Below are 72,089 nucleotides of genomic sequence, written 5' to 3' on the forward strand. Positions count from 1 at the left end.
GAGACATAATGACAATAAGCTAGTGAGAAGGAGAAGGAGCCATTTGCAAGGGAGAAGAAACCACCATTCTAGAAGTAGAAGAAGCAATCACTATGGAGGAGGAGCCACCATCATTAGACCTCATTAGACTCTCAGAGGAAAGTTATCCTGTGGAAGCAAGCCACCACTATGGAAGTATAACATGGATGCTCAACAAGTACATCTCTAAATCCACACCTCATGCATTCTCAAACTGCTAGGGCATGTGCACTATATTAAGGGACACTCCTGAGTTTGTGCATATTATTTTAACTGGCGGTTGAGCACAAGGAAGTGCAACGATGACTAGTGAATGAACCACTACTTTAAAGGGGAAGCACATATACTTCCACCTCTCTTATGTTGTGCGTTAATTGTGATGCATCATCTCTATGTTGGACAAGAGTAAAATTATAATTAAGTTCTTTACATGTGTAGCTATGTGATGTTTTGTAATCATTTTTTTGTTAAAATTTTTGGGTTTAAAAATAAGTGTACACCCAAAATTGGAAAAAAAAACTTTTAAAGAAAAGCGTAAATGCTTGAAAGCTTTTAGCCTTTTCAAGTTTGTAAACTACAAAAGCTTTAAAAAGCTTAACGAAAAGCTTTGAACGTTGGGAAGCCTTAAGCCTGTATAAAGGGGGGAGAGTTAAGTAGTATGGGCCATTCTCTTCATTATGGTTACATACTAACTCTTACAAATACTATATGATATTACAAAAGTGTATCTAATTTAATAATTACACTAGAACTATTAAAATTACTAACGAAACCTAAATAAATAATCATACTGACTAATTATAATAAACTAATTATGGTAAATTAATCTTGACAAGAAAAATAACTATCCTAAGGACGGACGAAGACTAACTAATGACGTTGACAAATGTATAATAAACTAAAAAGATGAATGATAAAATTGTTTAAAATAATCCTAAAAAGAACAAATGACAAATATTTGAATTTAACCTTAATAAACTAAAAAGACGGACAAACTTGTTTGAACTAATCCTAAAAAGAATGAATGACGAAGATTTGAATCTAATATTTTTGTCTTGCAAACACGAAGACCGAGGAACTAACATACGCGTCTCCATACACTTGTGTATGACCTTCCTCTCTCCTAAAATAAGATGGCGAAAACAAATGTGTAATGAGCCTTCAAACGCACTGAAAAAAATGAAAACGTAAAACTTCAACAAATCGGATATTTTGAATGAACGGGGGAATGCCACCTTCTCGCATAATTATTTAATTACTAAGAGATTTGTGCCAACTCTTCAACATGCTATATAACATGTTTTCTCATTTCAATTAGTTTTCTTAAAGTTTTTGAAATACTACCATTGTTTATTGGTTTTATTAGAATTACTATTAAGAAGAAAAAAAATCATCATCCTTCTATGCAGGCAAGGCTATTTATTCAAGAGCTTCAATCAAAACCTATAAATGACAAATTTTGGAGACACAGTTCTCTAAACATAGGGCCGTGTGGCTTTTTCATCAAAAGAGCCCAAAGCTAATACCAAATTGACTAAAAAAAGAATGCCAAGAAATATACAGTCGAAATTTTGCGCAAAAAGGTGGCAAGAATTGCATACTCTGTTAGTGAGCTGTATGTGTCAACCTAGTTTTTAGCCTTTTCAAATCAACATTTTCCAAGTTTGAAAACTCTTTGGTGCTTCATGTATCGCGAATCTATAGGTCAAATGATAAAGTAGTATAAATAGGAACAATGATTTCACAAATACTAGGCGCTCCGCGCGTAAACTCAGCCCAGCGCTTTGCGTCAGGGTGAGCGCGATTTTTGCGGATGGGGGACGGATGTTGGACGCATGGCATCCGCCCCGCGTTTTCTTTTTTTCTTGTGGGGAAGGTGGGAGGGTACCACGTGGCACCCGTCCCCCCACCTCTCGTTAACTAATAGTAAAGATGTTTAACATATAGGAAGATCGTGCGAAAGAAAACAACTATTCTAAACCATCCTAATAGAAGGTAGCTGGTGATCCGAGACTGGTGTCTCGGGCAAAAGCTTGTCCTCCAGAAACTGGGGCAGAACTTGATATATGGAGCCATGGCTACTCTTGTCTAGTAGAACGCCTGCGGCGGGATCAGTGTGAGCATAAATACAGTTTTGGCAGCCTGTGCTACTCAGATAACCAAGATGAGATCTGCACGTGCAGGCTTGCAGGTATATTCTCATTCAGCCCCAGATGGACGCTTACTGTAGTCATAAATAAAGGATCTGGTTGTAGGAGAAGAAAGGCCCTTCAATATACAGTGCACGCATCGTATCACGAAAACCAAGAGATTTATCTGACGGGCTTATCAGCATTAGTTCCTCAGCAGAAAGCAGCCTTTGTCTCTGCGCATCTTAGCAAGTGGGAATCGTAAGAGCTTGTCTAGTGGTTTGCAGCATTTGATCATTTGTGTTTCCCTTTTAAAGCCAATGTCTGTTGTGTGGCTGGGTATGGCAAGTATCTCATAATACCATCAGCTCAAAGACCCGTGCTCCAAGTTTAGAGCTCAATGGGAATGTAAATTCAAATTCAAGGTTAAGTGTGATAGACCTAGTTCAAATATATATTGATAAGGTCCTGCAGATATACCTCCACTAAGGCAACGGAAGCTGCAAAGAAGGCCAACTACCTTCTTTGGGTAATAAATAGGGTCCATTGTATGCACCTAAGGGTGCAATGAATAATGAATGCTGCATGCTCAACGTAACTAAAACATTACGCAAAGGTGAAACCCTCATCCCCAAACTCTCGTGTCTCTAGGATCACGGCAGAGACTATGAGCTGCAGAGTGTGTTGTACTTTGATGGGTCTCGGAATGCAGCAGAAAGCCTTTGTGAATGTGCGGCAGTATTAAGCACATCTCAAGTGTGGCTGGATTAGTGTGATAGATAGACAGGCAGAGTTGGAGTTTGGGAGTTTTTGGTCAGTTTTTGAACAGGAGAGAGGGGAATTTCAGATTTTGGCATTAAATCTGACATAGGTACTCTAATATATTGATGCACATAACATCACTTACTCAAATTTCACACAAACTCCAAGCCTTCATGTCACATGACCTTGTCTTCATCTTGTTTCCATCTCTTATATTGAAAGAACTATGTCAAATTGAGGGTTTCAAGCCTTCTTGTCACTATTTAGTAGCTATAAGTTGTTGGCAAGAGTTGAGAGTTAGTACTACCTTCTTAGTAATGCAAATTTTTATGTGATTGCTGCCATCCTCCCACTATAAATGGCTTTAATGAAGAGAAATATGCATGCAAACACATGCAATAAAAGTGTTTTGTAGATGAAAGCTAAGAATTAAAATACATTGTCTATCTGCCTAAAAGCGAAACACAAGTGGGTAAAGTTCAAGGACTCTTCCTTCTAAACAATTTTTTTTTTCACAATCCACACAAAAAAAGAATCTATCTTGAAACACATTTTGGAGTTTTGAAAACATTTTAGAAACAATGTTAGGGGTCCAAAATACCGTTTCGGGATTTTATGCTCAAGCATGGCTTTCCATAGCCTCACTTAGCCCCCAATAGCGTCCCTCCAACTTATATGGGAAGTTTTTTCCTTGGTTGCCAAGTGGCACAGTTTCTAATGTGAAACTCCGTCTCTAGACTTAATTTCCAGCAATTATTAATTGGTTGAAAATTAAAGATCTTGTTGACCATGCCCATTAATTGATCTTTGCCCATCCACATTTAATGTACCCTTTGAACTTGAAAGTTGTTTAAACTATCATTTGAACCTAGTCTAGTATGAAATGTTTACTTTTTGCCAAGGCCACATGACACCATGAGTCATTTCAAGGGTTCATTTAATGCTTTAGGTCAAAACTGATACCTAGCATCCATAAGTACTTGTCTAGTGTAATTTATCACAATTTTTGCTAGTGTTTCCCAATGCATAACTTATGTTTTGGATATGCCATGACTCACTGTGTTTTAACTAACTTGCACTTCATATGTGTACCTCATATGTGCACAACTTAATAATGCCAAAGCTAAGTATTCAAGATATATGTCCTCATGACATAGTAATTAAGCTCGTTGCTTTGTCATTGGAGTGTCTGTTAGTGTAACGGTTTTATGCTTGGTGGTATATACTGTCATAAATCATGTGGTGGGGGGACTTGAGTTGCTGCGCCAAACACATACCACATACACAAGAGGAAGCTCACTCAAGAGTACAAGAAGAGATGCAGAGTCCAAAACGTTTTCTTGCTGGTTTTTTCTTCTTTTGCACACATTACAATGTACACAAAGTAATATAAGATACAACATAAAGAAAAGTGGTTTATTAAACAATGTATAATTGACTATACTAATCGAATCACATTATAACTATGTCAGTTTTGTAGGTAGGTGTAACAAACCAAATATAATAAGTGATAAGCTAGTGGCCATGCAAGCATCATAATGACCACCGACATGCTAAGTATGGACGTGCGGACCCATTCAACCAGGCGGTCCATTATCAATGTCTGCACGTGTTGAGCTTGCCATCTTACAGAGTGGTAATGCACGTTAATGTGTTTTGTTCTAGCATAGAACATTGGATTTCTAGGTAATTGTATGTTGCTAATGTTGTCATAGTGAATGACAAGTGGACTATATTCCTGTACATCCAAATCACCCAACAACTTTTGTAGCCATATCATCTCACATGTTGCTATAGTAGGACTTTCATACTTTTTACTGCTCCATGTAACTAGTCCACTACCAAGGGAAAACATGAATTTGTTGGTAGATCTTTTGTCAGACATGCTATCAATCCAATTTGCATTTGTGTATTTTAACATTTGTATATTCTTACTTGCCTCATAAAGAAGTTTATAATGCAAAGTGGATTTTACATATCTCCATATGTGTCTAATTGCATCCAAATGAGGTTTTCTAGGCATCTACATAAACTGATTGACAAGGCCAACAACATAACTCAAGTCTGGCCTTGTAATAGTCATGTAAATCAGACTCCTTACTATTTTCTCGAATATAGTAGGGTCTTCTATCTCATCCCCAACATTAGTACTCAACTTTACATTTTACTCCAATGGCATTGAAAAAGGCTTACATGCTGTCATACCATACTTGGACATCATATCCAAGCCATATCGCCTTTAGGACAGCCATATACTATCATTACATTTGATCACCTTAATACTAAGAAAATACCTCAGCTCACCCAAATCCTTGATCTCAAACTTCTTCTTCAAAAGGTTTTTAACTTCAGTAATCCCATTGTCACTGTCATCAGTAATAATTAAGTTATCTACATAGATGACTATAATGACTATTTTTACATTTTTCTCTCACATAAAGTGAGTGATCGACATTAGAAACATAAAAGTCAATGTTGATAAGATACTCTCTGATCTTGTTAGACCATACTCTAGGTGCTTGATTTAGTCCATAGAGTGTTTTCTTTAACCTGTACACATATGTGGGATGCTTTAATTCCTCATAACTTGTTGGTTGCTTCATATATACCTCATGTATTCACCATGCAAGAAGGCATTCTTGAAATCCATTTGCTGCAAACTCTAACCTTTGATTGTTGCTAAAGCAATCGCATATCTAACAGTTGTCATCCTAGCAATTGGATTGAATGTTTCTTCATAATGTATGCCATATATTTGAGCATAGCCTTTTGCAACTAGCCTAGTCTTATACTTGCTAATAGAGCCATTTGCATTATGCTTAATTTTGTAGACCCACTTAAAGCCAGTAGCTTTCTTGTCCTTCGGCAATGGTGCTAGATCCCAAGTCTTATTGGTTTCTAATGCAGCCATCTTCTCATCCATTGCTATATTTCAATGAGTATGATCAACAATATTCTTAAAGCAAGTGGGCTTAACATCCTCAACTACCTTTACCATATAAGTATAATTGTGAGCTGCATAACTTTCAAAACCAAATATTTTAACAAGGTATCTGACCCTACTAGACTTGCATACCACTGGATCACTTAACGAAGTCTTTACATTACCATGTACTCTTTGTACACATGATGTTCTGACTGAAGGAATTCTAAGCTTATCATCCAAACTCTCTAAACTATTGGAATCTCTATCAAATCCCAAATAGCTAGCAAATGCATTATTACCATATGTCACTTTCTTGTACCTCGTCGTTACTTGCAACACTAGTAGATGCATCTAAAGATGTGGGATTACTCCTTAGTCTCTTATACCAAGGGCTAATTGTAGATGTAGTATTAGACGATGTTTTTTGGTCCAATAAGGCTTCGTGATTCTTGCTTTTCTTTATGTATATAACTATCATGAGCATCATTATCATCCAATGCATCACCACTAGATGCATATCAACTGCTCATCTCATAAAAAAAAACCTCTGCTCACTTTAAACTTACTCGTAACAGGGTTATAACAACAATACTTTTTCTATTATAAAGAGTATCCAATGAAAATATATTTCTCAGCCTTTGGATCAAACTTGTAAAGCATTCTTCAGGGGTCATTCCATGAGCTGTAATTGTGGGAGCTTTATCCATAATATAGATAGCAGTATGAACAGCTTCAGACAAAAAATGTTTTGGCAAATTCTTTTCAGCCATTGATATTTGTGCAACTTTTGAAATATGTTTATTTTTCCTTTCCCATTTTATTGTGGGATATACTTGCAAGTAAATTGTCTCTTTATCCCATGAGACCTCAATAAGTCACTAAACTTAGAGAGGTACTCTTCCCCTTCATTTGACCTCACACAATGAACTTTCAAGCTTGTTTCTATTTCAATAGCAGCCTTGAAAGTTTTCAAGTGCTCAAATACATCACTTTTTTTCTTTGTGAAATAACAATCATTAATAAATGTGACAAAATATTTGTTGTTAGCGAGAGATATGCTTTGTATAGGCCTCGAAACATTTGTATGTACAACATCAAGTATATTTTTGCTCACATCTCTATCATGCAAAAAAGGTTATTGTGCGTGCTTACTAAATTGGCATGCTTCATATACTTCATGAAATTCTGTAACTCTAAAAGTAAGCAACCTTATAATCAACCCTTTGGATTACATTAATTTTAGCCTTTGTACATTTGGATGTCCAATACGTTTGTGCCATATTTTAATGTCTGTAATCACTCCTTTGTCTTTAGTATACATAGTAGTATTCATAGCAAGAATTTTAGTATCCAAGGTGAACATGAGTCCAACTTTACTTCCTTTTGCGATTAACTTGCGCTTATTATTAAAGACTTCCACAAAACAACCTTTTGTATTAAATTAAATTTGCAGCCCTTGCTCTATCATTTGGCCAATAGATACTAAATTCTTTGTGATTGATGATATATGTAATACATTTGACAGACTCTTTGTCCGACTATCATACAAGGATAAGGGAACTTTTTCATTGTGTGAAATTAGGTGGCACGAATTATTACCTATTTGTATGAGATTTTGTAAATCTTACATCTCTCCAAACCATTCAGTATGACTGGTCATATGATTAGATGCACCTGAATCAACATACCATACATCATTATGTATTCTCTTTCTTATAATAATATTCATAATATGTTGTATAACAAACATACACATTTTTGTCTTCATTTTGTCGTGAAGATAATGTATAGTTTCCTTATTGTAATTTACCACTGCGGATATTATTCTTCTTAGCATAACAATGGGTTGTGATATGACCTATTTTGCTATAATAATAGCAAACAATACCATAATTACTAGAACCTCTATTCTACCATCCACATCTTTCTTTAGAGTTCCCCTTGTCTCTAAAGTTTTCATGGTCTCTTAAAACTTGCATTGCACCAAACTGTTGATTTAACGTGTTTGCTAGTTATCATTAGCACATCCCATACCACGGCCTCTTAAAGAGATCTGCCATGTTCCCTTTCTGAACTTGAGCAAAATGCTTGGATGTGTTCACTACTTCTTTTAGATGATTCACCTTGCATATTGATCTCTTCAGTGATCATGAGAGACACCAACTCATTAAAAACTGAAAACGGCTTCCGTACATATAGAGAAATGACAAATGATTTCTAGGTCTTCTCATTATTAAGGTCACCTAGGGTAGATAAAACCAAATTATTATTATCAAGCATTGTATTAATAGCTGTTAAGGCATCTATAATGCTTCTTGTCTTCAAAACATACTCATTTACAGATATCTTTTCTTTCTTTAAGGTATTCAACTCTTGCTTGAGTTGAATCTTTTGTGCCTTTGTGTTTACTGAAAATATGTTTTCAAAGATTGTCAAAGCTATATATGTGAAGTTTTTACATTTGTGATATGTCCCAATATAGTATTGTTAATAACTGCAAATAGCCAATACATAACTTTTTTGTCTTTTGCATTTCATTCTTTTCACATCATTAATTATTTTACAGTCGTAGGAATACTTAGCTCTAGTTCCTTTTCTTCACTTGAAATAAACTTATAGAGACATTTTCCAATAAGAAAGTTTGTCACACGAAACTTCCATGATGGATAGTTATTCTTGTCGAGCATCTCAATGATAGGGTTTTCACTGTTCTTTGCTATTATTAAAAACTTGATACAAAATAGTAAGCAAGTATTTTGCAATCTTTCACAACAAGTACACAACACACCAAGCAAATTTTTTCACTAATTGCTTATTAATACATGTAATCTGCAACTTGTTAGCAAATAAAACTTTTGTTTGCTTCCATGCAAATACCTCAGAACTTATAGATTTGAAATCTGTAACTTGTGTACCTACTTTTGATCAATACAATCAAAATTGTAGTATACCATGAAACTATTGTTTGCAACCTTGTGGGTCTAAAACGGGGCCCAGAACGGCCTCAGATGGCCAAAAAAGCAGCGGGAAGGCCTTAAAGGGCTCATTTGCCAAGTATACAGTGTTGTGCTTCCACACCGAATCTCTTAACAATTTGAGATTTTATCTTTGCTTTGCTTTTGGTGCCTCCACAGGCATTATCCAAGAGAGAGTGGAAGAATGAGAGAGCTTTTTACCAATTGCTCGCATGCTTGAATCCTTTCTTCTTTTCCTTCACTTCAGCCTTCAAAATCAGCCTCTCTTAGTGTTGCTGCTTTGATACCATGTCGCGAATTACGTGGTGGGAGGACTTGCTTGAGTTGTTGTTCCAAACACACACCATCCACATAAGAGGAAGCTTACTCAAGAACATAATAAGAGATATGGAGGCCAAAATGCTTTCTTGTTGGTTTCTTCTTATTCTTTTACACACAATACAATGTACACAAAGTATAGATAAGATACAACATTAAGGAAAGTAGTCTACTAAGTCCAATAGTGCATAATTGACTAGATGGATTGATTGGTGCTATAAGTATGACAATTGTGGGTAGGTGCAACAAACCAAATATAATAAGTGATAAGTTAGTGGCCATGTGAGCATCATAATGACTACTGATGTGCTAAGTGTAGGCATGCGGACCCATCTAACTATCGATCTATCATCGATATCCACATATGTTGAGCTTGCGATCTCAACACATGTCGGGTGTGGTACTGACCACTACAGTACCTTAGGGATTGTACTTTCATTCTTTCATTCTCACAGTAGTGGATGTGACCTTTCAGCAAACTTTCTTCTCTCTTGGTTTTGACTGTTCACTGTGAGTGTGTGAAGCTGAGCATTGACCCAAGACATTCCAATTCGGAAGTATTGATTAGTTGTTGTGTAATATCTCTACTACCTCTATATCACTTCGGTGCTACAAATTCTAAGGAGCTGCTATTCTATTTCGCAGAAACTGCAAGCAAGAGTATTCAAAATGACATATTCTACCTGCTGAAAATTACATTCATGGCCCTCCTTTCTTTGGGGTTATAAACTTGAGATGACTTTCAGAAAACTAAAGAAATAATAAATACCAAGTTAATTTATTGTTAACTGTTTATGGACCTAAGTCTTTGACTTTTTGGCTTTTTAGACGCTTGAGAAGCTGCAGCGAAGTGTAGAGGCAGGAAATTATTATGAAGCACAACAAATGTACAAGACACTTTATGCAAGGTAATTGGATGCTGAGCTTGTGTAACCCCATTTCAGATATCATTGAGCTGTACATTTTTGCCATCTGTTTTTGTAAGTATAATCAATAGGGTTTGCACAGTTTTATTATCTGCTTGTGAGTATCTGAAGAACGGGGTAGCATAAGCTTATGGCTGAGATAGTCTGATGTGGGCATGGTAGAATTTTACTCAGACAATGTGACTTGAAAAACAAGGACTGGGGCTGAATAGTATAATGCAAGGAGACTTTTTGGAGTGAATGTCAGATCATTCTCTATCTTTATGTTCATCTTCATGATTCCCTTCCTTTTCTTGTCAGTCACCTCTCCCCTCTCTTCCTTCCTTTCATTTTATCATATTTGTGTTTTTAGAAGACATACCTTTCAGCTACCTTAGACAGAGACAGACTTGCACGGGTCCTTGGCAACAGAGATTTCTCTGTTTCATGCCTCTTTTCTGCTTATGTTCCTTTCAGTTTATATATTGTTAAGAATAGGTTAGGAATATGCTAAAGGGGACCTTGGAATTGAAAGCATAAGAATAGTATCAGAGTATTTTCATTCAGAACTTGCACCAAAAAACTTTCCTCTTTAAGCTTATTGCCATCACTCTGCAAGTGTCTTGGTGACAACAGTGTATTTATGGTGAACAAATGCATAAACTTTGAACTCATACATTTCTGCTTTTCCATAACATTATGGAGACATTGGAAATAAGCATGGCTTCATAATATCAATTAGGAACTTTTCTGAGCAAGCTTCCAGAGTATGCTTGCTACATGTCTTTAACATGATGCCTCAACTTCTGTAGGACCTAGTTTCCGACCTGCAAGAAACTTGTTTCAGTCATGGCTCATACATAAAAACATTGTTCATAACTTTAGGCTGAATAGGCTTGCCACCTGTGCAGGGACTCCTAGTGGGGGAACTATATGCAGAGTTCCCCCCCCCTCTCTTGACGATTGCCCCCTTTGATTTCCACTATTAATGCATGTATAGCCCATTACACAGCGTCAGTTAGAGTTTGTAAGAGCTAAGCATAGTTACCTGGAATGGGGAACGGGAACGGGAACGGGACCCCCTGGAACGGGGGGAACGTCCAAGGTCGGGGAACGGGAGCGGGGGGAACGGCACATGTCTTAAGTGCCCCAAATATGCCCTGCATGACCCAAACTGCCCCAAAGAATGTCCCTCTAATTGCCCCAATACCCGTCAATGCATGAAATTGACCCAAATGTCCCAACATTGACTCGATTACCCCCATAGCTCCAAATTGCCTTGAATTGCCACAATTATCCCAATTTCCCTTGAAATTAGACAATATAAATGGATGAATACCTTGGAATCGAGGATTGGCTGAAATTTGATTCTGATTTGCAAGAGTTGATAATGCATCAAATTTGAACTTTGCATAGACTCCTAATTAGATTGTGGGTTGTCTTGACACTTTGAATCTTCAACCCGAGAGAGAGAGAGAGAGAGAGAGAGAGAGAGAGAGAGAGAGAGAGAGAGATTAGTGTGTGCACATTAAACAATGGAGATGGGTGAATATGTGGAAGGACTATGACCCAAGTTAAAAAAAAAAAACAAGAAAAAACGTCAATTTTCAGCAGTAAATAGGCCTGGAACGGCCGTTCCAAACAGGGAACGGCAGGGAACGGTAGGGAACGGCAGGGAACGTTCTCTGGCCGTTTCACCTCCTTGGAGGGTTTGGAACGTGTTAGGCCGTTCCTATAGGCCGGAACGGCCGTTCCCTATTTCTATGGAGCTAAGTGACCTGTGTGAGGTAAAAATGTAGCATGGATAGTTTCTCCCATACCTCAGAGCGGTCTGCTGTGGGCTCCAGTACCTGGCAGATGGGTAGAGCCTCCAAACCGACCACTACACACGACCCTGTCTCGATGATGAATATCGTGTCCTGCATTTCGGCCTCATACAGAAGGTGACGGCCCTAGGTGATTGCCTGCGAGCAGAAAGCTCCCCATGAGATACATCCAAGGTTGGATTCTATACAGTGAAGGATGCGGTATGCTTTTCTCCACATGAGCTATGCCTCCTCACATGACCAAAGGCAGTGCTTTAGGGTTTCCAGAGGCTGCTGTGTGCAGCGCTTACAATCTCCCTCTTGCATCTGGGCAAGCCAACTTTCCACCGCTAAGCCTCCATGTGCCACCAGCTATAAGAAATACGATACCCTCCTCCGCCTTCAGCTATCCCATCGGCGGCGCCAAAAGGTCCGTTAGAATGGCTCCGTGATGGTGTGCCCGCCCAGTGCCTGCTACGTGACGACGCCCAATCCATATCCTCCTGCATCAGTACATGTCTGCCAATCCTAGTAGTGTACTCTAGGAATCTCGGTAGCTTCTTGGCGATTGCAGTGGCTGGCCATAGCCACTCTCTTGGATCCCACTCTAGCTCATCAAGTGGTTTGCCCTCCTAGATCCAAAGGCACCACTCCCTGAGCTCCTTCCAGAAAACATAGGGGTCCAGTTGCCATGTCTTCCCTTGAAGGCCCACCACTCGAATCCTCCTCCACAAAGGACAACTATCCCCTCATCTTGTCGCCCTCTATAAGGGCCGGATGTCCCCCCTCCTGAACGGTGAAGAAAGTCCCCTGTGGGGCATCGCCCACTCTACCTGCCACCTGTAGGGGGATGCCTGTTGGTGAAAACCTAGTGGCCCATACCTCCCCGGGCTCTATCGGCACCACTCGTATCGGGGAAGTAAGCCACTCTAGAGGTATTATTGCGTCTATCTTCCTTCTCCTCAACTCCACTCCTCTCTGGTAGCCTGATACTTGCTGCAGCATCTCCTCGTTCGCCATCCTCTACACCTCTCGCCATGTCTTGATCGTACGAGTTGGGCTGGCCTCCCAACTAGCCCACTGGGGTGCTCGCCAATCTGTGCCCCTTTCCGATCTTTGACTTGGGGGTTCTAGATCACTGGTTGACGGTCTATTTCCTCTTGGCAGCTTGGGGGGCTTTGGATTAGGGCCTTACGAAGGCCCTGCCACACGTGGAGTAAGCTGCGTAGGAAAGGTGATCTGGGGGGGTGATGTGGGCTGACGTGAAGATCCGTCTCAGGGACGGCCTCCACTCATGGCCAAGCCTCGGTCTACAATCTTGAAGACCCTCTTGCAATAAAACCTTCCAGGTTTGCCCGCCTGGTGTGAGTCCGCGGACAACTAGCTTGCCCAAGAGGGCCATACTCTGATACTTTGGGTCTATGATTCCAAGTCCTCTCTGACCGATGCTGTATGATGGTCGGCCACGCTACCTTGGCCTTGGAATCCCTGGAGCCATCTGACCCTGACCAAAGGAAGTTCCGCACTTGGCGGCGGAGCTACACTACGCAGGATGAGGAGAAGCATCAGCTCGAGGCAATATATGAGGTCGTCGCTAGGACGACTTGGTTAACCACTAGGGCTCGGCCAGCTAGTGAGACGCGAGCCGTGCTCTAGTAGGTCAACTTCCTTCGAAATAGAATCAAGGACGGGAAGAAATTGTTGGGTGGGGGTGATGTCGAGTCCCACCTAGAACCCTAGGTACCGGACGGTTTGCCCTGTGCTCACCCATCTAAATGCTAGGTGGACGCCCCACTCTGTAGTAGAGTCCGGGTTTGTGAGGAAACCAACCGACTTTTGCCAGTTGATTTTCGCTCCTGCTGCATGATAGAACACCTCAAGAGCTAGCCTTACTCTCTTCAGCATCAACTCATCGTCCACTATGTAGAGTGCTATGTCATCTGCATACTCTAAGTCTAACAACTCAGTCTCCTCTCTCACTGGAAGTCGGAGGCCGCGTAATCCGCTCACACGACCTGAGGAAATGGGACATTGCCTCTATAAAGAGTAGGAATAGGTACGGGGCCAGGGGGCAGCCCTGCCGTACCGATCTCTCCAGCCGAAGCTCCTCCCCACGTCTACCAGCTATGAGAACCCTGCTGGTGGCTGATTTGTAAAGTGCGGAGACCCTGCGAATCCAAGCATGGGGGAAACCCAGCCTCACCATGGTGTCCTCTAGGAAGTCCTAGTCCACCCTGTCATAAGCTTTCTCAAAATCCAAGAGTAGTACAGCTAGTCTCTACCCACTGTGTTGAGCCCACTTTGTTGCCTCAAAGAAGGTGAATACATTGTCCAAGATGCTCGTGTCCCAGACAAAGCTTGTCTGTGTGTCATGGATGATGTCTGGAAGCATGGGGTGTAGTTGCCTACCAATCATCTTTACCAGTGCCTTATAGGCCACTAACAATAATGTGATCGATTTCCACTGGGAAAGCTCCAACCGGTCTCCCCCTTTGGGGAGAAGATTGATAAGGCCTGGCGAAAGACTCCCTGGCGTTTGTGTCTTGAAGTGAAGATCTCCTGGAAGTCCATCAGCAGGGGTTCTTCACCACTTCCCAATATGTAGTGAAAAAGGCCTTAGAGAGGCCATCCTCTCCCATGCATTTCTGCTCGTCTTGTGTATGGAAAGCCTCCTCTAGTTCCTTCTCTATGAAGGGGGCTAGGAGGGAGCATCCCATCTCCTTTGAGATGCGAGACGGGATGTGATCCCAGACCTGCTGTCTATATCGCTGCCCTCTAGCTGAGGCTGCCTCCTGTTGGAACAGGCGATTGTAGTAGTTGGTGGCAATCTCCATCACCCCGTCTGGGCTAGAACGAGTCCTCCCATACTGATCTCGAAGGCTACGTATTTGCTCTCCTAAGGAGTGAGACTGGTGCACCTGGAAGAACTCCTTGCACATCGTATCTCCCTTCCGCACCCAGAAAGCTGTTGAGGTGCGGAAAGAGAACTTCGAGCGCTTGTTCTCTAGGCCAACAATGGCTACTCGCGCACGCACCTCTTGTGCATGGAGGGTGGGATCCCTTGGTGCCTCCTGTAGTAATCTCTATGTGGCTGCAAAGTCTTGCTGGAGTGCTCTCTCATCCTCCCAGCTCTACTGCTTGGCTTGTATGGCTGCCTCTTGGCAGATTCTGTTGGACTCGGCTAGGGCCTTTGCAATCTCCTCTGTGATCCGGTCCCTCTTGCCCCACTCCTTGGTCCAAACGTGCTCTATCTGCCTCGTCACCTCCTCCCTCCTATAGATCGAGTCAGGGATTAGATAGGATTGCGTGTCTAGGGCAGATGGTGGGGGGTCAAGTGTCAGGAGAACCGGGCAGTGATCGGACAAAGTGGTGCCCACCAACTGCCCTACCTGACCTCCGCCAAAGCATCCCCCCTCTCCCACATAGAACCTGTCCAGCTGCTCCAGCAAGACTCCGCCTAGCCGCCTGTATCCCCAAGAGAAATCCAATGATCTCTCCCTCCTGTGGAAAGCTGGGTCTCTCCAAGCATCGCGTGCTCCTATTGCTAGTAGGAAGACCTCCCATGCCTCCTGCTCCTCCCCACCCATCCCCTGGTAGTTTTTACCGCTACCCTGCTGGTCCTCTAAGGTTTCCAGATTGTTGAAGTCTCCTCCAACAATCCAGGAGTCCATCTCTGGGAGTTGTGTTGCGATCTCCACTGAGAACCTATTGTCAGAGTGCAGCGGTGCGGAAGCGTAGGACTGAGAGAGAGAGAACGCAGAGAGAGGAGAGAGAAAGAGACAGTGGACGATGAAGATCTGCTGTATAAAGAATGCTGAATACAAAGATATGCAGATATATACACGGGCGCAGTGCGCTGGACTGCGTGTCTCCACCTCGACGATGCAACCTGCTGTTCACCTCGAAGTCTGCTGCAGTCTGCACTGTCTGCTGTCTGAAATCTGCGAACAGAGACGGAATCTGCGCGTGTCACCGATCTGTAATCTGCGAGCAGAGAAGTGTACCAGACTGCTGGGGATGTCGGCTATTTATAGCCAGAATCTGCCAGAAAATAGGGTGCCAGAAATACCCTGTCGGCTGCATTAAATGCAGCTGACTGACTGTACAGGTCGGACTGCCACGTGGCAGTCCGACTGCACACCTGTCTGACTGCACTCTGCCTCCTGCCTGGCTGTGATCTCTAACACCCCCTCTTAGAGCCGGGGCAGGGCAGAAGCCTGAGGGATCTGGAATGTCTCCAAAGTAGAGCCTGGGGAAGTGCCTTCGTAAACAAATCCGCAAGATTGTCCTCCGTCTTGCAGTACTCCACAGTGATAGTCTCATCCAGAAGCTTCTCGCGAATGAAGTGGTACTGGATCTCTATGTGCTTCGTCCGGGCATGAAAAAGAGGGTTCCTTGCCAAGGCAATGCAACTCTCATTGTCACATCGTAGCAATGTAGGATGAGTCTGGGGGCACCCAAGCTCCTCCAATAATCTCCGAAGCCACACAACCTCGCATGTGGTGGAAGACGCGGCCCGATACTCCGCCTCAGTAGACGAAAGGGCTACCGTGGGCTGCTTCTTGCTACTCCATGAAATAACACTTGCACCCAAAGTAAAACAGTAACCTGTAGTAGACCGCCTGTGGTCCACATCACCGGCCCAATCCGAGTCGCTCCAACTTGCAAGTACAAGATTTGACCCATCTGTCCCTGCGGGGTAATGAATCCCTAAATTAGACGCCCCCCTCAGATACCGAAGTATCCTCTGAGCAGCCTGCCAATGCACCGTCTTAGGTTCACTCATGAACCCTGCCAAGAGCCCAACAACAAAACATAGATCAACCCTGGTGTTGAGAAGCCAAATCAAGGACCCAATCAACTGTCGATAGCGGGACGCATCCGCCAAAGGAGAAGTTGAATGGGAAGTGGCCTTCCAATTCGGGTTTATAGGAGTAGATAGGGCCCGATAATCCTCCATCTCAAAAGACACCAAGAGCTCCTGTACATATCTCTGTTGAGAGATAAAGATCCCCCTCTGAGACTGATAAATCTCATGGCCCAAAAAGAAATGGAGTAGACCCAAGTCCGTCATCTCGAACGTCCGATGTAAAGCTGACTTCGTCTCTTGGACCTGTTGTGCATCATCACCTGTGACAATTAAATCATCAACATATAAGACAAACATCACACAACCATCCTCGTAAGTGTGAACATACAGCTGCGGATCGGCCTTGGACCGCCGATATCCCAACTGAACCTGGAGGAACGAATTAATCTTCTCGTTCCATGCACGCGGAGCCTGCTCGAGGCCATACAAGGCCTTCTTCAACCTGTAGACTTTCCCATCTGAAGAACCAAAGCCAGGAGGCTGCTCAACATAGATCTCCTCCTTCAAATCACCATTAAGGAAGGCCGACTTCACATCCAACTGATAAACAGGCCATCTTCTATGGCCAGCCAAAGCAAGAACAGCTCTAATGGTCGCCATACGAGCTGTGGGGGCAAAAGTATCATGACAGTCAATACCTGGGCGCTGTGCAAAACCTTTAGCAACAAGGCGAGCCTTGTGCTTATCCAAAGTACCATCGCTGAGGTATTTGGTCTTGAAGACCCACTTGACTCCAATCACCTTCTTCTTCGGGGGGCGGGGCACGAGTGACCAAGTGCCATTCCTCTCAATAGCCTCCAACTCAGCTTCCATAGCTTTCTTCCATGGTGCGGACTGTAAAGCCTCCTTCACGGAGGTGGGTTCTCGATCCTGCATAACACGGGTCATCAAACAATAGTTGGAGCAAACAAGCTCCGTAGAATGTGCCTGGTGCCTCCGTGACCGCCGCGGACCATCCTGCGGTCCCCACTCCTCAGGAACCCCCTCGATCTCTGAATCACGGAGTGTGTCACGGGCCCAGCGAGGAGGAGGCCGAACCTCCCCTCGTCTTTCTCCATCAGCAGAAGACTCTGGAATATCCACCGGCGGTAACTCCTCAGAGGTGTCTGGTGGAACAGTAGACTCTGTGTCAGAAACAGAATCATAATCAAAAGGCACGGGCTCCAGTGGAACTGTAGAAGGAGCCCAACTCTCCCCTGGATCTCCAAGAACGGGATGCTCCTCACCCGTTGAAGTAGCCGGAACCTCCACAAACCGCACATCACGGCTAGTGTACACATCCCGCTTGACGGGATCATACAGTCGGTAGCCCTGGGACTGGGAGCTGTAGCCAACAAATACCTGTTTTCGGGAAGCTGCTTCAAATTTATCACGGTGAGCCTTGGGGATGTGAACATAGGCATCACACCCAAAGACCCGAATGTAAGAAACATCTGGCTTCGTCCCAAAATAAGCCTCAAATGGGGTCCTCCCGTCCACGGCCGAAGTAGGGGATTGATTAAGGATGTGAACTGCGGTAGCCACAGCCTCGGCCCACAGAACCTGAGGGGTCTGTCGGTGCTCCATCATGGTGCGCGCCATCTCGATCACACTGCGGTTCTTCCGTTCAAGAATACCATTTTCTTGAGGAGTGTTGGTATTGGCAAACTCCTGGTGAATTCCTCTATCTGCACAAAATCGAGCAAACTCATTAGAAACAAATTCACCTCCCTTGTCGGATCGCAAGGTCTTCAACTTCTGGCCCGATCGGTTCTCCTCAAAGAGAAGCCAATCCTTGAAGTGCGAGAAAGCTTTTGACTTTAGTGCCAAAAAATAGGCCCATGTCATCTTGCTATAGTCATCCACGATCAGCATGAAGTATGAGCTCCCACGCAGGGACTCATTCCTCATAGGGCCACATAGATCCATAGATACGAGCTCCATCGGTGAAGTAGACCGCCGCGAAGCTGTGTGGGGAATGGCATCCCTATGCTGCTTCCCCCGAATGCAGGAGACACATGGCTGCTGGCTCACCACTATATCCGGCAACCCTCGAACAAGCTGTCCATGTGACGCCCTCCGAAGATAGTCATAGTTCAGGTGACCAAACCGAGCATGCCATAATTCTGACTGTGACTGAGAGGTAAGAAGAAGAGTAGAGAGGGCGGTGGAAGACTTCAGTTTGTAAATGCCGTTCTCCTCATATTCGGATGAGAGAACCTTCCTCGATCCCCGATCAAGGACTCGCACCATAGTACTGTCAAACTCCACCAAAAGGCCAAGGGAGCAAATCTTATGAACTAAAAGGAGATGGTACCCTAATCCTGGTACATGCAAAACCTCTGAGGTATGGGTACCACCTCGTCCATCGGGAATAAGCTGCATCTTACCCCGACCTGCAATAGAAACTGAAGAGCTGTCTCCAATGAGAATCTGCCTACGCGAGGGTCGCAGCTGGGCAACACCATCTGATGAAGGAGTCATGTGCCGTGAGGCACCACTATCAACAATCCACTCTCGAGCCTGGGGAGCCGTCATCGCAGCATCAGAAGCATTCGGTGAAGCGTCCTCAATGACAGCTAGATGAAGAAATGCAGCTGATGAGGGTGCAGCCACCGCTCCAGAATCCTTGGTGTCCTTCTTCTTGGTGTCCTTCGTGTCTTTGTCAGGGCAATCCTTCTTCCAATGGCCAGTCTTTCCACAAATATGGCATGTGGAATCTTTGTCCTTGTCCTTCTTGGACTTGTTATCCCCCTTCTTTTTCTTTTGGTCCTTCCCCTTCTTCTGAGAGGCTTGACCTGTCAATGCCTCCGACTTGGAAGCATTCTGTCCCTTTAACTGTTCCTCTTGGTCCAAGACCATAGGAACCAACTCTTCCCACCGAAGAGTAGACTGTCGCCCCGAAGCAATAAGGGCAGAGTAAAGTGTACCGAATCGTGGCGGCAACTGGGACAATAGTGTGATCTCCATGTCTTCGGAGGAAATCGGCTTCCCTGCATTCTGAACCTGCATCTGAAGCTGCCTTAGCTTGTTAACGTGCTCTCTCAGTGAAGAAGACTTATTTACGGACAAGGTCCGCATTTGTACCTCCAAAGAAACCCGCTTCATTAGGGTCATCCGATTGTACATTTGACCAAGCTCCAGCCATATCTCGCGAGCCACCGTCAAGTGCTCGATGTGAGCGATCACGGCTGTAGTGCATGATAGAAAGAGAAAGGATCGAATCTTGGCATTCAGTTTGTTCCAATGAGATTGGGCCTTGGCCAACTCCGCACGAGCATCGGAAGAGAGTTTGGACTCATCTCTTACCGAGGGCCGGTCAATCTCCTCCTGTACCAACTCCGCCAAATCATAGGACTCGAGGATGGCCAACATCATGATGCGCCAAATGTGGTAGTTGTCGCCGTCGAGCTTCTGATCTGTAGGAAGAGCCGGTAAGACAGGCACCTTCCGGTCCATAATCGCCTGGAACTCCAAGTTCATCTCTGTAGACATCTTCACCTGCAATGCCTTCACAAACGCAAAAGCAGCCCCCTCTGACTGGGAAAACTCAGCCTGCTAAGGCTCTTCCGCGTCCTGAACCTTCTTCACCCGCCGGAGGCGATGAAAAAGCAAAACCTGCACTTGTAGGCTGAAAAACTCAAACTTCCTCTGCGTCAAATAGCAGTAAACAGCAGCAAATCCACCACCTGTTCTCCTTTCCTGTGCGCCCACACTCGTTTCAGCCTTGTTCCAAGGCGCAACCCTCCTGTCTACCCTTCAACGCCAAAAAAAAAAAAAAAAACGCAAATTTGTGTCGCGATGGAAACTCCTCTTCAGGTTGATTCTGCGCTCAGTCAGCCCTCAAACACTGCTCTGATACCATGTCAGAGTGCAGCGGTGCGGAAGCGTAGGACTGAGAGAGAGAGAACGCAGAGAGAGAAGAGAGAGAAAGAGACAGTGGACGATGAAGATGTGCTGTATAAAGAATGCTGAATACAAAGATATGCAGATATATACACGGGCGCAGTGCGCTGGATTGCGTGTCTCCACCTCGATGATGCAACCTGCTGTTCACCTCGAAGTCTGCTGCAGTCTGCACTGTTTGCTGTCTGAAATCTGCGAACAGAGACGGAATCTGCGCGTGTCACCAGTCTGTAATCTGCGAGCAGAGAAGTGTACCAGACTGCTGGGGATGTCGGCTATTTATAGCCAGAATCTGCCAGAAAATAGGGCGCCAGAAATACCCTGTTGACGGCACTAAATGCAGCCGACTGATTGTACAGGTCGGACTGCCACGTGGCAGTCCGACTGTGCAGTCCGACTGCACACCTGTCCGACTGCACTCTGCCTCTTGCCTGGCTGTGATCTCTAACACCTACTGCGTGCCCTAACCTCAGTAGGGGCATAGACATTGACTCCAAGGCACGAGTCCTCAACATCCAATTTGATCCATAGAACCCTCCTTGCCACAATTGTTCCATGGTCTCGTACACATGCGGTGAGGCTTGGGCCAATAGAGTTGCATATGTCTCCACTCCTGCCGTGGGCACCGATGGCATGCTCCTAATAAGTGTGTGAAGTACCGGGGAGTACCTTTTCTACCTGCTGGGCCTGGGCGGGAGTAAGCTTGTGCTCTTGAATAATTAAGATGTCGATCCGTTCGGCAAGGGCAGGCTGTAGCTCTTGCCGAACAATCAACTTCTTGGAACCACATGCTCTACTATAGTGGAGGTTGTTCACATTCCAGGATGCAAGATGCACACTCATGGGAAATTAAGATGATCCGTCTGGCAAGGGCAGGCTGTAGCTCCTGCCGAATAGTCAACTTCTTGGAACCACATGCTCTACTATAGTGGAGGTTGTTCACATTCCAGGATGCAAGATGCACGCTCATGGGGATACCTGTGACTGACCGAACAGACATCTGTTCGGTGTGGAAGCTGCTGATGAGGAAGAGGAGCTATGAGGCATGTGGATACGCTTCGCTACCAGCCTGGATGGTGAGCTCCATTCCCCCCATGGTATCCCTTGGGCGGACCATAGGGGTGATGGATGCGCCTGGTGGTACCACCAGGGCATCTATTAGCCAAGTTGAGAGGCGAGACTCTGTGCATTGGTAGAAACGGGCCACCTGTGCCAGGGGCCACTCGATCACATCCATCGGGGCTTGAAAGATAATGCTTAGATGTGGGACCTCAGCCCCAGGCCACCAGTTAATGTCCATCATGCAGCCTGGCCATTGCTGGGAGAAGAGTGCCAATCCTCCTTCTCCCATCCACTGGGAGATGTGATCTCCTGTGGTAGTAGTTGCGGTAGTAGATGCGAAAGAACTCCTATGGTAGTAGCTGCGCCTGTCTCGGGAAAGTGTGACGGGCGGCATGGATGGAGGAGCTGGTGGTTGGGGGGAGGGGGGGCTAGATTGCCGGTGGGTGGAGGATGTCGGTGTATGGGTGTCCTCACCTCTTGTGGGGAGGGGGGGGATGGGTGGGGGTCGCTTGTGCTGGGTGGGGATCGGGGATATTGATTGGCGGGGGTGGTGGTGGAGAGGGGAAGGATTGAGGGGTGGTGGGTTGGTCGGAGGCACATGGTAGGTGTGGGAGAGGGCCGGTAGCTCTGGAGGGTGGGGGCTGTGGACTAGGGTCGAGGGGGGGGGGGGCATGGGGGGGGGGAGAGGGCCTGTGACGGCCTTTGTGGGGGGTGGATGTGTAGGCCTGTAGTCTTGCCGGGTGGGGCGAGAAGGGGGGGCCGTGTGGTGTTCTGCCAAGGGGACGACGCTTGCCCTCCTGCTCCCTGTTGCCGTGGCTGTGTCTGAGGGGCTGGCTGCGGCCCCTCGTGTCGTCTCTAGACCCGTGTGAAGCCGTTCGCATCCACCTGTGGGCCTGTTGGCGAAGCTGCCTTGGCTCCAAAGCGCGTGCACTCTATTGCCAGATGCCTAAAATTATGGCAACGCAAGCATTGCTCGGGCTGCCTTGTCACAATAACTTACTGCCTAAAGGAGTGTGCACCTGCCTCAATCTCTAAAAACTGTGGTATATTCTTTGTCTCTTTCACTGCCACCCGTACCTTTGGGACTCCTGCGACTGTCACTGTGTTTGCAAAAGAGGCAGGAAGGACAATGCTGAAGAGCCGTTCAAAGTCTTCCACAAGCTGTCGATACTCTATTGCTGGTTCGGGAAAGAGTAGGGTGACCGGGTGTCTAAGGAAACTGTTGTGGAGCACGAATGCCTCCATTGTAAAACCGTTGTACCAAGGGACCATGTAAATGATCCCCTTCGTGTCTGGGTTGCGTCTGCCGAGGTGTGTCGTACCATGAAGATCCCTTGCCCCATGAGAATCTCCTCCACGATCTGCGCCATGCCAAGGCGCAGCATGGAGTGAAGCCAATCCTGAAGCTCAGCCTTGGAGGGGAAGTGTCTTATGACGTGACCAAAGATCGCTGTTTCTTTTAGCTCCAGCTCTGTGGCACGAACTGCTAAGAGCTGTTCCTCAGAGAGGACTACGTGCAAGGTTTTTGACTGGGGGCACTCAGAGAATGCGCCAGCGTCTGACCAGAGGTTTCCATTGCGCGTCCCTTCTGAGAACCTACCAAACTCAGTGCTATACTGCAGGAGGAGGGGGTGTTGTTGTTGCAAGTGGAGGGAGCAACCGGGGGGGGGGGGGTGTGATGGCGAGGATGGGGGGTACTATTTTGCCGGCGGTGGAGGCAGTGTGCACAACGGGTGATTGCGTCAGGCTGGAGCCACACGGTTGGGGGGACCTGGCGCCACAGGGTGAAGGTAAATGCGTGCCTGGGGGTCAGAGTGGTGTTGCTGAAACTGGAGGGGCTGGAATGTCTGCTTGGGGTGGCGGGGGAGAAGAAACCCAGGGTAGGGGGGGAAGGGGGCAGCGCGGATGGATGTAAACAGGTGGGGGTCACCCTGCAGATAGGCTGCAGGCGGGGGGGCAGACAGGAGACGGTTCAGAGGAGTCAGGCGGCAGGCAGGCAGGAGGCGGGGGGCCACAGGGCGTGTAGGCGAGGATGTGGGGGGGGGGGGGGGCGCAGGCCCAGCGTGGTGGCGCTGAGGATGGGGAAAGCGAGGTGCTGAGAGGAAGGGGGAACAGTGCGATGGTGGTGGTGTCAGGTGAGAGAGACCGGGGGGGGGGGTGCGACGTCAGTCAGCAGGGGAGGGGGGGTTTGAAAGTTGCGATGGTGGGGGTGTGAGCAGCGGCGTGTTGGACGGAGCACTTCTCATGATATTGACTAGAATTAGTAGTCTCTCTTTTTTGATGGATAGTATATTTAAAAGGAATAATTTGTTGTAATTTCATTTGTTCATTTGTGTGAAAGGTCATCTGTTTTCTGCAGATACATGAGTGCAAAGAAGCATACAGAAGCTATGGACCTCCTTCAATCGGGGGCTTCACTTCAGCTTAGGCATGGACAGGTTCTACAATTAATAGTTTGAACTAAGATTTTCAGGTGTGAGATGGTTGACCTTTGATTTGTTATATGTTCATCATGCATGTGTTATATTGATCTGTCCCTTTTTGATGGACCCACATGTAACAGGTTATTGTTTTCATGTTTTTGTCTGTCTGTGTGACAATCATCTATCTTAAATTTATTGAGGTACAGCAGCATGAAAATTGTGGGAGGCTCAAGCCAGGAGATACAGAGTCCTTAAATGCACATGATATTGTGTTGTCATACAATCCCTTTATGGCCAGACAAAGTGTGGAACAAACAATCCTCTTGTCCAAGCTTTTAACTTGAGACCTTCATGGAGGCACTTGACTCATGACTAAAAGAAGGGTTATGAGAGTAATTGGTGGAGGGACCATTTCAGTGTTGTTAGTGACTTTGGCAACTGGGACACTCCAAAGGGAATGTATGAGCTGCTCCTCCAATTGGTAGCAATGGGAGATTATTGATCCCAACATACTTCTCCTTGAGATATGCTCAAAGGGAATGGGCACTTTCATGCGTATCTACCTAGAAAAATTACCTCCTCCAAGTCTGGAAAGCACTGAAAAAATCTGGAAGTTTTTGCATGATAGTCATGAGATAATCATCATTTGTGAAGGAAAGGTCTTGCCAAACTCCTCAAGCTGATCCAACACAACGAAGAACCTTCTATGCTTGTGATGTACCCACCTTGCTGCTTAGATATTATGTAATAATCAACAATTAACTTGATAAGGATTTTCAAGGATGATGCACGATGCATGTTTTGTTGCACATGAGTAAGGTTTTCGAGTATTAACGTTTAGGGGTATTGAAGATTTTGCTTATTGAAGATTTTGCTTTTATTGATGTTTTTTTGAGATATTTTCTAGGAATTCCTGATGGAAAAACATGGAGATTGAATTTTAGTTTTTAAAAAAATATCTTAAACACATAATATGAAGTGATATACTTGTAGAGCTTGCCTCCATAATTGTAATGGTTCTAATGTATCTAAATCTAGAGTTCTAGATCAGAAGTTATGGTCGTTTTAAATTCTATCCTATATGGAAGAATTTTATGTACGCTATGTTTTTGATTTTTTTGGACTTCTAACTTTGCCAAAATATAGATAGACATGAATTTGGGCTAAATCTCTCAAAAAGCACTCAAATTAGCTTTCTTTAAGCTTAAGGTAAACCCAAAGCCACATCCCCGCGCCCCCCCCCCCCCCCCCCCCCCCCCCCGCCCCAATTCCTCGCTGGTCTATATAAACAGCCCAAGGGTAGCCTTAGAGATTCACAACTTTGTTGGAGGAGACACCACTCTACATGTATGGGTGAAGCTAGTGAGAGACTCTATGTGTGTGTGTGTGTGTCTCTCTCTCTCTCTCACACACACACACACACACACATGCGTGCACGCAGCTTTTTCTCTCTCTTTTTCAATAGCCCAGGAGCTTTGCTAAAACTCGTCTTTGTCTTCTAAAATTGTGTAGGAGCTTTGCCAAAATTGTCAAGTTTTTCTCCTCTTCTCCACACTTATGCGAAAGTTGTGTTGAACGCCATTGAGCTCTTCTCCTCTTCTTCACATGTGTATGGATGCTCTACCAAAAACTGTCGAGCTCTCCCTTGCACGCAGCTTTTTCTCTCTCTGTTTCAATAGCCCAGGAGCTTTGCTAAAACTCGTCTCTGTCTTCTAAAATTGTGTAGGAGCTTTGCCAAAATCGTCAAGCTCTTCTTCTCTTCTCCACACTTACGTGAAAGCTGTGTTGAACTCCATCAAGCTCTTCTCCTCTTCTTCACATGTGTATGGATGCTCTACCAAAATCTGTCAAGCTCTCCCTCTATTCTCCACATGTACGTGGAAGTTGTGTTGAAATCCATCGAAATTTTTCTCTCTTCTTCACACTTTTGTAGAAGCTCTACTGAAATTTATTTGTCTATGGCCCCAAAATGACGTTGAGAGATTGTTTGTGAAATCATGGTCTCAATGAATCCATCACCAAAGTGGTGGTGCATTCCTAGGCGGAAGCACAACTTGAAGAGGCCATGGAATCTGTGCAAAAATAGCGATGGTCCATGCCAACCCAAAGTTGGGTATTTCCTTGCAACAAAGGATGGCTGAACAAGGATAACCGGGTTTGGGTAAATTATAGTTAAATAATTTTACTTCGAATCTCACTTTAAAATTCTCATTTTTTTCTCTAACTTTTTGGGTGGTCAAATGTATATATCAATAGGATTTTAAAAATAAGCTAAAGAATGGTTAATAAGGCACGTAGAATTAATATTTTCAGCTCTAAAAATCATATTCACTGAGAATTGACTTGATAAAAACCTAAGAGACCTTGAAACCAAGAAACTAGGGTTTGGCGGCCACCTTGGGAAGTGTGTCCAAAATTGAAGGCTTCTGACTTGAATATTCAGAGCTAAACTCAGTGTATTTCAGGAGGGTTTAAGAGGCTAGCCAGCTAGCATTGTATTTGGGGCTAATTTATTTCCTAAGGAGCATGGGTGAAGGTCAATCCCCTAGCAAATTGAGGGGCAAACTGATTAGAAGGTTTGCTAGTTATTTATGATAGCAAGAGACATTTGGATTAGTGGAGGAGGTTGAAGAATCTCAGTTGTACTCCATCCATTTGCAATACAAGTTTAAGAAATACCGCAAATGGCACCAAATTTTGGGGTCAATAGGCTGCCCAATGTCCAAGATTAATTGGCAACATTTGCATTTTCAGTTTATGGGAAGTTTATAGTTGTTGTAACTAGTGTTGATTATTCAAGTCATTACCACCCTCTGCTAGGAGGAAGGTTGGTTTCGTGCTGAAGAAAACCAAAAGTGCTAGGAATAGAAACAGATAATCCTAATCCTATTGTGGTTGATGTAGATGTGGAATTTAGTTCTAAGCCATTGAAAGGAAACGAAAGAGAATTTGTAGAAGAGGGCGGGATAGGAGTGAATTATGAATCAGCAATATCAACTCCATGCTCAACTGAAATAGAGGATACAATGTGAGGTATATGTGTGGATGCATGTCTACATCTAGAGCCTACTCTATTGAAGCTAACATAAACCTTTTATGATTCGAATCTTGCACACTAGAAGCAAAAATAGGGAAGGGTTTTGTTTTATATGACTCTGGGTTATACGAACCTAACCCCATGATTGGATGCGATGAAGAAGATGGGTCGCCAATCGTCCAAAACATAGCATATCCTCCTTGAGTGGAGAGGTGACCAACCTTACCAACTGATGTGCAAGGCTCCTAGTAGTGGGAATATTTGATACATGAGAATTCACTTAACTCTGCTTCTATCCATAAGCCTTATATTTGGCCAAGAAGAAGAAAGAGATATTGTGTTGTTTTCCTTGTTAAGACTGTAATGTCCCCTCAAGGCCTCTAATAATGGAGAAGCTTGAAAAGACATTCTAGGATCCCAAGAGGTCTGAGCCTTAGTTGTTGTGAATTGGTTGTGTCATTCATGTATTTTGAACAAACCAAGCCTCCATGATAATCACAGGATACTCTTTAGAAGAGCATCGGCTCTAATACCATGCAAAGTGATGCTAGGGTTTGTGTGGGCATGATGAAAATGCAACAACTCAAACAAGAACACAAAAACACAAAAGCACAAATAGAGAAGAAAGAGAACTTTGAAGTGAATGAATGAGTGCTGTAAATGAAAGAAAGAGTGTACAAGGTGCTCAAAGGTAGAGCTGTCCAACACTAGATGGATCTTGTGGAAGTGGGTTGAGGGAGTAGTTTGAGAATGATGTCCATTGAAGATGGATCCGCGGGCTGTTACCACTAGTCGGAGCTGAGACGCGATGCTGAATGTGGAAGGGAAGCAGGCTGGAAACTAAAACACAAAAATCTTTGAGGTTGGAACTAGCCTTTGATTGGTAACAATGGAGATTGCCCACCGATAAACTTGTCCTTCAGATATGTCCAAAAAGAATTGATAGTTTTGTGCTTGCTTGATAGAGAAAAGACCTCCTCTAAAATGATGGTAATTTGGGAAGCAAGGGCCACTTGATTTACAACCTCCCATTGTTGGAGGGCTGCTGCATGATTTTAGGGCATGACTTTGCCTTTAATCATATCCAGTTTTGATGCACTTCTACATGAGGCTTGATGGATTTCTTCTAGATAGAGTAGTTGTTGTCGGTCAATTTGGATGCTGATAAACAGGAAAGCTGTCAGTGCTAAGGATAAATTTGTTGAAGAGCAGATAGAAACACAAATTTGGAACAAAAAATGAATAAGTTAGGGCTGCAAGGAACCTTAGATAAGGGACGATTCCTTGCTCAGAGGAGAGTAGAACAAAGGCAAAACAATGCAGTGGAGAATGAAAACTACTGAAAAGCACAGGCTGAAATAATGTCACCTGCTGGCTGCCATAGAAAATGCAACAATCCTGTGCCTTGGACTGCAGCTGACCTCAAATGGCTTCAAGTGATTGCCGAACACCTTGATCAGCGAAGTAAAGGGCTGCCACCAAATGGGGCAGGCTGTGCACTGCAAAAATGTAGCAGCTTGCTGAGGATTGGGAAGTGCTGAAGGCTGCCATGATAGCAAACATGATCAGTAAAGAAGAATTCTGTTGTGAGAAACATAGGTTGAAACTGCAATGCTCCCATGGACAATGATCATCCACCTCACTGCAAGCTTCAATGGTGAGGAGATGGTGTGTGCTTTGATACGGTGATGGAAACAGAGATGCACAGGAGTGGTCATTAGAATGAACACAAAGGAAGAAGCTAGTGAAAAAACTGGAAGTGAAAACTGGATGCATTGTCTGGAGGATCCAACTATATAAAAAAATTCGTGGAACAGGTCTGACATGTAGGTTGGCTGTCAACAGATAAGAAAATATGGTCTGCTAATCATTTGGTCAAAAAACGGTCTTGGACCAAAAGTACTGGCACATGCCTCACAGTCCTGATTGCACAATTTAGAGGAGTTGGCTAAAATAGGCAAAGATCTGGGAACAGGTCTGATCTGTAGGTTGGCTGCCCAAGAAATGAGCAAATATGGTCAGCCAGCTGGTTGGCCAAATAGGGGCTTGGACAGAAAATACTGGCTCATATTTGAGGCCATTAAATGTATTGTAGAGATCCAAGATGTGGGTCTAGATCATTGCAGCCGCAAAACCCATTTCACTAGCATTGAAACACGAAATTACTGAAATGCTTGAAATGTTTCATTGAAACGTGAAACGCCCTGAGTGAAACGGCTGGCTGAAACATGATTTTTAAATGGAAAAGAATGATATTTTTTCTTGCTTTGTTGAGGTTTTTGGATGCTGTGTACATAGGATACACCATTTGTTGATATGAAAGGATTTACATGCTATAAATGTGTAAGTTGTAACTCATTGTTTATCAAGAAAACCATCTCATATGCATTATTCAATTGTTTCACTTGGTGTTTTGCTTGGGACTTGCCCAAAGGTGAAACACAACATTTCGGGGGTGAATCCTTTTGGTAGTGAAACGTTTCGTGGTTACCTTGGCACTCTAGACAAACTATTGCAACAAATGACTGCTCACATGGGTATGCACACAGACAGATCCAGCAGTTGAGCAGTTGGGGAATAAGGTGCTGTGGGACTCTCAGCAGGTTGGAACAGTTAGACATTTTCTTTAGGCTGGTAGCTATCCAATGCCAAATATAGTTTTTCCACACTTTTTCTAGTTTTTTCAACTTTTAGAACCTCATTGAATATCAACATCTACTTGAGTTGTAAAATCTGTGTAGGTCCACATATATGAATGCCTATACATATTATAGACCTTTGAGAGCATGCAGCTTTATGGCTGACATTATTCTCTTCTAATTGAGTGTACTATCTTCATGTCAACAACAAAGTCACAATTTCAACTCTATCTTAAGAATTGTATGCTTATTATTTTATGTTTTATGGGAGACATAACTTCCTTTGGATGTACACCTGAGTCAGCAGATTGTCATGTTTGGATGCATGTGTAGTCTAGTGTTCCATATTATGCAAATGGGTAATTTATCTATGGCCTTCTATGGATATTGTACATGTTCAAGTATAGAAATTGCATCCAAACATATGAACTTTTTTTGGATGTACCATAGTTGGGAAGATTGTATTGTCACTTTGTTGCATGTGTATTTCTACTGGTTGCATATTTATCCAACTGGTAGTGATGCTTCTTATAACTTCCATGAACACGTTTATGTAAAGATGAGATGCTTTAAAGAAAACCCTCTTTTTGTCTCTTCATGTCTTGTGAATTTTATGTGATAAGTGGTTTAATTGGGCTTTGTTGCAGGTAACATGTGGGGTGGAGCTGGGCGTGTTACTTATAGAAACCTTCAATAAAGCGCACATTAGGTTCACGAAACCTGCTCTTGGTAAGTTGGTTTGAACAACAGTTTTGCTTGCTTTGAATGCCACAAAATATCTAGTTGCTGTTATAAACTCGGGGCTATAAATTTTAAGTAAAAGGAAATTAAGTAATCGGAGTGGAAACATTACAGTGTGCACTTTAACTCAAATGACTACAGCTCACTGACACTAGTAGCATTTTAATGTTACTTTAATTGAAGTTCAAGTAGAGTAATGGCAGATTGTGAGCTGAACCCAATGACAAAGTTTTGAAAAGTTGTATTAGGTAATCTAACACATTCGTAGTACTAACGCTGGGCTTCTAGCTCAACTGTCAACTATTTATTTCGAATAGAGATCTCCTGATATACTGCTCTTTAAAACTGATATTTGTTAGCCCAGATTTGTGGGAATGCCTTGTGGGAGTGGGTTAGTACTAGAGTGAGCACTTTTTTCTGGTCCATGTCTTGACCAACTATTTGTAAACTAAATACCCTTACAGACAGCAGAAGTGGAAGCTGTCAATAGAAAGTAGACCAGAGCACCACAGAGAATGCGAGGTACTATAATTTTTCTCTATGCTAAAAGGCTTACACTCCTATGTGTAATAGGCATACTCTCACATGCAGAATGAAGGCTTCGAGCTTATCCCCTCCACTTTAGAGGCTCATACATCACATTGTTACATCCATCATAAGATATGTTACTAACATCACTTCAGGCGACATATGCTGTATCACCCTAATACCAAGTCCCCATCCAAGCAACAAAGCTGAAAGGATAGAGTTTACAAATTTAGGCTTTTGACCAGGATCTTGGTATACTACTTTTAGAATATTGTATTCTAGCTGTTGCACAATATTGGTAGAATCAGGGGGTCACTCAAACCTTTCCTGACAGTCTTTGGTGACGGGAGAGAGCTTCAGAACAAGGGAGATTACACTTTTTGTTGGGTTCTAGTGCATATAGGAGCCTGCCTATAGGCACTTGGATTGGATTTGACAAAGTTCTGACAGCATGGACAAAATGTGGTGCAATTGAGGAGACTTAAGAGACACAATTTGTGATTCCCCCAAAGCACAAGAGAGATAGAGGGGAGCTCTGATGCTGGTTTTTCAGGGTAGTCAAGATGAGCTGATAGCCATAAATATAGGACCAGCATGCTGATATGAGGATTTTCACAGGATATCTTAGGCCACCAGAAAAGAACCACCCTCTGGACTTCAGACAGAGTTGACTGCAGGTGACTGTCATAGGATGAGTGTTCATCTAGTATTATGGCTTGGTACATCCAGACAATGAGATGTTTGACAAGGCTATAGACCAACAACACACTCCATGTTCTGAAACTCTCAGTCACATTTTTGTTGAAGATCATTTAAGTATGAATAATTGAACTGTACAATATGTATAGACTGCATGAGCCAACAGCTTTGAGGAAGATGTGTTACACCTACATTATATCTCTCTAATTAGATTCGAGCATAATGCTAATTTTAGACAAGCTGGTTGTGATGCATGCAAAGCTTTAAATCCAGGTACATTCTAATACCAATTTGGAAAGTAGACATTTTGTTGTATCATAAATCAATATCTCAGGCATAATCATAAGATCCTCTATAACATCTATGTGTTGGCAACCTTAAAAAATTTTCCACAGTTATGTTTTCATCATATCAGCTTGTGAATAGGAATCAATAATCTTCATTTCCACTTGTTCCACTCACACTTTATTTAGTATGTTAGTCAAGTTCTTGTTGCTAATGGTTGTCCATGTTTTTTTTTGGCGAATATCTCAATTTTTTTTTGATTTTCTGATTCATTCAACAAATCTGTACTGAACTGCTAGATCGTGTAATATCTATCATCAATGATTTTCCACAAGTCCCCTTGGAGGAATTGGAATCCTTAGAAAGAAGTGGCATCCAAAAGATATCCGAAGCTTATGTTGAAGTGAAAACAAGAGTTGAAGGGTTCAGCACCTTCATGAAAGCGGCTATCAAGTGATTTCTTTTATTTCCTATTTACCCCTCATTCTCACAGGTTTATCAACATTTTCTTCACGACACACATGTTTTTCATATGTGTCTTTAATGATCTATGTTTTGGTGGATAGGTGGTCCATTGATTCAGGTGGCTCAGCTAGAGGAGCGCATGAACTCCATGACATACTTGCAGACTATCTTTGGACACAATCTCTTGAGATTGTATGGAATTTGCTTTAGCTTTTATTTTGTTGAATGCCATTTAATACATTTTGACTTGCGTTAGTGCATTAACGAAACATTCAATGTTGAGTAATTTTTATTTTAGTGTGGTCCATCTAAAGTTGTGGTTGTAAGGCATTCCATCCCTTCAATACATCAAAGCTTCCTGTATCACCTGCAAAATAATACTCAAACATGACACAAATAGGCAGCAAATTTGAAATGCATGTGGGGGAAGTTTAAAAGAATAAATTCTTCTGACCGATACTGCTAAATTGCACTAAACATATGAAAAGAAGAAGGGTTTCAAGGTTGCACAGGAACTGCCATATGTGCTACAATTTTGGGCTTGGGGAGGACAGAGGTGCAAAGAAGTGATACTGCTTGAATTTGAGCTAAGATAGGGTTATATGACCCAGTAATACAAATGGCAAGTCCTTTTTGAAGGAAAGGAGATAGGCAAGTGGAAATTAGTACGACCCCTTGGATCTATTGGGCTGCTGATAGACACCAATCATGGTCACACCACATCGTGTCATGCCCAGCCAAGCCACTAACAAGAGATTTCTCCCTCTTCATGCATGGCTCCTGTTGTGTCACTGCACCAATGCAGTTCCCATGCTTGCCATCTAGACACCTCACTTGTGTCGTAGCCTTTTCCTCCATAAGTAGGCCTCTCACTTCTTGTTGAGCTACTCATTGCTTGCCGCTAATGCCATGTGGAATCCTCGACTCCTAAGCATGTAAGAAGGTCTCATGTCTCCTGCTCATGCGATCCAAGTCACCATGCAATCTCCCCCATTTGCCTTTGAGAGTGTAATTGATCTATTTATGTGTGGATGAGTGTTTCCAAAGTATAGATATGTTGCTCAAATCTTTATGATATCTTACTATCTAGACTAGAATTGTAGTCCTTTCTAATTGCACAACTTTGAGATTATGAATTAGCATCAAGCCTTCTAGGATTGCATCAAGTCACCAAGTGTAAGCCACCAAGTGTAGGTAGACATTCCTCAAAGCCCTCATTGTTGGCTTTCACATACTAATGTTCAAGATTGTGGTTAAATACATCCACCTTTCTACTTACACTATCATAGCATAAATCCCTCGAATAACATAGTATGCTCTAAGTACCATATTCACTTGTTTTTGAGACTTATCATTTCAAGAAAATGGAGAAAAATAAAAATTCAAGCTGAATATGACGATTATTGAGAAGATTATATTTATGAGCATGTAAAAGAAATGGAGACAAATCGAGGGTTGAAGATGAGCAACTCCTCCTTGAAGGATCAACCAAGTTCCTTAGGTAAGAGCTAAGTTACACTTAACCTGAGAAGAACTAATTTCTAAATCTTATAAGATCATGTAAAAGATGTACGTACACACATGCATCACTTACTATGCAATACAAACTATAGATTGCTTTACAAGATAAGAGTAGAAAGAGGGAAATTCGGCCTTTCTCCATTGTTGACCAACAATACATTGCTATGGTTTGCTTTTTACTCTTGAAATGGAAAAAGAGCTTGAAAACGAGATGCTGTAATGAGTTTATACTATAAAACGACAACAAAAGAAGAGGGGATATGGAGATATGTGATGATGATGGAGTGCAGGATGATGATGGAGATGGATGGGGCCAACTTTAGGGTATCTTTAGTAGTTGTACAAGAGTTTACATCCAAGGAAATTGATGTAGAATGAGAAAAAACAAACTTTTTTTATAGGATAGAGAGGAGAGTTATTGTAAAAAGGGAAGATGAGCTCTTTTCATAGGAGAAAAAGGAGCGTTAGCGCAAAAAAGGAAAGTGGAGTAGCACAAGGTAAGTATCCAGTTGCATGTCATGAGATGTGATAAGTGGTGGGATACTTGGAAGCTTGTGGGACAAGTGTCTTGATACTTGTCTTTTCTCTGTAGTTTTCCTTTTAGGGCTGTGTGAATATAAAACTTACTATTTTTAGAATATCATTCTTATGATTTAGGACTAGTATTTTTAGGGCAATTTGAGGTTCTTAAAATTTAGGATCTTTCTAAAATTTAGAGATCCCCTAAAATTTAGGGATTCCTGCAATATGAGTATCACGTTAAGGCTCTTTCCAATACATTTATAAACAATGCTCGAATCTTTATATAAGTTTTCTATGCAAAGATATGCATATTTTAAGCTTTTAGTCTACACATTCACAACGTATAAACATTTCACGATCATGTCATCTCGTTGACTGTAATTGTCTATTTTGAGAGATCTAGCCGACTGATTACATTGATGATTTTACAGAAGAATGGGAGAATGGGAGCACCACTTGCAAGAGTCTTAAGTCCGATCTTATTGTATGCTGGTGACATTTTACTGATTTTAGATCCATAGCATTGTTGTGATTCGTGATGTCCTACATGCTATTTGCAGAGAGAGGGACCCATACCATGATCTTTGTTTTTCTGGTCATCTTTGCCCTTGCAAGTTGCCCTAGGAAAAGGTTTTCAATTTGTTGTTAGAGATATTGGCAAAAGAGTGGAGGAGACAGTGAGAAAGCATTTGAAAAATAGGGATAGAGATTCAAATTTAATAAAACACAACAAACTAAACTATGCGTAAGATAAATCAAAGGAATAATGCAACACCATTAAGTTCTTAGTTCCTTTATTCTAAACCCAACAACCCCAAAAAACACATACCCTAGGTGCCCCCACAACCAATCCACACCCCACCCATGCACCCCCCAACACACACACACACACACACCCGGCAAAAAAGAAAACACCCTATCTATGTTTTTGCCACTCTTTTGCACTACTGTCATCGCCACACAGAATACTGGGTTGCAAAACTTCTGAATCTAAGCAAACACGATTGGAATGTGTACAGGATGTGACTAAAGCTTCTTTTCACTCTGTTCGTGGGAGCTGTCCCGAAAAATTTGCAGCAGCATTGGTCAACTATCTAAAAAAGGTTTAGATCTCTTTGTTAAATGTGAAGGTTCTCTCTCCTCACAGAAATGTTTTTTAAATGGTTTGAAATTTTAAGTTGAGTTTTTATTTTAGATTTTAGCTTTGTTAGTTACAGGGAGGGGGATGGGAGGGGCCCTGGATTCTACCCAACCATGTTTTCATCTTTGGCCAAGAACCACATGCTTTTGTTTGTCATATTTCATTCTAGCTGAAAATCTCTAGTTTTATTACATACATTTGCAGTGTGTTCTCTCCATCACAGCCATCTGCAGTGACAGAGAACGCATGGAGACATGCAAAGATTGTCTAACTATGGAGGTTGTAGTAACTTGACCCTTGCTGGCAGCATAGTAGCTTCTACATAGTGAATCATGAGTGTAATGTGTATATATATCCATTTATGCATCTAATCATGTAAAGGCTAAGGTAGTAGCTTGTACTTATATAGACATACATTAGAACTCAGTAAATGGATGAAATGAGCTTTGTTGTTCTTTGATATTTGAAACTTAATTAATTTTCTTACATATCTTTATAAAGATTATAACATATTTGAAAATACTTGCTGAAAGAGGAAAACAAGAAAATAGGCTGTTAATTCTTAAGTCCACTGTTCTGATGCAATTGTTGATTAGTATCAAGTAATATATATAGTAGGAAACCTTTTCTGCAAAGAACTCTTTTATAGATGAGACATAGCATAAAACTTGTTATACTACCTAATAAGCTATAAATAATGGTGGGAATAGTCTCCAAGCTTCTTTCTAGGAAGATCAAAGGGCCATACTTTACCTTCAAGCTTTAAGGAGTGATACCTTCAATTTTTATGGTAGCTTCAAGCTTGGAGTAGTCTTTCAAGAAAAACCTTCATATCTTAAGTTTTTGTAGCACCAAAATGTTGTGGACATGTCCAAGTGCAAAAATGCAATCCCCACTTTATTGTCAAAATTTCTGTGGAGCTGTTCAAGTGCAAAAGGCTATGGAGCCACTCACAACCATCCACTGAATGGCTCCAGTTGCTTGCCGAAGGTGCAAAGAGGCTATGGAACCAGTTGAGTTCAATATGCAGAACACAGCCTTCCTTTCCTACTACTCTTCTACCCTCCATCGGTTCCCTTCTGTCCTCTCGCCCTCCATCAATGACTCCATTGGAGCCAACATCAGCATGTCCCTGCAAGTACTGTCTGGAGTATTAGCCTTCCTTTCCTGCTGCTCTTTTACCCTCGATTGGTTCTCTTGCCCTCCAATAATCCTTCTAAGTGCACAAGCATCACCTGAAGTATTCGAGGAACTTAGGGTCTTTTGCCAACACAAAGGTAAGTCTATATCCCATCTGTGATCCATCTGCTTGCAGATTGGTCAATGTCTGTATTTGTTGGTGAGCATTACAGGTTGCCCTATTGTAAAAAGGACAGATGGGTCCTTTGCTTGGTGTGTGGGACTGACTCCTGAGGCCTCGTCCCTTGTGGGATAAAGCCATCTGCCAGCAGATGGGGTTTTACTTTGTGGGGACCATAAATTTTTGAGTCTTGGCAAAGCCACCAGTTTTATGTCTGTCTGTCAGCTACTGAACCAAGTAGATTCACAAGACAAACATGTATGATGATCATTTCTGCTTTTGAAGGATTTGAAGATACACTATCATTAAGAGTTAGTAAATTTTGTCATAGAGGTTTTGTCATGGGGCTATGGAACTTATTATAGTATTGGTAAATACTACATTTATGTGTGAATACAAGACTATAATAAAATATTCTTGAGTGCATTCAAAAACGTTTTCGGACCAAAGATGATAGTACTCTTCAATGTGGTCCTTTTAATTCCACATGGGTGTGATTACAAATGAAATTCTTTCTTACATTTTATAGCGGTCAGTTTTGTGAAAGAGTGCTTATTCTGCTCTCTAACAGTACCCAGCTCCACAGGATAAGATGATAACCAACTACAAGACATCTATTTTTTCAAGTCTGATTCTGGGCCCCAAGAGGGCCCTCTCCCTCCAAAAAAACTTGGATGGGGCCACTATCTCCTGGAAGTACGGGTATGAAGCATTGCAGATTGCAATTGTGCTAATGAGATGGTGTATCTTCTGATTGCATTAAGCTCTCCCTGATTTGAGGATACAGTATGTAAAGCTCTTTCTGATTTTGATTTCAAGCTGTTGGTGCTTGCTAGAATGGGGGATTCTCAATTTATAAAAGGCAGCAGCCAGCTGCTTCAATCTCATGAGATCATAAAACACCTGAGATGGAGAGAGAGCCGCAAGAGAGGAAGCTGATTTTCTGTGGCTTTCTTGTTGAAAATAACAATAACAACATGTATTCCCAGCTTCTGATCAGTCTCTTAGCTGCATCAAATGAAGGGGGCACTCAGGTGGAGTTCCTTGAGCTTACTTGCTCCATCAATGATAACATCGACTACTCTAGATCTCCATCAAAGCTTATTACTAAAGCTGTTATGGTTACAGATCATGGTCAAAGTATTTTGCTGGCAGCCATGACTATTTCAAAGAATGGAAATATTGTGCTGCATTGTGCAAATGGCAACAGTGTGAACAACAAGAATAATAGCAAATTGAGCAATCAGCTTAACATAGCAGCAATGCATAGCGTACTCACGACAATAAAGAGAAGAAGACTAAGTATTCATTTGGATACATGGGCAGGAATAGATTCATATGGTGGCAGATGGATCTATGTATGTTTTGCATGTGTGAGGATTTAAGCATTGCATGTGCAAGTGCAACATGGTGATTTAGAGTCATGTTAGTTGCAAAGACAAGAATGGCTATGAGCATGATTGCGGTTGCTAGTGCAGGATAGAGGATTTTGTGATCATGATTTTAAGATTGCAACTGCAATTTGGAGCAAAACCATAATTGAGAATTGCAAGTGCAATTCTGAGGTCATGATTGTGAGATTAAGCAAGCCTTGATGTGGGCAGGAGTTCGAACCCACACTTAGGAGTTGAAGTGCAACCCAAAAATGTGATTGAGTACTCATTTGCCAGCTGTAGCAACAAACGTAGATCTTGTAGCAAAAGATCATTGCTATGAGTGCAAGTGTGTGAGCGAGAGTGAAGCTTGCCTCTGAAAAGTGCATTGCCAATTCTACAATGTATCTAGGAACACCACCAAGCACACCAACATGATAACAACGTTGTATGATTGTGTTGTGCATGGATAGAACAGCCAAGAAACCCTAACAAAACTAGGAAGGTACATATCCTTGTGGTAGTGCATGGCACAAAAATGGGCTGGCAGGAGGTATGGGTCATAAACGTGTACATGTGAGAGTGTGTAACGGTATAAGTAACTTGAACACAGAAGGGAGAAGGCAGCAGGAAGATGAAGGAAGAAAGAAATTTGCACTGAATGAAATAAATGCTGAATACAAACAGGACTGATCAGTCCTTGCACGCAGCCCGAGGTATCAGCAAGGCCACCAGATCTGTCTGGAAATGATGATGGCAGCAGCAGCACTGGAGACGGAGGAGTATGCCCGAAGTCGGAGGAGCAGCCTGCAGAAGAAGATGATCCGCTGAAACCAGCCAGCTTGCTATAAGTAGCAGGAAATAGAAAAAAACGGCCTACCTGCTGTCCATGTGGCAAATCTGGCCAACTGACTGCATTTAATGCAATCTCAGGCTGCTGATGTGGCAGAAAATGGTGGTAAAAAATGCCAGCTAACTATATAATGTTAGACAGGGTGGCATAGACTGGGAAATGCAGAAAATGAACCAGAAATGGACGCTAAGGACTGCCAAAGCTCCCATGTCTTTCAGACTTTGATAGGAGCTCAGAACCGAGAGATGGTAGACTAATAACACTAAAAGTGATAGGCTAACACTTCCTCTCAGATCCTGGGAGTGGCTGTAGGCCCAACAACCTTATGTGATCAAGCATAGAAGCCTTGGGCAAAGGCTTCATGAAGAGATCCGCTGCACTGTCTTCCGTAGGACAAAAGGCCACTAGTAACTCAGAATCCATGATCCGCTCTCGAACAGTGGTATTGAACCTTGATATGCTTTGTGCGAGCATGAAACACCGGGTTCTTTGCCAGAGCAAGGGCACTTTCGTTGTCCGTGTGTAGCTTTGTGGGTCCAATTGGTGGAAAGTCAATCTCTACCAACAAGTGATGGAGCCAAATGGCCTCCATAGTTATAGAACAAAGGGCACAATACTTAGGCTTTGTAGATCAGAGGGCCACAATAGGTTGCTTCTTGCTGCTCCAAGAGATACCTCCCGATCCAAGGGAGAAGGTATAACTAGTAGTGGACCGTCTCGAATCCACATTATCGCCCAATCGGATTCACTCCATCCAAAAAGAGTGGCCCCCTCTCCATACATGATCCTGTAGGATTGAGTCTTCTGCAACCGGTCTATGACTCCATAAAGCGGTAGTTCCTTCAATAAACACCTGGTCTTTTCACACACAAAAAAATAGAGACCTCACTCCCTCGCTCAACACCAGATTGACCCCGAAGACCAGCAGCCCTCTCGGTATTTCTTTATCAATTAAAAGATGGAAAGTTACAAAAATGAAATGTTCAAAAATACATAACCTGGGAACTGTTGGTTTTCATATTTTCTGAGTAAATCCCAGCTGCATAAGGACAGTACATCATGACCAGAACAACATCCCTTCATTTTCTGTAACCATAACTCTGATTTATGTGCGAAATTGCAGTTTGTAGATCTCCGAATTAACTGTTTTTACTGTCCAGCATGTCTAGAATTTTCTGTGACCAAAACTCAATGATTCATGTGCAGAATTGTAGTCTGTAGATCTTTGAATTCACTATTCTTACTGTCCAGCATGTCTAGCATTTTCTGTGACCAAAACTCAATGATTCATGTGCAAAATTGGAGTCTGCAGATCTTTGAATTCATTGGTCTTATTGTCCAGCATATCCAACATAAAAATAGTCCCACAAATAGCACTAAATCAGAGTTGAAAAACCTTGTTCCTGTGTGGCATGGTCATTACTTCCTTTAGTTTCTGCATTGGAGAAGCCAGCAGTTGCTCCTGAACCTGGACAGTGAGGCTCTTGCCTCAGCAGAAGTGCAAAGAAAACACAGAACTGTACCTTCGATGGAATCAGCCCATCATGCAAAGCATTTCCTCCGAGAATAGAGAGAGAGTTGATCAGAGGGAGCAAGCTCTACCTCCATACATGAGTCAGAGACAAATAAATACTCTCCATAGTTGATGAAACTGCAGCAATGTGCCCTCAGCTCCTCAAAACTTCACTCTCAGATTTGCCCCTTATGCCTATTACGTTTTTTTTTAATGCTCTCTCTCTCTCTCTCTCTCTCTCTCTCTCTCTCTCTCTCGGGAATTTGTGCCACATGGTATACATGCAACAATTTTCCCGTTTAAACCTTCCGGTCTAAAATTCTCCATGATCGGTGCAAAATTAGACCTCGGCACAAACCAGAGAATTAATCCTCGTGCAAAATTAATAATGATGCGAATAGATTCTGGAGTCCATTAATAGTAACTTCCTAAATTTTAGGGATGGTGACCCTTGCATTCCTCAAGTTGTTCTGAGTAACTTTTATCATTGCAACCACATCAAAAAGTGTAATGTGGCTCAGTTATAGTGACTTTTATTCCTTGAGCATTCTTACATGTGCATCTTCTGTATTGGCCAGGCTCATTGTCTTGCACTATCTCCAGTGGCTAAGCACACATCCCCAAACCACTGGCATTCTATTCTTCAGTGCCCATTCAATATGGAACTTGTCCTAAGGCTCAGACAAACCATTAGTCCAATTTGTCTCAATGGATACCTCTTTTGGCCATACAAAGATCCTGGCTTATTTCAAGAGACCTCTGGGGGTAAAAAGCAACAACAACTAAAGAAAATAAAAATAAAATATTTATATAAGTAAATAAGGAAAGCAACTATAAAAAGTATCACCACTTGGTGACATATCTCCCTCTTGAAAGAAGCAAGCGATATCGATTGCATGCCACACATGCTAACGGATGACATAGTACGATAACAAGATTCTCCATGTTATTAGTGCCATCGCATGTATCACTTGCTAACAAATGACACAGGGCGATGGTAGGAGTTTTTCCACTATCATTTGTGTCATTGCAAGTTCAAGTCTCACATAGATGGAGAATCACATCCTATATCCAACGATGATTACTAGGAGCCTTTCTAATATACATGTTTCCGGATGCAACATAGGGCGATAGCACGTATGCGTGAACTATTAGTGTCACAACATGTATATTTATTCAACTGAAGTGTAACAAATACAACTTCAAAGCACTGAGATTTCATTCAATGATACACATGTTAATGTTAAGTGTAAACCATACATTGTGCATTATTCAATGAGATGGAGTATTCAATTGTACAATAGAGAATGTACGTTGCTTCAAAAAGCATTCTAAGTCACTGTAGATTTCAGCAAGAAAGCTTCTTGGTAAAGTTGCAATAATTGAGGTGAATTTGCCAATTCAACCTCTTCCATCCATTTGGCATCAATTGGTAAATAGTTCTTGAACTTCATAAAAAATCTTCTTATAATTCTACCTTTCACTTTCCTATCCTTATGTGCCAGGATCTGCTCAGGAACTAGAATCTCATCTAATTCCTCTACTTCAGGCTGTTCCTCTTGAACCATATCTTCTGGCAATTCACCAATAAAAGGCCTCAATAGGCTCACATGAAATGCATTATGAATTTTCCAATTCTCTAGCAATTTCAGCCTATATGCCACGTCATTAATTTTCTCTGAGACTTGAAAAGGGCCATAGTAATGTATACTCTGCTTTGGAAACAAACGTTCCTTGCCCTTCTGTTTTCTCAAACGTGCCTTTTCAAAATGCAATAAGACCTAGTCATCCTTTCTGAACAAGAGTTCTTGACGATAACTATTAGCAGCTGTTTTCTGTTTAGCTTGTGACTTTTCTAAGGCATACTTGACCTTTTTATATGTTCTTCCCAATCTTTTACATAATGATCTGCTTCAAAAATGTTATCTTTCCATCTTCCACAATCTCAAAAGGTGCTTTGCCAGTAGATAAGTGCACTGTATTGTTGTATGCATACTCAACCAATGGCAAGTAGTGTTTCCAAGAAGTCTTATGATCTGAAACATAACACTTCAGTAGATCTAGAAGAATCGAATTTGCTTCTTCAGACTGTTCATCAGTTTGTGGATGGAAAGAAGATGAAAATTTCAGCGTAGTGTCCATGTTTTCAAACAATGCTTTCCAAAACAAGCTAGTCATTCTTGGGTCTCTATCACTGACAATTGACCGTGGCATTCCATGGTACTTGAAGTTATTATGCATAAATATCTTTACCATGTGTTCTGACTTAACCTTTTTCCTTACAGGAATGAAATGTGCCTGTCTGCTAAATCTGCAAATGATAGTCCAGATTCCATCATTCCTTGAAAAAGTTCTTGGAAGATCATAAATGAAATCCATGGCAATACTTTCCCATGGCCCTTTTGGAATAGGCAGTGGTTGCAATAACCTTGGTGCCTTTTGTCTATCAAATTTGACCTTTTGGCATACAAGGCAAATATATGCATTAATATTAGATCTCAAGGCTGGCCAGTAGAAGAAAGTCTTGACCATTTTGATTGTAGCATCAATACCACGATGTCCTGCATTCGGTGGAGCATGACTTTCTAATAATACTTTTGGTCTTAGCTGTTTTGTAACGCATAGTCTTCCATGCATCATGATAAAGCCTTCTTTGAACACATACTGATCATGATGTTGGCCATTGATCAATTGCTCATAGATTTCAGAGAAATCTTCGTCATCGGCATACTGCTCTTTCATATCATCCAATTCATGGTGATAAGGAATTGAAACGGTTGACATCTGTGGTTTGCGAGATAAAGCATCTGCAACTACATTCTTCTTGCCTTCCACATGCACTATCTGAAAATGAAACATAGATAGGAAATTTACCCAATGAATGTGTTTCTCTGACAATTTAGCCTATGTGAGAAAGTATCTAAGTGTTTGATGATCCGTTTGCACTACAAAATCAGCACCGAGCAAATAGTGCTTCCAACTAGAGAGTGCATGGATCGTAGCCAATAACTCTTTCTCATAAATTTGGTAAGTCATTTCAACAACAGAAAGTATTCCACTCTCGTATGCCACAACTCGACCATTCTGCATTAATACAGCACCAATGCATGCATCACACTGCACTACAAATGGCTTAGACAGATCTGGCAAAATAAGTACTGGATCTTTAGTCATTTTTCCCTTCAAACATCTAAATGCTGATTTCTCTTTGTTAGTCCATTGCCATTTGACATCCTTCTTTTCAAGCGCATGTAAAGAAGAAGCAATCTCTGCAAAGTGTCTTACAAATCTTCTGTAGTAAGAGCATAAGCCAAGGAAACTGCGGACATCATGAATGGTTTTCAAGTCTGGCCAAGAGACAATTGCTTCTATCTTTGCAGGATCCATCTTCACACCATCTTTAGAAACTATGTGCCCAAGGAAGTGAATCTCTTCCAAAAAGAATTTGCTCTTCTTGCCATTAATGAGCAATCTGTTCTTAAGCTCATTAAAGACTGTAACCAAGTGTTTTCTATGCTCCTTTTCATTCTTTGAAAATATAATTATATCATCAAAGAATGTGCCAACAAAACTTCGATAAGGGCGGAAAATTCTATCCATCATCCTATTAAATGTAGAAGGAGCATTGGTCAATTCAAACGGCATGGCTAAAAATTCATAGAGACCAAATGTCGTTCTAAAGGCAGTCTTATGGATATCCTCTAGCCTGATTCTGATATGATGGTACCCACTTTTCAAATCTATCTTGCTAAACATTCCTGCTCCCTGTAATCGATCAAGAATGTCATCTATCCTCGGAATCAGAAACCTATTCTCGATCGTGTTCTTATTCAAGTCTTTGTAGTCAATACACATTCGCCAAGAGCCGTCCTTTTTCTGAACTAATAATACAGGTGAACAAAACCGAGAACTACTGGGCTGAATTAGTCTCTTCTCTAAAAGCTCATTAACCTGTGTCATAATCTCTTTTTGTTGCGTTGCACTTACCCTGTATGGTGGCCTATTGGGCGGACTAGTCCTTGGAATAAGATCTATGGTATGATCTTCAGGCCTCTCGGGGGGTAACTCTCGTGGTAACAAATCTAAGAAACAATCACTGAATTTATCCAAGAAAGCCCTTCTACTTTCATCTAGTACAAACACATTACTGTCAACTTCATTAACTTGCTTTGCAAAAACCAAGTATGTAGAAATATAAAATTTCATTACAGAAGTAATTGCAAAAGCAGAAACAATTGGGAGAGACTCTCCTTTAAGCTTCACATCTAACACATGAGTCTTGTCCTTATATACAAGAGTAATCGTTCTACTATAAGTATCCAAGATAGCATGCTTCCTGTGGCACCATGGAATACCCAACAGAACATCATAGCCCTCTAAAGGCATAATATGGAACTCCTTTGTGTCCACATAGCTCTGAATGTCCATACGAAGTATGCCAAGAATGGGGGTGACAGGTTCAATATGTCCTAGGCATGCCAAATCAGCTTGTTCAAGTTAGTTGCCAATCCTGGTGAGATAAAGTTTGCACAAGCTCCAAGATCAAAGAAAATAAGCATTGTCGAATCTCTGATCTTTTCCCAAGCTCTCACAATTCTGTAGTATCATTAGCTGATTGATCTCCCACATTATCAAGCACTAAGCCAATGTTGGGCTTCCTTTTACTTGGCGCATCTTTATCATCCGTATCTTTAGAAGATTACTGTGGGGACTTAGAAGCAATATGGCCTTTCTGTTCACATATAAAGCATTTCCCAGCCATCATTAAAGCTTTTCTTTCTTCAAATGATTTGCCAAAAAGTGGCCTCTTCTGTCCTTTACCCTGTTTAAAAGAAGTCTTAGGTTGCTGCTAAAATCTTTTCTTCCAAAAGACTTCTTTGTAAAGCTGGTCTTTTCTGGAAATTGCTTCTTCTTCTTGCCAAGATCCTGCTTAAATTGAGAATCCTTCTTTTCAGCGCCTTTAAAGCTGTCAACTTTTCCTTTCAACAATGCATTTGCCACACCAACATTTTCAATTAACTGTACCATATTTGCAACCCTGGTCTCGGTACAAAAATCCCTGATGACTTTGGGCAAACCGCAATAGTACTTTTCAATTTGTTCTGACAGGGGCATTGTCTTGTAAGAACTCACATGCAAAAGTGCTTGCCAAAATTTCTTATTTTACTCTTCTAAATCTGCACAATTTACTGCGTCCAATTTATGCCATGCAGTCATGACATCTACTTCAAATGCGTTGGTTAACCATGAGGCTGCAAACAAGTGTTTGAAATGGTCCCAAGTGGCAGGTGCATATCCTTGCATCAATAATATGTTCCACCATGGCAAAGCATTACCTTTCAAAAAAGGTGCAGGCGCACCTTAGAAGTCTTAGTAAAATTCCCTCCAGTGTAAGCTATGTGAAACTGCGGTATAAATGTCAAAGCTTTAGCTTATCTTACATACCACTAAAGGTTTCAAACTTTATTGCTTGACCACCCTCTTTATAGTCTTTAGGCTTTGCACTTTTCGGTGTCAAGTTGTCATAGACAGGTGGTTGTAAAAAGGGGAGTCCCTTAGGCACATTATCAGCATTCATTTCACCTGTCTTAGCTGCCATATGCCCACTAGGTTGAAGAAAACCAGCCGTTGCATTTTGTACTCTAGGCATCAAATAAGGACTCTACAAAGTTTGATAACCGGGCTATAGATCAATATTAGCATAAAGTGGGTTCACTGCCTCAATAGGTATCATTCTTGGTGGCCCTCTAGGCAAGTATCCTTGATAACCAGTGGGTAATCCAGCTATTGCTTGAAAAACTGACCCACCACCAAAGTAACCAGGATAAGTAGTAAACTGAGGAGGAATAGTCCACTGTGCCACTTGTGTATAACTGCCTTGACCATTCACTCCCTGATCCTGTGCTTGTACTTGTTGCACTAGACCTGTCTCCATGTTTGGTGTCTTTTCCACATGTTCATGCACTTTAGAGGTTTGCCTTTTTGAGCGCTCCATGGTATGATGTGATGACTCAGCCTGAGAATCCTCATTATGTGACTTCAATTTTTTTTGCATCTGATGATTCTTTACAAGCTGTTGGAAAGAGCCAACCATACTGAGGAGTTGTGCCATAAACAAGTCCTCTTGTTCTTGCTCCTCATCTTGTGGTTCAATGTCGGTTCTAGAAGGTGCTGACACCTGTGCATCAGTACTCTCTCTTCGGTGTCTATGAGCAGAAAAATAACTCTCTTCTTCATGGGGGAGTTTTCCTTTGCCTTTATCCATGTTTGCGATCTCTTTAGTCCTGTAATCTCTCTAAAATATGTGTGTATGGCCTTTTCACAGCTTAAATTCCTACGGAAAATAATTCAAATCTCAAGGATGGAACCATACAACCGGTCTATGACTCACATAAAGCGGTAGTTCCTTCAATTAACACCTGGTCTTTTCACACACACAAAAATAGAGACCTCACTTCCTCACTCAACAGCAGATTGGCCCCGAAAACCGGCACTCCTCTTGGTATTTCTTTATCAATTAAGAGATGGAAAGTTACAAAAATGAAATGTTTCAAAATACATAACCTGAGAACCGTTGGTTTTCATCTTTTTTGAGTAAATCCCAATTGCATAAGGACAATATAACATGATTAGAACAACATCCCTTTTAGGAAAGCATTTTGTGTAACCATAACTTAGTGATTTATGTGCAGAATTGCAGTTTGCAGATCTCTGAATTCACTGTTCTTACTGTCCAGCATGTCGAGCATTTTCTGTGACCAAAACTCAATGATTCATGTGCAGAATTGCAGTCTGCAGATCTCTGAATTCACTGTTCTTACTGTCCAGCGTTTTCTGTGAGCAAAACTCGATGATTTATGTGTAGAATTGCAGTTTGCAGATCTCTGAATTCACTGTTCTTATTGTCAGCATATCGAGCATTAAAACAGTCCCACAAACAGTACTAAATCAGAGCTGAAAAACCTTGTTCCTGTGTGGCATGGCCATTACTTCCTTTAATTCCTACATCGGAGAAGCCAACAGCTACTCCTGAACCTAGACAGTGAGGCTCTTGCCCTAGCAGAAGTGCAAAGAAAACACAGAATTGTACCTTTGATGGAATTAGCCCATTATGCAAAGCATTTCCTCTGAGAATAGAGAGAGAGAGTTGATCAGAGGGAGCAAGCTCTACCTCCATACATGAGTCAGAGACGAAGAAGTACTCTCCATAGTTGATGAAACTGTAGCAATGTGCCCTCAGCTCCTCAAAACTTCACTCTTAGATCTGCCCCTATTACGTTTTTTTAAAATGCTCTCTCTCTCTCTCTTTTGGGAATTTGTGCCAGATGGCATACATGTAATAATTTTGGTCTGAGCGTCAAACTCGATAGTCCGAGTACAACTGTCTAAGGGCCGAATCAGGTGGATTGAGTCGTTAGGGCCGAGTCGGGTGGGCCGAGTGTAAAATTGGTCTGAATGGTGAACTCGACCGGGTTGAATGTCAGCTTGTCCGAGTGGGGTTGGGTTGAGTCGGTAAGAGCGAGTGCAAAATTAGTCCGAATGGTTAACTCAGACGGACTGAGCAATGAGTGTCCGACTCAAATGGGTGGAGTGGTGGGCGTCCGAGTTAGGTGGGCCGAGGGCCGATTTTAAGACTCGGCCCAGAATCGCCACTACTTGAACGGGCCGAGTACGACGCGTTTTTCGCCAGACTTCCACAGAATTCGTCGCACCAAGTGATCGAGGCCTTCCCACTGGTTGAGCACCTCCAAATTCTAACTACACATGCAAGGGAAGGTGTGGAATTACCTGTAGTAGACAAAGAACCCCTCGACTGCAAGATCGAAGCGGGTCCACGCAATGAAGCTCTCTCTCTCTCTCCCTCTCCAGCTCTCTTGAAACCCTGCAATGCAAAATGTGGTCTTCCTTGCCACTCTTGGTCTCTTATTACCTTGCGCAAGCCTGCATTCACCTTAGTCTTCCTTTCCTTACCAATATTTAAGTCAAAATTTCATTTTTGCCATTTTTTTCTCTGTTTTAGCTTGTTATATAGCAACAAAAAACCCTATTGTGTGCTCGAATGCTTTGCTTCTATTCTACCTAAATGCAAGCAAAAATCATAAAGAAAATACCTACACTATTTCAAGCTACTTTTCCAAATCTAAAAAACCAAAAATCTACTCGTTAAGGAGATCGAATACCTCTTCAAACTCCCTCGCTTTCTACCTATCTACCTTAAGTACCAGTTCGGGATAAACCCTACTTCAGTGTTTGATTTGAATCGTGCAAGCGCTTAAGGCTTGAATCCGTTGGTCCTGACAATGGAACCAAAATGTAGAGACGATCAACTGCTAAGATCCATTGACCGCTTATTGCTTCAAGCGTTCCAAGCCAAGCACTAATAGCTATCTTCACATAGCCGACGCGCTATCCATCTCTACGAGTGTAGTGAGCTTACCTCTATGCCCGATCGAGTTACCTTTTCTCTCGAGCACTTTGGTAGCTCCATGATCCAAGTGTAAGTTTCAAGTAAGCTCCATCTTCAAGCTCCATGCTCCAAGCTCCATTGCCGCAAGCAAGGCAAGAGAAGAAGAGAGGAGAAAATGGAGAGCTTCTCCTCCACAGTCCCTCACCCTCATACACTCACTCCCTCATACTTTCACACTCCCTCTCTCAAGCACAAGCTCAAGCAAGCAAGAAAAACAAGAAGAAGAAGAAGAGGAGAGCCACTTTTGGCCACACAAGAATGAGCTTCTCATTCACTTTTCAACTTTATATACAAAACCCTAAATCCCTTTTGGACGGTCATTCCCTTATCCTCTTTTTTACATGGCTGGCCATGGCCTAGGTCATTTTTCCCATTGTCCTCCTATCTTCCTAGCTTCCTTCCTACCGCCCATCTACCTTTACAAATTGCATGGCGGCGCTCTCAAAATAAATCATGATATGCCTTGCGCTCTTTTACAAAAGTATTGACTTGCGCTTTTCTTTTGCGCCTTTTTCCTTGATTTAGGACTTTTCTGCGCCTCTTGTATCTCCATATTTTTCTTGGCGCGCCTTTGTGTTCTGTTCCACTTTTGCCTTGGCCTTGTCCTCCGCTTTAGATTTTTTGGATTTTCTAGCTTGTTTGTTTGAGGGTTAACAATGCCATGTGGCACAAATTCCTAAAAGAGAGAGAGAGAGAGAGAGAGAGAGAGAGAGAGAGAGCATTTAAAAAAAACGTAATAGGCATGAGGGGTAGATCTGAGAACGAAGTTTTGAGGAGTTGAGGGCAGATTGTTGTAGTTTCAACAGCCATGGAGAGTACCTCTTTGTCTCTGACTCATGCATGGAGGTAGACCTTTCTCTCTCTGATCAACTCTCTCTCTATTCTCAGAGGAAATGCTTTGTATGATGGACTGATTTCATCAAAGGTACAGTTCTGTGTTTTCTTTGCACTTTTGTTGAGGCAAGAGCCTTGCTGTCCAAGTTCAGGAGCAACTGTTGGCTTCTCCAATGCAGGAACTAAAGGAAGTAATGACCATGCCACATAAGAACAGGGTTTTTCAGCTCTGATTTAGTGCTGTTTGTGGGATTGTTTTAATGCTGGACAATAAGAACAGAGAATTCGGAGATCTGCACACTGCAAGTCTGCACATGAATCATTGAGTATTGGACACAGGAAATGTTGGACAGTAAGAACAGTGAATTCAGAGATTTGCAGACTGCAATTCTGCACATGAATCATTGCAACTGGGATTTACTCAGAAAAGATGAAAACCAACGGTTTTTAGGTTATGTATTTTGGTACATTTTATTTTTGTAACTTTCCATCTTTTAATTGATAAAGAAATACCGAGAGGGGTGCCGGGCTTCAGGGCCAATCTGGTGTTGAGCAAGGGAGTGAGGTCTTTGTTTTTGTGTGTGTGTGAAAAGACCAGGTGTTAATTGAAGGAACTACCGAACTACCGCTTTATGTGAGTCATAGACTGGTTTCAGCTATGATGTTCTACAACGTGGAGCACCAAGAAAGGGCCCCGCTAGCAATTGTAAAGACATACCTGCTAGTGGATGTGCGAGTGTCCAAGTCACCTGCCATGTCTGCATCACAATAACCCTGCAGACTAAGTGCACCTTGCCCATAGCAAATACACTTTCTTTGTGTACCCTTTAGGTATCGAAGAATACACTTGATAGCCTCCCAATGTGTTTTGCCAGGATTTGACATAAACATACTGACAACTCCCATTGCATGAGCAATGTCTGGATCATAGAAACAGGGAACGGCCGTTCCGGCCTGTAGGAACGGCCTAACGCGTTCCAAACCCTCCAAGGAGGTGAAACGGCCAGGGAACGTTCCCTGCCATTCCCCCTGCCATTCCTTGCCGTTCCCCCTGCCGTTCCCTGTTTGGAACGGCCGTTCTAGGCATGTTTATTGAAAATTGACGTTTTTTCTTGTTTTTAAAAAAAAAACTTGGGTCATAGTCCTACCACATATTCACCCATCTCCATTGTTTAATGTGCACACACTAATCTCTCTCTCTCTCTCGGGTTGAAGATTCAAAGTGTCAAGACAACCCACAATCTAATTAGGAGTCCATGCAAAGTTCAAATTTGATGCATTATCAACTCTTGCAAATCAGAATCAAATTTCAGCCGATCCTCAATTCCAAGGTATTCATCCATTTATATTGTCTAATTTCAAGGGAAATTGGGATAATTGGGGCAATTCAAGGCAATTTGGAGCTATGGGGGTAATCGAGTCAATGTTGGGACATTTGGGTCAATTTCATGCATTGACGGGTATTGGGGCAATTAGAGGGATATTCTTTGGGGCAGTTTGGGTCATGCAGGGCATATTTGGGGCACTTAAGACGTGCCGTTCCCCCCGTTCCCGTTCCCCGACCTTGGACGTTCCCCCCGTTCCAGGGGGTCCCATTCCCGTTCCCGTTCCCCGTTCTAGGTAACTATGGTCTGGATGAGTACATAAGAGAGCCACAAGGTGATGCTTAAGGGACTCCCTTCATAGCATTGGCTTCCATGCTATCTTTTGGGCTGTTGGCTTTACTAAGGTTAAGATATGGAGGTAAGGGCACCGCAAAAGACTTAGCTTCAGCCATGTTAAATCTGTCTAGTACCTTTTCAATGTAATTCTCTTAAGATAAGAACAACAATTTCTACGTTCTATCCCTGCGAATCCTCATGCCCAATATATGCTATGCATTTCCCAAATCTTTCATGGAGAAAGCTGATTTCAGTTGATCTTTGAGAGCATCCAAGCCAGTCTTTCTTTTCTCAGCTAGCAACATATCATCCACATACAAAACAAGGATGATGGGGTTGCCATTTGTATCCTTTTTCATGTACAAACAATGATCTGCATGGCTGTGTATAAACCCATGAGAGAGCATAAAAGTGTCAAACTTTTTGTACCACTGCCCTGGTGCTTGCTTCAGCCCATATAAGCTGTGTTTTAGTTTACACACCAACTGCTCCTTTCCAGGAACTACAAGCCTCTTTATATGTAAGAGGCTCACCCTCATGTGTAAGCATCACATAGTGCAACGAGGGGTCATATCTATGTGGCTGCCTTCTTAAGCGTGTAGACTTGCGTACCCAATGATCTACATTTTCAGGAATTGGGTCTACATCTGGAGGTGTGTTATTTTCAGCATTTATTGGCTACTGTAAGCCATTTTCAGCATGCTCTTCATGCTATACAACACCTTCATTTTCATTGCCAACACCTGCATTTTCATAATCAGCAAGTCTATCTTGCTGTCCATGACCTCCTTGTGCTTCTATTTGCTGTCCATCATCATCTGGCTCAAAAATAACCAGCTGATCGTTAGTTTCAGCTTGTGGTATAGTATCATGAGGCTCATCATTTGAAGTAATAGGTGGCTGCAAATTCTGAAATTTGACATTTTTTATGTCTTCATCAAAAGCTTAAGTACTTTTCAACAACTTTGCCTCATTAAACACAACATTATGACTGCGAACAATTTTCTTGGATTGTGCTAACCATTCTATAGCCAAATTCACCCTCATCACCATAGCCCATGAAAATGCCTTTGGTGGACTTCGGGTCAAGTTTGTTCCTCGGCTCATCTCTAACATGCACAAAAGCATCATAGTCGAATATCCGTAAATGGTCATATGAGGCCGATTTGCTAGACTAAACCTCCTCAGGAATGCTATTTTTAAGGACCTGTTTGGAGAGTGGTTGCAAATGTGAACCGGGTTTTAAGTGCCTCTCCCCAAAATTCATGAGGGAGATTAGAAGTGGACAACATGTACTGCTCTCTTTCACACAAAGTCCTATTGTATCTTTCAGCCACCCCATTTGAAGAAGGGTTGTAAGAAGCTGTAAGCTTCCTCTTGATTCCATGCAAGTCACAAAAGGACTTAAACTCAGTAGATGTGAACTCACCCCCATTATCAGTTCTCAAGCATTTCAGCTTTCTACGTGTTTGAGTGGTCACAAATGCATGAAAAGTTTTAAAAACAGCAAACACTTCACTTTTTCTTTTCATCAGATAAACCTAAATCTTCATGGAACAATCATCAATAAAAGAGACAAAATATGCAGCACCACCCAACGATTTCACGGGCATATTACATACATCAGAATGCACTAAGTCCAAGACATTGGACTTATGGGAGACACTAGAGTAAAATGAAATTTTCATTTGCTTTCCAAACTAACAATCATTACAAAAGTCAAGTTTAGAGCCTTTTCCATCAACCCTCTTCAAAGAGGTTTAACAACCAATTTCAGCAACTGCAAGAAACTTGCCATTCAAAGCTTTACAGTGCAGACAATACAAAGTGCCCTTCTTGGTTCCTTTTGCAATCAGCATGGAGCCCTTTTTCAATTTCCAAAAACCACCACCAAACAGTGTGGTGTAGCCATGCAAGTCAAGCTGTCCAATAGATAGTAAACTCTTCTTAATGCTAGGCATATATCTGACATCGTTTAACACAAGTTCTTTCCCATTATCCAAAGACAAGTGTACAGTGCCAATTCCATCAATGCTGCAAGCATGGTTATTTCCAAGATATACTTTTCCATAGCTGCCCGCATTGAACATAGCAAAACACTTCAATCTAGGAGTTACATGGAAAGAGTCATGGGAGTCTACAATCCAAGTTTGAGTGACACCATCATCAACTGACAAGAGTGCATCAATCACATCAGCCTTGGTAATCTGCACATCCTGCATGTGACATACAAGGGTATCAAAATCTACTGCACATAATACATTGGCTTGTGCATTTGAGAGCTCCTCTATGACTACATTGGAGGCCACATTGGCCTTTTCCTTGCCTTTGGCTGCCTCAGATACATTTCTCTTATCCTCTTTCTTCTTTTTGTCTTTTGCATTCTTCTTTCTCTCTTGTTCCTTCTTGTAGTACCTGCAATCGGGCTTCTTGTGGCCCTTCCAACCACATTGACAGCAAGTAGTATCACTTTTTTCCTTTTCTTTGCTCTTGCTTTTGCTTCTCTATCCAACATTTGCATTTTTCTTTTCAGCCCTGTCTCTAACATTGTAAGCTGAGTTGCTGCCTTCTCCACTAGATTTATGTCTAATTTCTATATTCAAGATTGAACCCCTCATACCATCATATGAGAGATTGGGGTTATTACTGAGAGAAACCACCAAAGTCTCCCAGGAATTAGGCAATGTCATGATTAGAAAGATCGCCCTCAACTTATCATCAAAATCCAAATTAACATCCTTGAGCTGATTTAAAATACCGGTAAATGCACTCAAGTGCTCAGTCGCATATTCATCAACTTGCGTATTAAATGCACTTGATTAATAGGTGTGGTGATCTCATAGGTAGTTTTTAACTTCTCCCATATTGCATAACCAGTATCTAAGCCCTTAATGTCTATCAAAATGTCATGAGTGACACCCATCTTTATATAAGCCATAGCCTTTTTGTTGACTTTGGCCCAATCTGCATCAGACATTTGTGCGGATTTATCTTCTTGCAAAGCATCCTCACAATCCTTTAAGAACAATATGCCTTGCATACGGTCTTTCCAAAGGTCAAAGCCCTGACCATCAAACCGTTTGGTTTCCATCAAACTCTTAATGTCAGAACTGGAAGAATTTGCAGCCATTTTTATCACAAATACAAGTGTAAATGCACTAAATTGCAAGAGCAAAAGTTGAACCAGCAAATACACTGCTCTTCTTGTCCAACCAGAAATAAATCTCTACTGTTTTTACATAAATCAGCTACCACACGGGCAAATACTGTAGAAATTTACCAAAATCTGCACAAAATCCCAAATTTCCCAGTCTAACAGTGCATAAATGTCAGCCAATCTGACCCAACTGAGCAAAATTTCATCAATACATGAAAAGCCGCAATTTTTCCGGGTCCAATGTCAAGAAATTTTACTTGGATGAGCAAAATTCTGACAAATTTGGCAAAATCCCTAATTTAACTGAGGTCAACACGTAGAATGTTTGCAATTTTTGACACAAATGTCAATGTCAAGCATAGAAAACTTCAAATCTGGAAAAAGCCCCAAAATTTCAGAACCAGATTTGCACAGATCTGAAACCTGTGCTTCCATGGGTGAACCCTTGTCAGAGGAAGGGGATAAAAGAGATTTTTTTTTTTTAAATTTTTAAGAAAAAAAGGGGGGGGGGGGGGGGTGTTGACCCTGCCCCGTCATGTTGCGTCAGTCATGCGATGTGACTTGTTGCCTCCATGGCCTGTTGCCACCGTCCCGTTGCGTCTTGCAGGCAGCTAGCGTCATGGCGCCTCCTTGCCCCGTCACGTTGGTTGCCTCCCCTGGTATGTTGTGTGCGCCTGGTTTTCACGCTGGTCCTCGCGTGTGCCTCCAAGCACCTGCTCGGCTGCCTGCTGGTCCGCGTTGGACCCGTCTCATCAGGTTGCCTGGTTTGAATCTGGTCACGCTTAACTTATTGAGGTGCAGCTGGTGACTAATGCCTGTAGTCTTAGGAAGCGTGCACAACCCGTGTTCTGATACCAGTTGTTTAGTGTGTGCTACAGCTGAAGGAGGGAGCAGGTGAGTGAGAGCGAGAGAGCGAGAGAGAGAGTATGATATGATTTTTGGGTGTACCAATAATGTGTTGGTACACAAAGAATAAAATGTATTTATACTTAGGGCACGTAAGGGTGCATTCACATGTACAACTAAATAATACACGTGTACAATACACGGAGGTAAATAAAGGACCTTTATCCCAACAGTGACTTCTTATGAACTTAGTGGTCCATGCACAACATTGCAACAGATTCGGCTTGTTGCTAGCACTATATCATGGCTAGATACAGACAGGCCATTGTTCATCAGGCTACATCTTTCTCAAATACTTTAACACAGATTTGGACAAACATCAATCACACCCTCATAGGCAGTATATGCCTCTTCAATTGGTTTTCATTATTTTCCTATGCCTCGGTAGTGTATGCCTCTTCAATTGGTTTTCATTGCACATCATGCAGAACTTTCTCCCTCGAAAGTGGCAGTGGCAGGAGATAGACATCATCCCCCAACACCCACCCACCATCACACCCCCCCCCCCCCCCCCCCCCCCCCCCCCCCCCGGGCCTATATAGAATTTTATTTTCTCAGAAAATTCTTTGGAAAGAAGGGGAGGGGGAGGATCAGAACATCCCGGGTTTTGTTTTGCACTCTGCAAGTCTATTGATGCATGCTGCCTTTATTAAAGGTGATGTCAAGTTCAAATGAATATTTGTTGATGGATATGCAGGGAAGGCTGGAGGAAGCAGACATAGTAATTGCTCGGGGTGCCTTAATGTGAGCCATCTTACAATGACAAAATGGTCATATCAGTTAATGAGGTGAAGAGTGAAGAATGAAAATTGAAAATAACTAAAGTTTCTTCATCTCAGGTATTTGTCTCTAGGGAATCTAAGAGATGCAAATGTGCTGATGCATGAGGTGGAACAGGGCTTGGGTGACCAAGGTTTCCTTAATACTCCACTGATGCAGTTCATCAAGTATCTTCTCCTCACGTAAGTCTACTGAAGTTAATCATTTGGCTGATTTGGAATAACCTGGCAGTTGTTTATTTCAATCTGGTGAGAATACAGGCTAGAACGGGATGCGCTTCCCTTGTTTCGAATGCTGCGTGAAGCCTATAAATCATACATTGGGAGGGATAGCTTCTTTGATGAGGTATCAAATTGCTGCTGCTTTCACACACAAGAATGGATGGAAGTACTTAACTTCAGGAGATGATTCTGATGATTCTATGGATACGTGTCTAGTTCCTTGATGCAATTGCAGAGAGGTTTTATGGTCTTCCCCGAAAAAGTGGACTTCCAGGCATGCTTGGAGATGTTATGAAGGTATCTTAAAACAAGTACTCCCTTGGAGATTTTTTTTGGCCCTTTGGATTCCCTCATTGTATAGTTAATCAGGCACCTGTACAAACATCAGATGGAGAAATGAGATAAAAGCAGTAGTAGCCTAGCCAGGTTCTGATAGTATATTTAAGATGAAGCATCACAGGTTGGCTAAGACACCTTGCATGTTGTGATGTGTTGTGTTACTTAGACTTAATCTTGGCGGTTTGAATCTTCAATGTGCAGATGTTCATCTCAGACTGAAGTACAGCAATGGGAGTACTGGACTTATTACTGCTGAAATTGGATACTTGTAAAACATCTCTTAGTCTGAGCTTACGCTACATATGACAAAGCTGTACTCGCATGATGGGAGATGCAAATTCCCATCTTAAGATAGGTTTTTAAAATTTAAAAAATTGATATCATTTGAATTTTGAGAATATGCAGAAGAATGTAAGAAGTAGCATCTATATTCTAATTTTACAAGAAAATTCTTTAATTGGACTGTTATGTTTATTAGAATTGTAAGGAAGGGCATTCAAATTCTTACATTTTGTAGCTACAAATCGAACAGCCGCTCAGATTGCACCATGTCATATCATTCAGTTTATAAACTTGTCTCATTTTATTGGAAATGACTTCGTGCACATGGAGAGAGTTGAAGGAAATAGGGTATAAGGGGGTCAACTATAGACCGCCTAAGGAAAAAGTTTCATTTTTTGGTGGGGGGGGGGGGGGGATTTCACATTTTGTAGCTGTTTTGAGATTTGCATATATGAGCATGTAGGGTATATGAAGAGGAATTGAACGAGTCTAATATTGGTGGTTTAAGTTTTAAATATTTTATGTAATATAAAAAATTACTGTTTTAGGAGGTGATGGTACACTTTGAGAGCTAGTAATGGAACACTTTTTAGCAAATCAATGAGTGACACCTAAGCAAGATTCTCATCATATCCCTTATTGTTTGTCACATCACTAGCCTTTACGGTGTTTGCATTTTGGTGTCCGTTTTGCAATTGGTCCCCTTACCCTATAGCGGCATATTGGCCGACTTTTTGTGTTTGCTTGTAGGAAACCAATCAGGTTAACCCATTATAAGCTCTCCATAATTGGGACACACAATATACATAAATCCTTAGTAAGAACATTATTCTCTCAAGTCGAGAAATATTGAATGATAACTTTTAAGAGATTAAATAATAATAAATTTTAGTACAATTAGTTGATTATCTACTTTTATGCTAACACAATCATAAATTTATTGGGATGTGATTGATTCTCATGGAAAGATGTGAACTGTATAAACAAAAAATAATAGCCTAAATTACAAGATGACTTGTACTAGTGCAAAGATTGAAGCAAACTAGGCAAGTTGCTATCTTTGATTTTCCTAGTCATGCAGATAATACTAGTGTGCAATATGCTAAAAAAATGAGAATTGCTAGTTTCAAGAGTACATGTAAGACTAAATTTCCAATTCTACAAAGTAAAATTAAAGGTTTGAACTCAAGCTAATGCTAGAATGTGGCTTGAAAGAGAAGAAAACATTATACATTGTCTATTATGGTTGATTTTCCATGGCAAAATTCAAACAAAATTCATTATAAATCTTAACATGTTTAAAATCAATATATATTAACATATTGGCAAGCCAAAAAATTAGTGAATCAAGGTTGTAATTGGGATTTTCCAAATAGGTTGATACATGTGCATATCCTCATTAGTTGAAGGCCTAGAGTATCTATGAATACAAAACATAGATGCTTACATGCTAGGTATATCCTTGCTAACACTTCCCTTTTTTGGAAACCAAAACATATACAAGAGGGCTTCTTTAATGTGTACCTCATGCATTGGCATTGTCAGCAGCCAAATGAAAGAATGTATACTACCTATGCTCAAAGATAACCTCTTCGCAATGCTTGGATGCATATTTCTTTGCTTGAGTTGTCATTCCTCAACCTTGTAGACCTTGCTGAGATGTGAATTTTTGAGACCAATAGATGCATGAGTTGCACATTAAGCCCCATTACCACGAGCAATTTATACATATTTAGTTATGTTAACCACTCTTTTAGTGATTATACTCATTTTAATCAAGCCTTTAGCAAGCTAGAAGCATGATCATGGATGATGTATCATCTTAATAGGGTTACATCATCTATGACTTTGAACCACCTTATCCAAGGTGTGGTCTCTTTGAGAAGAAGCTTGTGGTGCAATCATATATTGTGGGAAATTTTGTGTTCTCCTACCACACGTTCACTCAAGTGTCCTTATCCTTGAAGATGTCATACTACTACAAGGTCCACTTTTTAAGAACCATGACGGCTTCATTAAGAGACCTAAATACCTAGACATATACATGCCATATGAAACTCGAGTGGCCACTAACAGCGTAGGGTCTCTTCTCACCAGCTCAAGATTGAGATATGGAGAGTATCCCACATCCCTAAAGCCTGGAGGATTTGTAGACTATGCCAAGAGGATGTGGAGAGTGAGTAGTCCACCTAGATAGCTCACACTATTCAGAGGATTTATTGACTATCCTAAGAGGAGGTGGAAAGTGAGGACTAGTCTGGGCTAGATACCCCTCCAACGTAGTCATAAAATCCCTATAATTGAGGTTGGGCTAGCTCATTTTAGCTAGGCACCATGTAGAGAGGGGGCAAACAGTCACAGCTGTTGGGAATTAAGACCTCGTGCCTTTAAAATGTGCTCGGCTGTAAACACACCCTTAGCACTTATACTTAACACATATATATCTATCTAAAAACCTAAAGGTACACACTCCTCATTGTACCTGAAAACGTGCTCACTCTCTAGTGTGCTCTCTCGCACTCTCTGTCTCTCACTGCGCATAACGATTGTTTGCCTTGATCTCCGTGTCTAATTGATCCCTACAAACTGGTATTAGAGTGTGGAGTGCACGATCCCCGAGGTCAAAGGTAGCTCATGTACAACAGTTGAGGCAGCTCACGTACAACAATTGAGTGTATCCATCGCCAAATAGGAGAGGAAACAATTACAGGTGACCAGCGACACAGTAGGACCAGGTGACTGGTCCAGCGTGGACCAGCGGAAACTGATGGGACAGTTGGGTGCAAGCGTGGAGTCGCGACTAGTAGTCGTCGCGAGTAGGCGGTGTGAGGGACTGGGGGACCATGCGTCGTCGCAAGTGGGACTAGTGGTCCAGCGCTGACCAGCGTGGCGATGACCAACAGAGGGGACTAACGGGCGTCTGTATCATGCGATTGACAAACGTTTGTCCTGTGCAATAGGACAATGTGTCGTGTTTGGCGTGCGAAAATCCTGCGTGACTGACGGGCGAAGGACAGGCTGTGATTGGCAGGTCAACGGACCTCGTCACGTCATCTTTTTTTTGGGCCACAAATTCGTTTTTTTATTTCCTCTTCAAAATTCTCTTGGAATTTCCCCTTGGCTCGACGAGGGTTCGCATGCGCACGCACAATGTGCAAATTTGTGCAATCTTGGCTCGAAAATTTGGGCCTTTTCCCAGATTTGGGGATTGTGATGCAGGACAATCAAATTTGTCTCAGAAATTGCAGGAATTTGTGACATTTTGTCCCTGACATTTGGGGCTTTTAATGTACATGAGCAAATTGGGCCGAAATTAACCCAAATTTTCAACATTGAGGCACATTAGACCCTGTGCAATTTGGGGCTTTTGTAGTTTGGGCAAAATCTGTGTAGCATTTGGCATTTTATGTACATGCAGGTTGAATTCTGCGCAATTTGGACATCAACACTTAGTAACATTTGGGGGTTTTGCTGAAATTACTTTATTTTGGCAAAACTGGCCTGTCCTATGCATGACAGAGGAAATGCAGATATGTGTTTGATGCTTTGAGCACAAAATTTTGGGGCTTTTGACCGTTCGTGTTAAATTTTATGCCCATGGGTACATGTACAATAAAAATTACAATAGAAATTTTAGGATTTCTCATGTAATGTGATGCATATGGCCTTGAAACAACTGTAATCAGTTGGATAATGCTGTAGCACATGGTTTGGTACTTGTGAAAATTTAATTACAGATCTAAAATCTGTGCTTCTACGTGGTCATTTATTGCTGATTGGTACTTGTTTGTACATTGGTCACTTGGGTGACAGTTTGGGCCTGCATTTATTGGTTTTTGGTCACATTTGGACTGAAAATCATGGCTGGCAACAATGACAGCAGTAATCTAATGCACATTAAGAAGCTTGAAGGTGCACATGATTTTGCAATTTGGCAAAAGTAGTGCTACAATATCTTGTTACAAAAGAAGCAGACAAAGCCGATCAAAACCAAAGGGGCAAAGCCCGCGGACATGGATCAGGACGATTGGGATGAGTTGAATGAGCTTGCACGCTCAACCATAGAGCTATTGATTTCTGATGCCTCGCTCTTCAACATTGAAGGTTTTGATTCTGCATATGCTATATGGACAAGACTGGAAGAATTGTATACACAGAAGAGTGCTGCAAGCAAAGTGTATTGGCCAAAAAAGCTTATGGATTTGCGTATGAAAGAGGGTACAACAATGTCTAGTCACTTGAGTGAGTTTAACTCCATTTTCAGCCAGATAGTTGCCTTGAAGTTCATGATTGATGAGGAATTTAAGGCTACTTTCTTACTTTGCACTCTACCAGAGAGTTGCGATACATTTAGGATTGCTATGAGCAATTCTAATGTAATCCTGTTGTATGCTGATGTAGAGAGTGCTCTACTTATGGAAGAGATGAATCGACAGAACAATGCATCTAGCAAGTCTTCCAGTGCTTTGCATACTAGAGGCAGATCACAGCAAAAGGGCAAATATGATGGCAAGGGATGTAGTAAATCACGTGGCAAAGATGTTGAATGCCATCATTGTGGAAAGAAGGGTCACTTTAAAGGTGACTGCTACAAATGGAAGAAAGAGAAAGGAAAAGGCAAGAAGACAAATGACAGCAAGGAAGGGAAGAAGGGCAGTCAACCTAAGAAGAGCAATGTATAAATTGAAGAGGTGAATATAGTCACCCATGACAGTGACAGTGGGAGTGATGTACTCTTTGTCTCTTCACACTTTGGTGCACATGCTTTACTTGTAGATACAGATGATGACATGCATACCTGGATTCTTGATTCCTTTCATGCCACCCCTCATCGTGAGTGGTTTTCCGCCTATACAGGGGGTTGACATGGTGTTGTCCATCTTGGGGACAACTATGCATGTGAGATTGCAGGTATTGACAATGTGCAGTTATAGTTTCAGCATGGCTCTGTCTTTAAAGTTCAGCATGTACGACATGTACCTTAGCTCAAGAAGAGCTTGATTAGCACATAGCGCAGCTAGATGATGATGGTTTTCATACCATCTTTGGTGATGGAAAATGGAAGTTTTGTAAGGGATCTAGGGTTATTGCCAGAGGTTGCAAGAGTGATACTTTGTATCCGCTTCATATATCTAGTGTGCGTGACCATGTTGTTGCCGTGACCGAGCAGCCAAGCGTTTCTTTGTGGCATGGCCGGTTGGGACACATGAGTCAAATAGGAATGAAAGTGCTTTCTCCTTTGAGTTACTTGGGTTACTTGCCTTGTCTTCGTTATGCTAATTTTGAGCATTGTGATCATTGCATTTATGGTAAACATGCACAAACATCTCACAAAAAATCTATTTCTTTGAAATCTTCTCCTCTAGAGTTAGTACATTTGGATGTATATCAAATGCCAGGATTATCTTTAGGGAGAAATAAATATTTTGTCACCTTTGTCGATGATGCTACACAAAAAGTATGCGTTTACCCTATTCGTAGCAAGGATGAAGTGCTTGATAAGTTTAAAAAATTCTTGGCATTGGCTGAAAATCAGACAGATAAGACACTTAAGTGTCTTTGCTTTGACAATGGTGGGGAATATGTTTTCAAGGCCTTTCAGGCATTTTGTGACAGCAAAGGGATAAAGAGGGAGCTCACTGCCCCTCATAATTCGCCCCAAAATGGAGTTGCAGAGTGCATGAATCGGACCATATAGGATAAGGTACTTACAATGTTGTCTCATGCTGCATTACCCCATGGTTTTTGGGCAGAGGTTGTTATGACAACCGTTCACTTAATTAATCGGTCACCAAACATGTCTTGGGGGGGGGGGGGAGAGTTCCCCAAGAAGCGTGGTTGGGCAAGCCACCTTCATGTGCTCATCTGAAAGTGTTTGGCTGCGAGGCTTTTGTGCACATTCGTAAAGAAAAACGCATCAAACTTGAGCCAAAGTCAAGACGAGGTCACTTTTGGTTCCTCACCAAAGTACAAAGCAAGATTGGTTGCAAAGGGGTACAAACAGGAGCATGAAATTGACTCTGATGAGATTTTCTCTCTTGTAGTCAAGATGACTACATTAAGAGCCATTTTGGGCTTGGTTGCAGTTGAGGATATGGAGCTTATGTAGATGGATGTAAAGACTGCGTTTTTACATGGTGATCTGCATGAAGACATATATATGCAGCAACCTGAAGGGTTTGTTGAACAAGGGAAAGAAAAAATGGTATGTAAACTCAAAAGGAGTTTGTATATGGGCTAAAATAAGCACCGAGAGAATGGTATCATAAGTTTGATACATTCATGCAGTCCTAAGGCTTTCATAGAAGTCAAGTGGATCACTGCTTGTATACCAAGAAGGCAGTAGATGGCTGCCTAATTATCTTGGTTTTGTATGTTCATGACAAGCTAATTGCTGGCAGGGATACTCATGCCTTGGATTCATTGAAGCAAAGTTTTCATGGCAGCTTTGACATGAAGGATCTTGGTGCTGGAAATCACATTCTTGGCACGTGAATACTCAGAGATAGATCGAAAGGCTTACTCTATCTATCTTAGCATGAGTATATCTCCAAAGTTTTGTAGCGTTTCAATATGGAGGGGGGGGGGGGGGGAAACAATTGGGGTTCCATTGCCTCCATATGTGAAACTTAGTGCAGAGGACAGCCCTACATTTGATGATGAGAAGGCTGAAATGGCCAAGATACCATATGCTTCAACTATTGGCTGTTTGATGTATGCTATGGTTGCTACACATCCTAACATTGCCTTTGCAGTGGGAGTGGTTAGCAAATACATGGAAACCCTTGGTAAGAAGCATTGTGATGTAGTGAAAGGTATTATGAGATACCTGAAAGGAACAAAGGAGTTGTGCATCTGCTTTGGAAAGCAGAAGGCATCTATTGTTGGCTTTACAGATGCAGACTATGCTGGTCATGCAGATTGCAGGAAGTCCACTTCTGGGTATGTGTTTACTTTCATAGGAGGAGCAGTCTCTTGGATCTCTAGGCTACAAAAGTGTGTTGCATTGTCTACTACAGAGGCAGAGTATGTGGCTGCCACTGAGGCATGTAAGGAGGCTTTATGGCTTTCACGTCTGGTGGGAGAGCTTGGCATCACAGAGTTACCTGTTCTCCATTGTGATAGTCAGAGTGCTATCATGCTAGCACGGAATCCTGTCTTTTATGCAAAAACAAAGCACATATAGGCGAAGTACCACTTCATTAGAGATGTACTTGACAGCAAAAGCATTGAGCTTGTCAAAGTGCATATAGATTATAACCTTGCAGACCTTCTCACGAAGGGTCTTCCAACAGAGCAGTTTGCTCATTGCTGAACAGATGATGGGAGTTGGATAGATATATGTATTTCAACTTTGTACATACCTAGACTTAGCTGATTCTTTTCTCCCCTTAAGGTGCATTGCCTTTAGGTGGGAGGTTGTTGGGAATAAAGGCCTCGTGCCTTTTAAATGTGCTCGAGTGTGAACACAACCTTAGCACTTCTACTTACACATATATATCTATCTAAAAACCTAAAGGTACACACTCATCATTGTAGATGAAAATGTGCTCTCTCTCTACTTTGCTCTCTCTCACTCTCTTTGTCTCTCAATACGTGTTAACGACTGTCTGCCTCGATCTCCGTGCCTAATCGGTCCCTACAACAACTCACTGATCCATAGAGTAACCACACATGCTACACCTACATAGAGAGGGGTGATAGTCTAAAGAGCTAAGAGGATTAGAGTTGCACATCGATTGAGGATCTAGGGATACAAGACATAGAGTACACTAGAGGGATGTTTGAGATCTATTCCGATGACATGAATAGTTACTTGTTAGAGTTAGGAGATCAGTCTAGATGTTATTCATACACCATCTCATCTGGGATGTACGGCATATTATACTGATTGATCCCAATGATGGAGTTAGACAAGAAGTGGGATCATTGTATCCTCCACATAAATAGCAACCTATCATTCAATTATATAGCTAGTCATGTAGTGCTCCATCTACCCACCCCCCTTTTTGTATCCCAATGTGGACATTGTATTGTACGTCACATTATACTGCTTTTCACTATATACCACCGATTACCACTTGGCACATTACACTTTGGCTGAAGACTACCATTGTGCACATTTTTGTCTCAGGCCATTTTTGACTTCAATAGATATTAATAAATCTTTCAATCTCTCTCTCTCTCTCTCTCTCTCTCTCTCCATATTTTTACGCTACTGTAGCTTGGGGAGGGGTTGGGGTGTTTTTTGCCTTCACATGCTACTTAAGTGTTTTCATGCTTGGGCCACCACCTAAATGTCAACAAAGGTTATATGTGCACTTCCTTGCACTTCGAAGAAATGTGCTAGCTATGTCTAACAACCATGCATTATATAATGATATCTTGCCCTTGAACCCATCTCTAGATAGCCATGAGTCATGCATGCTTTCTATGAGATTTGTCCTTGGTGTTTGTGCAAATTTGATGTCATTAGTTTCTCCCAAAACATATAAACATATAATAAGGCATCTCAAAGGACAAAACATGCATATATATAATAAGTCATCTCAATGGACAAGGAGTGGTCATGTTACACTAATACTAAGTTTGACATACTTAATACAAACATCAAACCTCCCTAGTAAGCTATGTAAGGCTCCCACAAGCCAACCCAATATCTAGAGATGGAATGCAAATGTCAACCACATTTCCCTTCAAATACCATGATTTGCATGAATGTCCATTGTCTTGCAATATCGGTCTTTGTTGAAATCAACCTCCAATTTGTTCACATGGTCAAATGCTTCTTTTGGTTATTATCCTTCACGAAGTTTTTTTGTTTATCGGTGTAAGATTTTTTTCGAGTGGAAAAACCAAGCCCTCTCTTTGTCTTCCATGAATATGGACCCCTTTGTTTTTATAGATCCCTGTTAAGCATGGTACACATTGCCAACTAATTTTTCTTGACATGATCAATATCATTAACCATAAATGTTTTAGGGGGATATTCACATTCTATCAATAGAGAAGCACTCCCAAAATAAAACTTGGCTAGCTGCATTTTCCATCATCTTGCAAGTTCCTATAGCCATGAGCTCTTACGTGTTGTGATGTTATGTAAGAAAATATTATGCCTTAAGGTATATGGTTGAATTAGACATGATTGGTATGGCTCATACTTTGGTAGACATGACAAGTCATTGTAACCAAACCATTGACTTAATGGGTATGTTCAATAGATTCATGCCTTGTATAGGTCACCTTGACCTATCCTCATTGGACTTATAAGCTTAACTTTGGATGTCAATCCCTTGGTCAATATGTTGAATAAATTATTAATCCCTAGGCCTTAATTGGCTTGGCAATAGATAACCATGGAAGAAAGAGCATCACAGTTGTTCCCTGTAGGCATGGAGCTCTTCTTCTCTTGTTGAATAGTTCTTTTTAGTCTATAATACAACACACTAAACTTAGCTAGGTTATACGTTAATTGATCAATAGTAGTACTAGATCTACCTTTGATTCTCAACCAATGGAAGCAACTTATCCAAGAAGTTATGACTCCACATGACCATTGCTTGATCCTTTTGCCATCAACAAGTTTAGGATAATGTCTTTCATACACTCATCTAAGTTTTACAAGGCCATGCATTCCTATGTACTCATAAAACAATGAAAACCATATTCTTTGCCTTCAATGTCATTGTAGTTGATGTTCCAAGTTGCATAATCTATGTGTGCTCTCCCACATGGACCATTGATTATGCCATTGTGCTATCATGGGTATCACAAAATATGCCATAGAATTGCATCTAACAACACAAGTTTCTAGTCATTGCTAATTCCATATACAACAAAATGTTCTAACTCAACATATTTTTATTATAGTCCCTTGAAAATGACATTATAATGTTTTTGTTAATATTCGAGTGCAAACAATTAACATGATGTCATTTCAAGCATATTGCGTACTATCTAAGGGGGATAGTGCTAGGGATTGCCACATTTGTTATTATTGATTGTATCTAGATGTGAAGGATCAAAGCTTGCTTGGAAAAGCTATGGCGGGAGAGCAAGAGCAAGAAAGAGAAAGACACAAAATGGGAACTCCAACAGTCACAATGTGTGACTAGGCCTTCCTTTATTCAAACTGTTACTAAAAGAATAAAGAAAAAAGTGATGGTGACGGGTGCCCTCCACCTGCAGTATGCAATGGCGGGTACTGTCAGTGTAGTAATATACGGGCGGCTAGGCAAAGGCGCCTTTACCCCCCACAACCTCCCACTTAAAGGCGAATCTGCCCCAGTGAGGAGTGAAAAGAAAAAGAAAAAGATAGTACAATGTACAACAAGATGAGGAAAAATGTCATCTCATCCAACGCCCATCAATCTCCTGAGAAAGGCAAAGCGCTCAGTTGTGAGGCTTTTCATGAGCAGATATGCAAGATTTTTGTTAGTGAAGATCTTGACAAGGTCAACAGACTTGTCCTCCACGACCCCACGTATGAAGTGATACCTCAACTCAATGTGTTTCATCTTCCCATGGAAGACCAGATTCTTGGCTCGGATTCTTGGCTAGCTGAATAGCACTCATAGAATTCGAATGTAATGTAGGTATAGCATCAATCCCAAGGTCATGAACCAAACCATCCAACCATATGGCCTCCTTGCAAGCCTTAATGGTGGCCACAACATACTTGGCCTTAGTGGTAGATAGAGCCGTACACTTTTGAACCCTGGACATCCAAGAGACAGCACCTCCAGCACAGGTGAATACATAGCCAAAAGTGGACTTCCTACTATCTGCATGTCCTGCATAATCGAAGTCTGTGTACCCCACAACTCCTGTATCATCCTGACTGCCAAAGCAAATACACATATCTACTGTGCCCTTTAGGTATCTCATGATACCCCTTCACGGCATCCCAATGCTTCTTTCCAGATGTGTAGCCATATAGCATGCCATAACACTAACTGCAAAGACAATATCTGGATGAGTGGCTATCATGGCATACATCAAACTGCTCACGGTTGATGCATAAGGGATCTTGGCCATCTCGGCCCTCTGCTCATCTATCTGTGGAGAATCGGCCTGTGAGACCTTCACATAAGAAGGTAATGGACAACCAATAGGCTTTATGTCCTACATGTGAAAACGCTCAAGGACTTTATGAATGTACTCCCTCTGTGAGAGGTAGAGTAGTCCCTAATGCCTATTGTGCTTAATGTGCATACCAAGAATGTGAGAGGCGTGTCCCAAATCCTTCATCTCAAAGCTCTTCTTCAACTGAGATTTAAGAGCATCAAGCTTATCATGAGCTTTCCCTGCTATCAGTATATCATCCACATAAAGTACTAAAATAAGTAATGAGCCATCATGGGATTTCTTCTGTAAAGACACGGATCCATAGCACTCCTACTCTAGCTCTATGATTGCATAAAGACATAAAACTTATGATACCACTCCCTAGGTGCATGCTTCAAACCATAAAGACTTTTCTTCAACTTGCACACTAGATGCTCCCTACTAGGTTTTGCAAAGCTCTTAGGCTGCTCCACGTATATCTCATCATGCAAATCCCCATGCAAGAATGCAGTCTTGACATCCATTTGATACATATCCAAGTCAAGCTATGCAACTAAGGCCAAAACCAAGTGTAGGGTGGTCATCTTGACCATAGGAGATAAAACAAACGACGTCAAATTCACTCTTCAAACTTCTGTATGAATGCAAACTTAGCCTACGGGGGTGATGATCTAAATAAGTCAACCCCATGCTCCTGTTTAAAACCCTTAGCAACAAGTGTTGCCTTATAAGCCGGCTTGGGGTCTCTAGGGGTACTTTTCAGCTTGTACACCCATTTGCACGATAAAGTCTTCTTGCCCTTAGGCAATGCAACCAAATCCCAAGTCATATTCTTGTGTAGGGAGTCCATCTCAGAATGCATAGCTCTCTCCCAGGAGTGACTATCACCCTTACGCACAGCCTCATTATAGGTGAGAGGCTCTTTTGTGCATCTGTAACCAAGACATAATGCATCAAGGGCTCAAATCTATCACGTGGATGTCTATCTCTAGTAGACCACAGGCTCTACAACACCTTGGCCAGGTGTACCAACTACTGCTTTATGCTATCCCATTGACTATGTAGGAGCACGTGGCTCCTCCTGGAATATAACCATGCATATCTCTACCACCTTCTTAGGCTGCTTATGCATCTTGTCTTCATGAAAGACTACATCATGGCTGCAGATGACTTTCCGCCCTGCGGATCCCATAGACGGTAACCCATCTCTCCTGCATCTCCATAGCCAATGAAAATGCATTTGATACTCTTAGGATCTGGCTTACTATGCTTGTCCTTGGGCACATGGCAGAATGCCTCACATCCAAATACACATAGATGCACATAAGACACAGTCCATACCTCCTATGCAACCTAGAAATCCAAACCACTAGAAGGTGATCTATTTATGTTATGCACAGCTATACTTACTGCCTCAGTCCAAATGCTCTTTGGTAGGCTTGCATGGCTAAGCATAATGCATATACGCTCCTGGATGGTTCTATTCATCCGGTCAACCAAACCATTTTGGGGTGGGGTATAGGGGGTGGTCAACTAACGCTTAATACCCCTCTCGTCACATAGCTGCTCAAAGGCACGTGACACATATTCTCCCCCATTGTTAGTCCTAAGGCATTTCAGCCTATGCCCAATCTGGTTCTCAACCAATGCAAGCCATCTCTGAAACACATCCAAGACATCTGTGGGAGCTTTCGCTCAACCGCCAAGACCCATGGACCGCTTATTGCTTCAAGTGTTTCAAGCGAGCTCTAATGGCTATCTCTCACCTAGCCGACGCTCCCTCCATTCTACGAGTGTAGTGAGCTTACCTAGATGCCGATGTGAGTAGCCTCCTCCCTTGCACACCTCGGAAGCTCCACGATTCTTGATGCTAGCTTAAGCATCCTCGAGCCTCCTCCATCTCCAAGCTCCATCCTCCATAGCCATGTGCGCGAGAGAAGAGAAGAGAAGAGAAGAGAAGAAGAGAAGAGGAGATGGTGAAGAGCTTTACCCTCTTGATTCCTCACTTCCACACACTCACTCCCTCACACTCTCACACTCCCTCTCTCAAGAGCACACACAAGCAAGAAGGAGAGAAGAAGAGAAGAAGAAGAAGACTCCTTTTGCCACACACCAAAGAATGAGTTTCCATTCACTTTTTGAACTTTATATACAAACCCTAAAATCCCCAGGGCACCCATCCCCTTTTTCACATGACCAGCCATTGTGGCAAGGTTCTTTTTCCATTTCCCTCTTCTATCCTTATGCCTCAGGCCTATGCCCATCTAATATTTTACAATTGGCACAGGAGAGAGCCTGGCACTTTTTTACAAGAGTTTTCCAAGTTTTTTGAGGCGCCTTTAATTTAAAATCGCGCCTTTGGTCTCGGCTTAGCCTTTAGAGGTCGCCTGCGTGTCTTTGCTCTTCTTCCATGCTTTTTCCGCTTTTTCCTTCATTTCTGATTTTTTCCTTCATTTTCCGCCATCTCGACTTGGGGTTAACATGTGCCAGTCCCATGGCACTTCTGTGTTGTTGTAGGGTGGTAGACACTTAGGCAGTGATGGTGTAAAGGGAAGGGCCACATGTAGATTTAGGTGCATGTGGAAACTAATGTTTGTCGGGGAAGCCAAATGGATAGCGAGTGGTTGACGGGGGCCTCCGAAGTTGGTGGTTTGCCGCTTGCGTGATGCCTGAAAGGAGAAGGTGTGGTGCTCTCCCTAAGGGGAGTGTCTACCTTACTGTGTTAGTGTAGTGTGCTCGTGCTAGTGGAATGGGGAGGTGGGTCTAACCGCAGGCAAGCCTGGGTGATGTCCCACACTTGAGGACTCCATTTGTGTTAAGGGAGGTGCGGTGCAAGTGGCTTAGGGTGACAGGTCTAACCATAGGCGAGTGTTAGCTCCCTATGTATGCCCTGCCCTTGATGTGCTCTAAGCATGAAGTGGGGAAGCAAAAGGGGCTAAGGGGTTAGGAGGGGAGCCGACCAAGCGAGGTCATCGGGCATGCCTAACTTGAGGACCCCTAGGTGCAATAATAGTGCTCTAGGTGGTGTTTAAGTGCTTCTGCGAGTGAGTGCTTGTGTGCTTTTCCTTTCAAATATTCTCTCTTTTTATTTTTATTTTTATTTTCAATTTTTGGAATGACAGCCAGGCCTAATTATCTTCATCGGAATGAGGAGGGGAAGGGGGTCAGATAGATTTGCTCAAAGACTGGCGATTTTGCATGTAATCTTTCAAATTCATGCGGACATGAAGAGAAGTGGTGGAGAGGAAAGGGTGATTGCACTTAGTGAATTGGCTGTCATTCATATCTTCTAGGAGGGCTAGGCAAAAAGAGGGGAGGAGGCTAGCCCTCATCATAAGATGAGCCATGGCGCAGTTGTCAATAGCGCTAGGGTCAAAGAAGAGGGGAGGTAGGCCGCGCTCTTGTGGAGTCGGGTCTTGCTTAAGGAGTAGCCTAAGTAACCTAAGATAATTACAGGTTGTTACAAGGTAAAGAGAAGGGCATGCTCGAAGGATACTACATTAGAGTTATAAATAATAGGGAAGTCATACCGCTCGTGGAGGGTGGCATCAAAATCCACCCCTACCCTTCGAGGGTATGCCATGTAGGTAGGGTTGTTCCGCTTGAATGGCAGGGTATTACAAAACGCCATCCAGGCGAGCATACTGATGTCACATACTCGCCTCCTCCACAGGGGTTGG

The 72,089-nt window shown here is 42.3% G+C and overlaps 1 protein-coding gene across 1 annotated transcript; it reads left to right on the plus strand.

The window, feature by feature from the left end:
* Positions 1 to 1,984: 1,984 nt before the first annotated feature.
* On the plus strand, positions 1,985 to 57,520 carry LOC148041466 (golgi-to-ER traffic-like protein). Its single transcript, XM_087679838.1, has 12 exons — positions 1,985 to 2,209; positions 9,957 to 10,036; positions 24,015 to 24,093; positions 30,402 to 30,483; positions 32,307 to 32,460; positions 32,574 to 32,664; positions 35,535 to 35,618; positions 56,418 to 56,464; positions 56,560 to 56,682; positions 56,761 to 56,845; positions 56,938 to 57,018; positions 57,262 to 57,520. The coding sequence occupies exons 1-12, from the start codon at positions 2,183 to 2,185 to the stop codon at positions 57,277 to 57,279; spliced, it is 951 nt and encodes a 316-aa protein (XP_087535964.1). The 5' UTR covers positions 1,985 to 2,182; the 3' UTR covers positions 57,280 to 57,520.
* The last annotated feature ends 14,569 nt before the right edge of the window (positions 57,521 to 72,089 follow it).

Source organism: Lygodium microphyllum, chromosome 1, assembly GCF_053477565.2.
Source record: "Lygodium microphyllum isolate KBCC chromosome 1, Lygodium_microphyllum_v1.1.10, whole genome shotgun sequence".
Lineage (NCBI taxonomy): Eukaryota > Viridiplantae > Streptophyta > Polypodiopsida > Schizaeales > Lygodiaceae > Lygodium > Lygodium microphyllum.

What these genes read in the sequence shown, in the direction of transcription:
- LOC148041466 (XM_087679838.1), top strand. Translation starts at nt 2,183, where the DNA reads ATGAGATCTGCACGTGCAGGCTTGCAG. An exon ending in TTCATGAAAGCGGCTATCAA is followed by an intron (nt 32,461 to 32,573) that starts GTGATTTCTTTT and finishes TTTGGTGGATAG; the next exon opens with GTGGTCCATTGATTCAGGTG. An exon ending in TGGTCAACTATCTAAAAAAG is followed by an intron (nt 35,619 to 56,417) that starts GTTTAGATCTCT and finishes ATGGATATGCAG; the next exon opens with GGAAGGCTGGAGGAAGCAGA.